Source organism: Crinia signifera, chromosome 2 (assembly GCF_055691185.1).
Source record: "Crinia signifera chromosome 2, ASM5569118v1, whole genome shotgun sequence".
Classification (NCBI taxonomy): Eukaryota; Metazoa; Chordata; class Amphibia; order Anura; family Myobatrachidae; genus Crinia; species Crinia signifera.
In genome coordinates this window covers 144,544,867-144,599,419 of record NC_139218.1, presented here as the reverse complement: position 1 = coordinate 144,599,419, position 54,553 = coordinate 144,544,867, and the positions used below count along the sequence as shown (strand labels likewise).

General features: G+C 44.0%; 1 protein-coding gene across 1 annotated transcript; it reads right to left on the bottom strand.

The window, feature by feature from the left end:
* Nucleotides 1–17,836: 17,836 nt before the first annotated feature.
* STRIP1 (striatin interacting protein 1) lies at nucleotides 17,837–48,491 on the bottom strand. The gene is made up of 21 exons (XM_083173072.1): nucleotides 48,267–48,491; nucleotides 46,577–46,646; nucleotides 46,077–46,151; nucleotides 45,782–45,916; nucleotides 45,333–45,453; nucleotides 41,928–41,996; nucleotides 41,739–41,845; nucleotides 40,090–40,217; nucleotides 29,131–29,313; nucleotides 28,152–28,369; nucleotides 27,972–28,037; nucleotides 27,795–27,858; nucleotides 26,751–26,822; nucleotides 26,587–26,661; nucleotides 23,830–23,927; nucleotides 23,519–23,645; nucleotides 20,647–20,747; nucleotides 20,492–20,558; nucleotides 20,302–20,406; nucleotides 19,354–19,558; nucleotides 17,837–19,264 (listed from the first exon to the last, which is right to left on the bottom strand). Exons 1-21 carry the CDS (start codon nucleotides 48,390–48,392, stop codon nucleotides 19,017–19,019), a joined length of 2,460 nt encoding a protein of 819 aa, XP_083029198.1. The 5' UTR covers nucleotides 48,393–48,491; the 3' UTR covers nucleotides 17,837–19,016.
* Nucleotides 48,492–54,553: the final 6,062 nt, after the last annotated feature.

The window sequence follows — 54,553 nt, the reverse complement described above, 5'->3', positions numbered from 1 at the left end:
CGTACAATTTCAAACCCTGGCTTCCGAACTCAGATGGAACGAAGAGGCTCTCGTTTCTGCCTTCTGGAACGGCCTAGCCGGGCGCATCAAGGACGAGTTAGCAACTCGCGATTCTCCTTCCACCCTGGCTGAACTCATTTCATTATGTAACAAAGTCGATCTGCGACTCCAAGAACGCCAACTTGAGAGGAATCGCTCTGATCGCCTTCGCCCTCGATTTCCTTCCAATGTCGCACCAGCCTCCAAACCAACCCCGCCTCCTGCGGTGTCAACAGATGAGCCCATGCAAATCAACCGCTCCCGTCTCTCTCTCGAAGAGAAGTCCCGAAGACGGCGAGAGAATCTATGCATGTACTGTGGCTCCTCAGCTCACTTATTGGCTTCCTGCCCGCTGCGGCCGGGAAACGACCGCTCCTAATCTCCCCGAGGGAGGTCCGATTAGGAGTCTTGCTTCCATCTCCCTCTTCTTCTGATTCCACCATTCCGGTTACCCTTGTGTGTCCCCAAGGGAGAAAAAGAGTTCAGGCCCTATTGGACTCTGGAGCAGCGGGAAACTTCCTTTCTTCTTCTTTTGTCACCCAACATGCCCTGCCTGTGCAACCCCTGGATCACTCGCTGGTCCTCACTGCAGTGGATGGGAGTCGAATTCGTAGTGGACAAATCACCCATCAGACCACCCCGGTGACACTGCTCATAGAAGCTCTACATCAAGAGACCCTCGAATTCTTCATTCTTCCACAGTCCTCACACCAAATGGTCCTGGGCCTTCCCTGGCTCTCCAAACATAACCCACACATCGATTGGACCAATATGGAGGTCAAGGCCTGGGGAACAGATTGCCAGTCTACTTGCATTCCTCAGATCCTTCCGGTCTACCAGACCCATCCACAACGTGAGGGTAACTATCCTTCATCCTCTTCAGCTCCACCCTTGTCGATACCCGCACCATATCGTTCATTTACAGATGTATTCAGTAAAGGTGGTGCCGACACCCTGCCTCCTCACCGTCCTTGGGACTGCCCGATAGAGCTGGTGGCCGGGAAATTCCCTCCTCGTGGCCGCATCTATCCCCTGTCGCTACCTGAGACTGAGGCCATGTCCTCGTACATTCAAGAGAACTTAAACAAAGGTTTCATTCGACCATCTACTTCTCCGGCCGGGGCCGGGTTTTTCTTTGTGAAAAAGAAGGATGGCGGTCTTCGGCCATGTATCGACTATAGGGGCCTGAACGACATCACCATTAAAAACCGCTATCCCTTACCCCTTATCGCAGAACTATTCGACAAGATCAGAGGGGCAGCAATCTTTACTAAATTGGACCTGCGAGGGGCCTACAATTTGATCCGGATCCGTCCAGGTGACGAGTGGAAGACGGCTTTTAACACGCGCGACGGCCACTATGAATACCTGGTGATGCCCTTCGGCCTTTGTAACGCCCCCGCCGTCTTCCAACAGTTTGTAAATGATATCTTTCGGGACTTGCTGTACCACTCCATCGTAGTCTATCTAGACGATATACTCATCTTCTCTCCAAATCTTCAACTTCACAGACAGACAGTGTCCGAAGTCCTACGACGTCTTCGCCAAAATCAACTGTTCTGCAAGTTGGAGAAGTGCGTTTTTGAGGTCACGTCCATTCCATTCTTGGGTCACATTCTCTCCGCCACTGGGATAGAAATGGACCCAGAGAAGGTGAGAGCCATCCAAGACTGGGCAGCCCCCACAACACTCAAAGGAATTCAGAGATTCCTAGGGTTCTCAAACTATTACCGGCGATTTATCCGGAACTTCTCTACTATCGCTGCTCCCCTCACTGCTCTCACTTGCAAGGGAGCTGATCCAAGCCGATGGTCGCCAGAAGCATCCTCTGCCTTCCAGCAGTTAAAGAGAGCATTCATAACGGCACCAATCCTCCTCCAACCAGACCTCGACAGGCCCTTCATTCTCGAGGTGGACGCATCCTCGGAAGGGATCGGGGCCATCTTGTCACAAAAAGGTAAGGATCAAGAATTACACCCTTGTGCCTTCCTCTCCAAAAAATTCCTCCCGGCAGAGAAGAATTACCCCATCGGGGAACAGGAGTTGCTTGCAGTCAAAACTGCGTTAGAGGAGTGGCGATACCTTCTGGAGGGGGCACGGCATAAGATCACCGTGTATTCAGACCACAAAAATCTGTCCTTTCTTAAACAGGCTCAGTGCCTTACTGCCCGCCAAGCCCGTTGGGCCATGTTTTTTGAACGCTTTGACTTCCAAATTAAATTTCGACCTGGAACCACGAATACTAAGGCAGACGCTCTATCCCGCTCCTTTGAGACGACCTCTGACCTAGAGACACCTCCTCGTCCAATCCTCGATCCGCTGGTCTTCGCCCAAGTAACCGTACAGCCATCTCCTCCTCCAGGTAAAACGTTCGTTCCCCCCGAACTCCGCAAGAAAATATTGTCATGGGCACATTCTTCCCGCTTCGCAGGGCACGCAGGAGCACAAAAGACCTTGATGTTCCTGTCACGTTCTTATTGGTGGCCAACCATCCGCCACGACGTAACCAACTTCGTCGCTTCTTGTGTAAGATGTGCTCAGCATAAGGTGCCCAGAACAACTCCCGCTGGTCCTCTCCGCCCTCTAACCATTCCCACAGAACCATGGACCCATCTGTCAATGGACTTCATTTGCGAACTACCTCCCTCAAAAGGTCATACCGCAATCTGGGTAGTGGTCGACCGATTCTCGAAAATGGTCCATTTTTTCCCACTAAAAGGTCTCCCCTCTGCTCCAGTACTGGCTCAGCTATTTATCTCAACCATTTTTAAACTTCACGGACTGCCCAAAGAGATTGTATCCGACCGCGGAGTACAGTTCGTTGCAAAGTTCTGGAGAGCTCTCTGTGCCGCGGTACAGGTTAAACTCAAGTTTTCCACTGCCTTTCATCCCCAGACCAATGGCCAGACAGAACGGGTGAATCAAGACTTGGAGGCCTTTATCCGACTGTTTGTCTCGTCGTCCCAAGATGACTGGGTGGATCTTCTCCCGTGGGCAGAATATATGCATAACAACTCCTATCACTCTTCCTCCGGAACCACCCCCTTCTTTACAGTATTCGGCAAACATCCACGATCTCCGGATTTCTCAGAATTATCCTCTTCCGAAGTTCCTGCAGCAACCACTTCATTACAACGCTTTGCTAAAATCTGGTCGGATGTCCACACCGCTCTTCTTAAATCTTCCGCCCGATACAAGAGGATGGCAGACAGGAAAAGAAGGGCAGCGCCCAGATTGAAAGTCGGAGACCGGGTATGGCTGTCTACCCGCCATATACGCCTCCGTCTGCCCTCTATGAAGCTGGCTCCCCGGTTCATTGGGCCATACCCTATCATCCAAGTCATTAATCCTGTCGCTTATAGACTTCAACTTCCTCCTTCCCTAAGGATTTCGAATTCCTTCCATGTGTCCCTCCTCAAGCCTTTAAGGTTGAACTCTTATCAAAAGAAGATTCCCAAACCGCCCAAGATTAACTCCGAAAGTGGGTCTGAATTCGAGGTAAGACGCATTATAGACTCTCGTTGCCGCAATTCTCGTACCCAGTATCTGGTGGAATGGGTTGGGTTTGGTCCCGAAGAGAACTCTTGGGTGGATTCCATTGATTTGCACGCTCCAAAACTGGTAAAGCAATTTCTCCAGAGAAATCCGCACAAGGCCCATAGGCGCCCTGGGGTCACCCTGAAAAGGGGGGGTACTGTCACACGTAGCCGCGACGGAGCGCGGTGGGTACAGTACTCACCCGTCCGCGCCCGCCGCCGGCTAGCGTGTGCAGGCTCCGGTCTGCGGTGTGCGGGTAGCGGCAGCTCTGGGTAGGGATGGCAGCAGTAGTGGTGCCGGGAGGCCGGCGTCGCCATCTTGGTTGAGGGCAGGAGACAGATTGGCCCAGAGTGGAGGTTCCCTCCTCATCCTGTGCTGACAGCCAATGGCAGCCATCCCCTGGGGATATAGGGGATCTGCCTAGGCTGTTCAGTGTCAGTGCAATGAGTCTTTGGAGTCATTCACAACTCCTAGCTGATTCCCGGATCCTGGCTCTTTCTCTCCTGACTCTGGTGCCTTGCTCCCTGCATCTTGCTACAAGGAAGTTTTCTCCTGACACCAATGCTGCAAGTCCTACCTAGTGCTTGTTCCTGCTTGTGTCCCAGAATTACCCTGCACAGCTTTCCGCTGTCCTCCTTCATACAACTCATTTATTCCATCATCTTTCAGTCATCCGGATCCATTTCTTCTGTCATCAAATCAACCTCCTTCCGGATCCTCATCTATGTACTCTGGCTCACCAAGTATACGTTTCCAGATTTCCCTGCCCGTTATTAGTATTGTGCTGGACTCTATTTAATTTATTCCAACTGTCACTTAAAGAAGTATTTGAGTGAAGTTTATCATTTATGAAATCAGTTATTAAACCTGCACGTTTCAATCCTACTCCTCCTGGTCCGTCTCCGGTTCCTGTGCACCGCACGACTCCATCCAGCCCTTTAGCCGTGACAATTGTGACTCAATCTGTGTGCCTTAGTGTGAACTTTGGCTCACTCGGTGTGAATTTTGGCTCATTCCATGTGGCATAATGTAATATAGGCAAGTACAGTATAAGGGGGTTACTATTGTGTTGCATGACTTGTATAAGGGGTATATGGTGTGGTAAATTTGGGTGACCACATAAAAGGTGCTGAAATGTTGTCTACCAAGTTTCGGCTTTCAGTATTTTTTTTATGACTGGAGTGCCGCCTCACCCCGCAAGTATGTTAGGACATTGACATCCTGCGGGTGCACCTTTGGAGGGCACCCGCCAATATATCTCCCTGCATTTTTCTTATGCCAGCCCCCTGCCTTTTCCAGTCTTATACTGTATAATTAGTTGAAAGTATTTACACAAAATACAGACACACCCTGAGCAGACCACCCAACCAGAACACTGGTCACGCCACCCACATTATTAGGTGCTGGCCACAACCCCTTTTATTGCACATAATAGGCCATAATTGATCATTCAGCTTCAGGCCCATTTAGACCTTAATCTGGCTCTGTCCAGGAGTATTGAATGATTGGGGTGCACAACTAGGGCAATCCAATGGGAAAACCATGTATACATCCAAGGTGCTTAATAAAAAAACAGGGGCGCTCACCATAGTAGCTTCAGTCAGCATTTTTTTATGCAAATTTTCAAAAACATAGTCGAAGTTTCAAGACACTATTTCATGTTCACTGGTACAGCAGGCTTCTGGTACAGCAGTACTCCTTCTGCCTACTCTGGTACAAAAGTACTCAAGGGGTTAAAGTTCACCATCAGGGGCAGCGAGCCTCTGCAGCGTTGAATAGGGCGACAGGGAGGGCTGGCAGCTAATGCTCCAGTCCTCCGGAATGAGGCAAATGTGCAGCGAATCCTAAACAGTATTCGCTGCACATTTTGAAAATCTGCATTGAATACTGCCCAAAGAATGATGTCTCATCTGGTCTATTAGTCAACTAATACCCCTTTCACACTCGCAGAGCCGGATCATACCCGGGAATGGGTTCCCGGATGCTTCCTGGGACTTTACCCGGGAATGTACCCTTTCACACTGCACTTAGACCTGGGATCGACCCGGGACAGCCCCATTCACACTGATCCCAGAAAATCCCTGCATATACGTATGCATGTCATTAGAAATGGATTCCAGGGCTCTGAAAGATGACATCAGCATTTGTGTGCCCAAGAAAGCTCCAATCAGCAGCTTTTTTAAAGTCCCGTGTACCCAATCCCAAACTGACCGCATCCCGGGTCGATTCCGGAATCTACCCAGGTCAGGACCTGGGTAGAAATCCCGGGATGTTCATCCCGGGATATTCTTTCAAGACCCTTTCACACTGAGCTAAAAACCGGGTTGATGCGCGTTCATGTGCAAAAAAACCCGGGATATTTTTGCAAGTGTGAAAGGGGTATTAGAGGACATTAGAATTTCTTAATTCAGGTCACAGGAACATGGTCCAACCTACAATAGGAAATATTTGGGTCTGCAAACAATTTGAAGCCCCCTAATGGAATAAAGGTGCATATTTTTTTTTTTTTAAAAGGGATAAAGTACGAACCAAACAGCTCCTGTCATTTTCAAACACAGCCTGTAAAAAGTGACAGGAACTAATTGGTCAGCACTTTATCTCTCTCTACTCTATCTCACTGCAAGCTTTGATAAATATGCCTCAAAAACCTAACCTTCTAACGACAACCGTCCTAGAGCCTCACCTAACACTCCCTTGCCCCAGCCTACACTAACCCGCCTCTCCAAACTTAGGATCAGGATTCTGGCACTTGGAATTCCGGCATCAGCAATGTCCAGTGATGTCTGTCCTCGGGTTTCGATCTTCTGGCTGCGAGTTGGGATACCAGTGACAGTATTTTGACTGCCGGAATACTAACTGCAATCCCGTGTAGGGATTGGAGGGTACATGGGTAGATGCCAAAATGCAGCTCAAATTGTAAGAGGAACTCAGCTGCATAGGACTAATTGTATCAGGTGATTACCTACAACACACTTCTGCTCAGCTCTGTGGTCAGGCCAAGTTTCTTGGCAGATTTATATTAACATTGAGTTGAGCTAACATGAATTCTCTATTTCAACCTGTCCAGACATTTTACTTTGTAGTTGCATAAGAAGCATCCATATAACATGAGCAAATGCTGTAAAATACAATAAAATAAACTAATAAGAGTTATTTATAAATACACAATGGATAATATTATACTGTCTCGCTGCTGAGTCTCAGGGAGGAACATATCGAGAGAGCCAGGTATTGGCAGGTAGATAAAAATGAGACGGTGTGAACACTATCCATGCACAAGATTGACAAGATCAGAGATTAATTGGTATGCTCCAACTCAGTCAGTGATCTGCTCAATTCCATAGCTGAGCCCTCTGACGCATTTACTTCATTGGATCCCACAAACAAAGATGAAGTATCTGCACTTTTCTCTTCCTCCCACTCTAGTACCTCTCCTCTTGACCCTATACCCTCGCAAATAAGTAAATCTCTGTCTTCTGTGCTCATCCCAATCTTAACTAAAATCTGTAACCTTTCTTTCTCTACTGGTGTATATCCTTCTGAAAAAACAGAATTCTGATCCAAGCTCTCTCTCAAACTACCGTCCCATTTATCATCTTACATGCACCTCCAAACTACTTGAAAGACTTGCCTACACTCGCCTCACACACTTTCTTAACTCACACAACTTAATGGACCCGCATCAGTCAGGCTTTCGTGCCCAACACTCAACAGAGACAGCACTGACTAAAGTTGTAAATGATCTGGTCACTGCTAAGTCTAAAGGCCACTATTCACTATTAATTCTTCTAGATCGCTCTGCTGCTTTTGACACCGTTGACCACACACTTCTCATACAAACACTACAATCCATAGGTCTCAAAGACACAGCCCTCTATGGTTCTCATCCTACCTATCTAACCGCTCCTTTAGTGTTCGTTTCTCTGATTCTACCTCCTAATCTCTACCTCTTTCAGTTGGAGTACCTCAGGGTTCAGTTTTAGGTCCTCTGCTTTTCTCAATCTATACCTCCTCTCTTGGCAAACTAATCAGCTCCTTTGGATTTCAGTATCATCTGTATGCGGATGATCCTCAGCTCTACCTATCTTCCCCAGACCTGTCCCCATCTGTATTGAGCCATGTCTCCGAATTCCTTTCTGCTGTTTCATCCTGGATGTCATCTTGCCACCTCAAACTTAATATCTCAAAAACAATTATAAAAAATTAATTTAAATTAATTATATTTCCACCAATAAATAGTAGTTACCAACCTGATATCTCTATTGCTGTTGAGAAGATGACAATTACTCCTACCTCTCAAGCTAGCTGCCTAGGTGTTATCCTTGACTCAGAACTTTTCCTTTGTACCCCACATTCAATCTGTCTCAAAATCATGCCACATGCACCTAAAAAACATATTTAAAATTTGCCCTTACCTTACACAAGACACTGCAAAAACTCTAATCCATGCTCTCATCATCTCCTGCATGGATTATTGCAATAGTCTCCTTATTGGCCTTCCCCACTACAGACTCCCACCACTACAGTGCATTATGAATGCAGCTGCAAGGCTAATCTTCCTAGCCAGACATTCATTGTCTGCAAAGCTACTCTGTCAGTAACTTCACTGGTTACCTGTAGTCTACCGTATTCAATAAAAAATTATTTTACTTACACACAAAGCCATAAACCAAACTACACCAACATACATATCTTCTCTTATCTCAAAATATCATCCAACACGACCTCTACGCTCCTCCCAAGATCTGCGTCTCTCATCCAAACTCATTACTCGCTCCCATTCCCGACTGCAAGACTTCGGGATGCACCCACTCTGTTGAATGCCCTCCCAAGCACAATAAGACTCTCCTCCAGTCTCCAAACCTATAAGCGTTCCCTAAAAACTAATCTCTTCAGGCAAGCTTATCAAATTCCAGAACCAGTCATAGAACATTGCATTCTGGTGGAATCGATGCAATAAGAATACAGTATCTATCCGTATGTATCAATGCCTATTTCCCTATAGATATTAAGCTTGCGAGCAGGGCCCTCCTACATTTTGACTGTCTGTAAATACCCTGTTTGTTGTATCACTGTCTCCTTTGTAAAGCGCAACGGAATATGCTGCACTACATAAGAAACTGTTAATAAATAAAACACTGCTGCACTGCCTGCCGGGGAGCAGAGGGAAGAGGACGGAGCCATAAGATGTCACTCACAAGCTCCGCAAAGGACCATGGGAGGAGCCGCGCGTGCACTTGCATAGCATGCTCCTGTGGCTATTTTGGATTTGGGCAAAATGCTGCGCCCACTAACTTCTGAGATCGCGGTTGCTTGGTCCGCAGCCCAGCCAAGGGGAGAGCGGCTGGTTCCAATGGAATGGCCAACCGGAAAGTGGCCCGATTTCCCACCAGATCCAAACCACCTTTGTTTGTCTCTAACTGGAACTATATCATTACAAATGAATTTGCTATCACAAACAATCTTGTCATTAATGCACTATGCTCCCATGATTCATTTGCCCCCACATTGTTTTATTACATTTGTTAGCCTTTGCAGCTTGGAGCGGATCTGGACTATCAGTAGACATGTATTCGATCAACAATCAATTGGGCTGTCGAAGTTGAACTGCATTTAGACTGCATTAGAATATTATGGCTGCCATTAAAGTTTGCATATTTACATAAAGCGCGTACAGAGGAGAATATGCGATTATTAATTACAGTCATAATGATACACAGTTTTTACTCACATCCACAAATTTGAAAAATATAGTAATTTAGCTTATATTTGCACTACACATAGTTTAAAACACATTCTTTTCCCTTTGTGTTTGGTATCTCTACGATTAGCGTCTCACTCACAGCGCTTCAGTGTTTGATTTTAGACATCAGCATATATCGGTAACAAGTTATGGACCACAGATATAAAACATACTGTATATGTATTGCCATGAGGAAAAGGGACATATGGTGGTCAGTTTGAACCAGTTGCACAGCGGGAGCCCCAGCACATGATGACGAGCCGAGAACAAAGACCCAGCTGTGCATCTTTACTGTGCCAATCAGAAGAGGTGAAAACTGACCCCTTGACCAATGGAAGACCTTCAGGACCCGATTGTCTATTCCCTATAAATTGGTGATCTCTGGGCCAGGAACTCAGAACGCTGAGATCAAACCTTGAACACAGTTCCCTGGTCCGGAGGCGCTGCGAGATTGAACAAAGTAACTGTACTTTTGTATTGATGTGGTTGTATTATAGCTGATTGTACTTTTGTTTTCCCTTGTTTAATTAGTATTATAAGAATTGTATCTGTGATGTATTTTATGTAATATTGTACTATATTGTTACTCCTGTGTGTCCGCTAGGGACTAAACACATACTGTTAGGGATCCCTGATCTAAAGATATCTAACACTCATCTAAATTATTACTGAGAGCTGATGGAGCATCAGAGACGCTCATATATAAATATATTAAGGTTTGCGTGAATGCATTGATATCACTAAATATACCGCCATACGGGTGTCACTGTAGCATCATGGACGCTGATAAGGTACGCTATTTGGTGCTATGCTTAGATACACCCATAGTTAGGAATAAAGGGTAACAAGTTTGAGTAACATTACGTAAACAGCGTAGCTTCAATCCCCACGTCGGTAGTCTCTAGAAAGGATGGACCAAGGGCAATGAGGCGTTGTCAACACATGTGTGATATTCACTTCCGTGGATTTCTCACATGGATGTTTGTATGAAGAAGAATTAAGATATATGTCAATGTGTAGACTGTCTGGTTATGGTAATTGCACACATACTTGGAAAGAGGGGGTGCCCCGATGCGTATCTTTACTCACACTAAAGACTGAAGGCTTGTGTGCATAAAGGTTTATTTTCAGGTATACCGGGTTCACCACGGGTGCACTTGTAAATTTACAAGTCAATGCGTACCACACTTACTAGTATGCTAGCCGGTATACACATATCAAGGTATCTTTCAGATGTCCAGGACCATGGGTAAGATTCACTTTCAAGGATTTCTCATTGAAAGATATATACAAAAGGAAGTAGAGAAGGCACAATATGTAGATGGTCCAATAGAATGAAGGTAGCAATTAATTAACATATAGGGCTGGATCACAAGATGCATACCCACACTCACACAGCAAAAAATAAAGATGTGTACATCAAGGTTTCTTTTCCAACCTCTATGTTTCACCCTGTGAATGACTGATGTAAATAATTGGGTGCGTACCATACTCACTTAGGAGCTGGCTGCTCCAGGCATATAAAGGTATATTTTCCTTGCTAATTCCAATATTCCAAACTCCGTTTTTCATGAATGTATACATGAAAAGACAAGGATCCTTCTTTTAGTCAAAAACACACATTTATTGGATAAAAAACTGGGAGGAAAGATGTAACACCACGGTACCTGGAAGTTGGGGCAATGGCATATACCCCGACAATTGCACCGGTCAGAATCACAATCACAGATGTAAGAACAGATGCTCCTCTCCACCCAACGTGTTTCAACAAGATGACTTGTCTTTTTCAAGGCTTGGAGAGGAGTGAGTTGAAAGAGATATTTATACCCGTGCACATTGGTCTAAATTGGATAAATTGATTGGCTTCCGACGGAAGTGCGTCAGTTCCGGAAAAGCAGATTATACACACAAGCCTTCAGTCTTTAGTAAGAGTGAGGGTACGCATCGGGGAACCCCCTCTTTCCAAGTATCTGTCTGATTACCATAACCAGAAGGTCTACACATAGACATATATATCTTTATTCTTCTTGTATACAAACATCCATATGAGAAATCTACGGATGTCAATATAACACGTGTGTTGACAACTCCTTGGCCCATCCTTTATAGAGACTCAACATGAACAATCAGTCGACACAGTAATGGTCAACACATGAAAAGGTCAACATATGTTTTTCACAATTTGTTTTTATGGTACTTGTGTATTATCACGGCGCCCGCGAAATCGGCTGAAAATCGGCCATACATCGCATGCAAAAATCGGATGTGATTTAGCGGCCGATTCGCTTGCTATTCCATCCTTGCACACCCCCACTATCAAAGTTAGCTCGAAGCGTGGCGAGTCCCTCGAGGGGATGCGGTACACGTCCGCTCGACCTGTTCATACCCCCAGTATCCATGTCATCGTGGAGTTGATTTTATAAAGCGTGGTGAGCCCCACGAGGGGACGCAGAAAACAATCCTGAAGCGTGGCGAGCCCCGCGAGAGGACCCTGATTACTTGACGTGTATTCTGTGTCCGCTCGCCACACTTTATAAAATCAACTCCACGCCGACGTGGATAGTGGGGGTATGAACAGGTCGGGAGGACGCGTACCGTGTCCGCTCTCCACACTTCGGGCTGACTTGGATAGTGGGGGTTGCAAGGATGGAATAGCATGCAAATTGGCAGGAAATCGTGGAAAATCAGCTGCTAAATCGCTTTGCGGATCGTTGCGGCCGCAAATCGGACGCCATGATAATACACAAGTACCGTTTTTACTTTTTCATACTTTGCCATCCACGTGGACACCCGACTGGGAACGGTAAAGTGTGCCAAGTGCAGTGGTATCATAGCAAGGCACCTGGCCTGAAGAAAGTTGCGAGCCATGCAAGGGGATGCAATACACTAATTGGTAGTCCACATGCTCAAAGAATGGTCACCAAAATATTGTGAAAAACTAATGTAAAACCTACTGCATGTTGACCCTATGATCCACAACCAGTTGTGAGATAAATGAGAAATATGTTTTTTTGGTACTTATGTAGTAACTGGGCTGCCGATTTTGAAATCGGGTCCATCGCATCGCATCGCACCCGACCATATCGCATGCGATGCGATGCGATGCGATGGACCCGATTTTTCCATAGGATTCAATGTTAAAATGGACTGAGTCCATTTTAACATAGAATTCAATGGGAAAAGGGGTCCTTTTCATACCCCTACTATCCAAGTGGGCATGGAGTTGGATATAAACCTGTGGCGAGCGTAGCGAGCCACAGAGCCCGAAGCGTGGCGAGCGTAGCGAGCCCCGCGAGGGGACACAGAATACCGTCCCCTCGCGGGGCTCGCTTCGCTCGCCACGCTTCGGGCTCGGTGGCTCGCTACGCTCGCCACAGGTTTATATCCAACTCCATGCCCACTTGGATAGTAGGGGTATGAAAAGGACCCCTTTTTCCCATTGAATTCCATGTTAAAATGGACTCAGTCCATTTTAACATTGAATCCTATGGAAAAATCGGGTCATCGCATCGCATCGCATCGCATGGTCGTATGCGATGCGATGCGATATCGCATCGCATCGCATCTGATTGTATGCCTTAACTTAAGGCATACAATCAAAAAATCGGCAGCCCAGATACTACATAAGTACCGTTTTTTTTTTTAGCCCTGGAAGCAGAACATCGATTAAGATCCATCTTTCAGTGAACCTTAATACCTCAGGGTTAAAGTAGCCATTTTTATCTTAATATAATTATGTAAACTGGTATAGTAAGCAACATAGTGTGTGAGGTTCACTTTTTATCTTGTAAGAACAGGAGTTCTGTACCAAATATTACATTGAAATGAAGGCACACTGGAGTATGATCCATTCCAGGGTGCAATGCAGGGATGCCGGGCCGCCGCCAGGAATTTGGGGGCCCGGGGCTGATTCTCAGTCCGGGATCCCCCACCCCGGAGAAACTGTAAATAATAATAATAAATAGACTGTCTGATATGTCTACTTGGATGCTGTCACTGACAGTAATAATCCTCCACCATTCTTTCAATGGTGACAGCATCATAGGACAGACATGTCCGTCATTGTAGCAGACGTTTTTGGAAAATCTATTTTTTTTCCGACAGTTACCAGGGAAAATAAAGAAGAAGCCATGTCACATTCTGATTGAGCTGACAATTTTCTCACCAACAGCTCTTTGCGCCTCTGCAGATATGTGTCCATCAGAAACAAAGATACAGGTTTATATACCTGGGACAAACAAACTGACCACTCTTTTCAGGCCGTGAGGAAGAAAGAAAAAGTACACTTTTTTTGGGGGCACTGCTTTGACAAAAGTATTGTTAAAACTTAACTTTAAAATGTTATCACATATAAAGAATAAAAATGACGCAGTTTTCTCCTCTTACTGAAACCGGTTATACCAGCGTAGCCTGCCTAGGAATGAGTTGGTGCTTGTGAGTTGATGATGCTGCTGCTGCTGGATACAACAGATGAAAGGGAGCAAGGTGTCGCTAGACTGATTATGCTCTAAGACATGGGTCTTCAACTTGTGGCCCTCCAGATGTTGTGACACTACATGTTCCAAAATGCATTGACACATTTTTTCCTAGAAAAGCATGCCAAAACTGTTAGGGCATGCTGGGACATGTAGTTCCACAACATCTGGAGGGCCACAGTTTGAAGACCCACGCTCTAAGACATAGGGTGACATTTAATAGAATGCGATTTTATCACATTTTTAGAAATCGCACCATATCGCCGCAAATCGCACTTTTAGAACTTGCATTTTTCCCTTGTAATCCGCATATTTAATGAAATGCGAACTCGCAGGGAAAAATTGCGATATGTGGCGATTTTAAGTCATGGAAATGTGCGCACTTCTAAACATGCGATTTTTGGTAAGTAGGATTTTCTTCCACAGGTCCTCCTATGGATTTATTCGGATCCTGGACCCCAGACTCTACAGCCCTGGAGCCCCGGACCTACCTATGGGCTCAAGATAGGTAAGAATCAGTATGTGTGGGCTTTGGATGTATTAAAGTTTCATATTTAATGGGTGGAACTACAAGTGCCAGCAGGCCCTTTAATGCCCCGCATGCTAGGACTTGTGGTTCTCCAAGTCCCAGCATGCTGGGAAGGCTTGCTGGGACTCATAGTTCCACGGTATAAGAGAATAGTTTTTCAGCAATTTTCTACACAAAATCAGCTCGATGACCACAGCCCAGGGGCATCGAGGACAGCCCGGGCTTCAGCATGGGCAGGTAAGTTCTGGAGGGAAGGGGACCCCTTCTTTGGGCGGGTTCCCACTTCCCCAGGACCCCTGCCCATGCTAACCGGTCAGGGGGAGAATTCTTTGGCGGGGGGGGGGGACTTGTATAAAAAGTCCCCCCCCCCCGGCGGTGGCATTACCCTGTTGTCTGGTTGGGCCCGGTATTAAGAACTGGTGTATGTAAACTTTTGATCAGGGTCATTTGGGTAGTTTCTGTTGTCATTATGATTTAAAGAGAGTAAACAGTTGTTTGACAAATGGCTTCACCCAACCACTAACCATGAGTGAAAGTTTGAGAGTTATTCATATTCTCGGACAAATGGCCAGAAAATCACAAATTCTGCTAGGGTATGTAAACTTATGAGCACAACTGTTCTATATGGATACTGGAAGGTATATACAAAGTGTTCAATCTCACTATGATTATGAAACAGCAGGTGTTTCATACTCTTCCTTGACTTCTAATCCCTTAATTAGTGACAGACTGCAATTTCTCTTCCATTGTATAATACAGTTCTGTATATGCCTTCTGTTAGAATCTCTTTTTTATTTGATGGTTTGTACTATGGATTTCATGACTATATGTAGCCCCCTGCCCCCTCCATTTTATTTTCTGTACCCCATTGTTCTTTCACGTTATAAAAACTTACAATAAAATGTAAATAGAATAAATATGTCAATTTACGTTTTTCTTGTGTTTTTGACCTGGACCCCCATATTAGTGTATCTCTTTGCTCGCCATGCTTTGAGCAAGCATCTAACACCGCTGCGCTAGGCAGACTTTTCCATTCCCATATGGAGTCCACGGTGATAGGAAAGTATAAGAAAACAGTTATAAAAAATTCATGCCGACCATATTTATCAAATACCAGGATGAACACACAGTCCCTTTTTTTCTGGAGACAACCACAGAACTGGTTACCCTTGTCTCATGTCTACACCATCTCAGTCATCCTCATATATCCTAGTTCCAGTAATTTGTTACACTGACTATACGATGCTGCAGAGTTTTGTGCTGCCATATAAAAAGAAGTGCGAGCCTGCATCATATACAAATAGAGTAGAAAAACAAAAACACTTTAATAAGTGAATGTCTGGTCCAATATTGGTAACAGTTTGGATTATGAAGAAACTTAATAAAGTCCTGATGACAATTATAGTGTCCCTTTAAGTTCTTTATGTAATGGATTCAATTATTGTAATTTACAAAGCCCTTTTTGCTCTCATGTGCATGCCCAACATGAATGACCGTGACAGCTCCACATTTTTAGAGAGACTCCCATAGCCAAACATGGGGGGAGGAGGGGATGCGGTCATTTGGTCTACAGCATGATGGTTGACAGTCATTAGGTCGACACCATTAGGTCGACATGTGGTAAGGTCGACAAGGTTTTTCACAGTTTTATTCTCCCACCATGCCCTAGTGGATGGCAGGGCATGAAATACCGCCTGTTGGCACATGTTTGGTCAAAAAAACTGTGAAAAAAAACATGTTGACCTCACGACCTGTCGACACAAAGTCATGTTGACTGTTTCACTGTGTCATATTGACTGCATTCGTCATCTTTTTTAGGTGAACTGTAATGTGATCTTTTAAATTAAAGAGTTTTTCATTTTTTTTTTTGGTGTTAAAAAAATCAGAATTTTTTTTCTATGAAAGGGCATGCTATTTTTATTCATATACTTGCAGCACATGAATATATTTTTAATATATATATATTTTTTTTAAACAATATTTTTTTTTATTTTTTTACACATTCGCCAGCAGGGGGCCGGGAGCCGGAGCCGCTCATTAATATTCATATATTCACTGCACACTGGTCCCGATCATTACATAGGCACGATCGGGACCAGTGAGTGCAGCGGCTCCGACCCCAGCAGCACCCTGCAAGCCCTTCTTCACCCCCACTAGTGTCCGGACACCCCACAGGTGGGACACGTGTGCTGCTTTGCTGGGGGTGAGGTGAGGGGACGGGGGGAGACATTAGCTGACAGGGACGGCTCCAGCAGTAGCAGACCTCTGGCTCCGGCAGCCCCAGCACGGTGATAGCAGATGTCAGCGCCGGGGCTGCTTGAGCCGGAGGTCTGCTACTGCTGCTGCTGCTGGACTAGTCAGGCTGTGCAGGGGCTCCCAGCAGCATTAGTGCGCTCCCCGGCCGGGACTCCGCTCCATCCCCTGCAGTGGCAGTGTAGCCACAGAAGCAGGGGAGAGCAATTCGTCATGGGGGTCAATTTTTGCCGTCAGGGGCTGAGAGCCCCTGACGCGTTGAATACAGGGGACGGGCGGCTGCCGGCGAATCTCCCAGCAAGGAAAATCCAAGGCGAAAGGGCAGCGAATCCTACACAGGATTCGCTGCCGCCCACGACCCCCGGCCATTGAATACTGGCCATGGTCTCCAGAACTGGACATAGTATTCCAGAAGTAAAAATAAGTAATAATGCCACTTTATAGGTCATTGGTACGCCCTGTACCAATGACCTATAACGTGGCATTATTACTTCTTCTTTTCTGCTACTGATTCCTCTCCCTATGCAAACAAGCATCTGACTAGCCTTCCTCATTGCTTTGTTACATTGCCTCCCTGCCTTTAAGTCACTTGAAATAGTGACTCCTAGATCTCTTTCCTCCTCAGCAGTTTCCATTATAGTACCCTTGATACTATATTGAGCCTTTGGGTTTTTGAGTCTCAAGTCCATATTTTTGCATTTTTTAGCATTATACTGTAGTTGCCATGCTTTTGACCAATTATCAAGTTTACTTACATCATCAGTCATTTAATTTACCCCTCCTGGTGTGTCTACTCTGTTGCATATCTTTGTGTCATCTGCAAAAAGGCATACTTTCCCTTCAATACCATTTGCAATGTCACTAACAAAGATATTAAAGAGCACTGGTCCAAGTACAGATCTGTGGGGTACTCCACTGGTAACATGTCCCTTCATAGAATGCACTCCATTTACTACAACTGTCTGTTTTCTATCCTGCAACCAGGTTCTTATCCATTTAATTGTTTTATAATCCAATCCCACACTTTCAAGTTTATTTAGTAGCCTGCGATGTGGTACAGTGTCAAATGCCTTACTAAAGTCTAGATATGCCACATCTACAGCCCCTCTTCATCTAGTATTCTGGGCACGGAGTCCAAAAAGTCAATAAGATTTGTTTGGCATGATCTCCCTGCAGTACAATCATGCTGTTTCGGATTCTGTAAATGGTTTAATTTAATATATTCCTTGTCACGTTACAATTAATGTGCCAAACATATGCCAGTGTTTAAATTCAATTTATTTGCACCATTTATGCACACCGAAAAACAAAAAAATCAAATAAAAAATAGAAGGATCTAGTATTTGGAAGGAATGCTAGGGACTATCGACTCTTTCATAATTTGGAGCTTCATTCCTAAAATATCCCAAAGGACATTTTAAAACCATTACTACACTGACCATGGTAATCCCTTCCCATGATAAATTACTGTAACCGCAGCAGTAGGAAATCTGTGAATACATGATCACCGGAGGCGTCACTAGGGGTTTGTGGACGGTACCTGAGGCTTACACCACAATGCCAGCCTCTCACAGTGACAGGGAGATGGGTGCTTTACGGTGACATTTTTGTGCAGCACCCAGCTCCTGTCACTGGGCACATCCCAGAGTGATAGGGAGCGCAGAGACCGTTGTTTACCGCACTGGGTGTCACCAGACAGTATACAATTGCTTACTTGATTCTCTTTCTGGGTAACAGATCACATACCCCGATTGGAATGCAATGCAGCAACCTCATAAACTAATAATTATATTCTGACCTGTCATATCAATTACCCTGTTCCCGGCTAAAAGTGACAGCACCCGAACAGAATGCTAGACGGAGCACTAGACCGGGAAACATAAAATACTAAGCTGCCATTTAGGTAGCACCTGTCACTGGATAAAATATTACATTTAAAATGTAATATACAAACACAATTAAAAAGAACTTTTCATTTTTTAATAAAAGATACTCAAGAGGAATGTGACCTTATTACTTAGCCCACAGTTGAATGCCTATATGGACTCTGGGCCAGGTAATTTACTGTTCCTAGAAGTGCATTCCTGCCAAAGCAATACAAACAGTCTAACCAATCTCATTTCTCTACAGATGGAATAATCTTTATTGTTGCATCGATGCTTAGGGCATTGGAGTGCTTGCCTCAAGCCACAATTCTGATGCCACAATTAAGACTATTTGCAAATGATGAAAGGTTGGAGTGTGGTGACATTGTAACACAAAACGAATAAACTGGTCTTTCATTCCTGGATTTTAAAAGCGCATATAAATCCATATACTGTAGGTTTCTGTGTTACCTAATGCCTATAATTGACTAGAAACATTTTAGGATAGTAAATAGTGTTATATAGAGTGGTGGAGAGATGAAATAGTACCACCGCTAGGCAGATGCATTACTACACTATTGCAGCAACTCTTCCCAGGATATTGGCTTAGAAAACACTTCTCTCTCCAGCCAAAGGTCATAGTTCATCTGGAAATCCTCTGGCAGCTCCACGTGTTGGCCCAGTACACTCTGAAGACAGTTATCTACCGGAAGGAATTCATGGTTCCTATGGGTCCGATCATATCGCCGAGAGTTAAAACGTTCAATGTTGGCTCGAAGCGCACATTCCTCTGCTTGAAAATCCCAGGGACGAGCATCAAGATCTAGGGAATGGCAAAAACAATATAAATGTTATATACCGTGAGAGTGCACATGAGCGGAATTTAAAAATCAAACTCCCCCAAAGACGTACCATTCCCATATGCCCAGTCATCATTGAGGCGATGCCTGACTTTCTGATAAATAGCAGACATAGTTTTCATGTTGCTTTTCCTCCACTGTCGCCCAAGGTACTTTGTCTGGACTTTCAGCAACTTAAGCACATAAAGCTGCATCATTGCCTGTTTAACTTTAAGAGCCCTTTTTAAGATGGGCGCAGATTTAAAAACCACAAGCATCTATAAAAAAGGCACAAAATAATCACATTAAATAAAATAAAAAATCAAATATATTTAGTATTTACAAAAAAATCCTTTATGAAGATGAATAAATTACTATTTATAATGTGGGAAGCTGAAACCTTAAGACCGTTTTCATTGGTTAGGTTTAGAAACAGACATTTCAGGAGGTGGTAACATTTATTGTGTTCATTTAGAGAAAACATTTCATGAGGGCATGATCGGAAAAAAAAATGGCACAGAAAAAAAAGTAAGCAACAGGATTTGGAAAGAATATAGATATAAGGATGGAGATATGGATTATAAAAAAGCACAATAAAAGGATAAAATCAGAGGAGAACTATATATACACAATTACTTTACAGGCAGAAACATGCAGCTGAATCTTCAACAAAATTAAAGATGCAAGAACTAGACTGGGGAGAAAAAGTACAAGAACAAAGCAAAGCAGTGACGAATCATGTAAATCAGGGGTGGCCAAATCTGTCCTCAAGATCTACCAACAGTTCACGGTTGTCAGGCAGCCTGTGGATCTATAGTAGGAATGAATGCAGCATGTTTGAAAATGTAACAATTGGAATGACTGCAGCTGTGCACCAATTAGGTGATATAGAAAACCTGGACCGTTGGTAGATCTCGAGGACTGGTTTGGCCACCCCAGATGTAAATGAAGTGAAAACCTCTTGAGCTGATTTACAAACTGTAGGTTTATATGTACTGGTCTATTGCTATGCTTTACTAACCATAGTCCTGGAGTGTTTCCATTTTGTCAGCTTGTTTAAGATGCGCAGGAGGTTTATGCAGGAGAACAAATTTCTCCAACAAAACCGATTATTATCTCCAGCCTCCTGCAAGAATATTGTATATATAAAAAATTATAAAAGTGAATTGATCTGTGAAGAATAAAATTGTTCCACTTTATTAGAGACTTACCAGACTCTCTGCTGTCAGCTCTGGCAGCTCATGGACCACACAATATGGGTAATCGAGAACTGAAATACTACGGAAATTGAAATTCAGAAAACATTGCGCACCAGCAATGAGACATAATTATATATACATACACTACTTACTCTTGGATCTCTTACCTGTTTTTGGCTGTGATGTAGGACATAATATTTTGATTAAAAAACTTTAATATCAAAGGAATGCAATTTGCAAACACAAGGTGCTGAGCCATATACTCCATCTGCAGATAGGGGAAAAATGAATATACAAATTACAAGCAGGATAGAATACAACAAAAATGGAAGCAGTACATAAATGTGCCAATATAAATCAATAAAACTATTATGGACCGTTTATACTATGGTCTCCCCTTCTGTAGTTTCCTAACGGGTATTTATAATATGGTTAATATCTTATGTATAAATAGTTTCCATGTTCAGGCTTTTGAACTTAAAATGTAATAAAAATATAATTCAGAACAGCCTAAAGGCCTCCAACCAGGTTTTGCGGAGGGCCCTTTCCAATTATAGCTGGGACGATACAGAAGCTGAATTTGTTTCCGTCTGGGGGACCGGTGACTGATGAGACATAAGTCTACACAGGTCATATACCATCTTCAGCCTGATGAATTTCAAGTAGAGGGCCATATTTTAGGTTTAATCTTTTTTTTGTATAAACGGGTGTTGGAAGATTCTGTCTCATGACTATGTGAAAGATACCTTTACGAGAGTTCAGCAGACACTTTTACAGTGAGTTGAAGTACGTCCTATATTTATTAAGAATTTTCCTTCTATTAAAAGATACCTTTATGTGCTTGATCCCACCTGCCTGGCTGTGAGTTGCGGTATGAATACAACTTAAAGATACATTTATAAGTGTGTGGCACCACCTACTAATGTGATTGGTATACGCAATCATTAGTCCAATATATCTTCTGTGGGAACACCAATCTGTACATGCTACACCATTGTATGCTCCTCTCTTTTTCACATACTACCATCCTCCGAGATCAAATGGGGAACTAGGATTTCCCTTTCACACCAGAAAAGTCCTTACATCTTCTGGTGTGGGAAGGAGGCGGGATTGCTTCGGTCCTCGGTGCAGGCCGGTGATTCACACAGGCGGCGGGCGCAGATGACGCAGCTCACCGGCTGCAGTGAGGGCACCTGAGAGCTGCATCATCTTCATCCGCCGCCTGTCATCTGTGCCCGCCGCCTGTGTGGATCCCCGGCCTGACTGCACGCACAGGGTGAGTACCACTACGCCTTTCACACCGGCCAGGACCCTGGGTTGAACTCGGGAACATCCCTGCTCCATAGGAGGATTCAAATCCTTGGAAAATACTTTATTTTTATTAAAATTAGTAATTTGTTATCATAGGTGTTTTGGGTCCTTTAGTGCTAGTGTATGTCCACCTTTCTATTTCTATATTGTTGATTTCTGAGGGCGGTTTATGAGGTGTTGACACATACCAAGCTGCTGGGCCTGAGGGTGATAATTCTAACTTTTGTTCACCGAGACCATAAGATGGGTCGGAGTCGGACCCATCAGCGGCACATCCGATCAGGTTCGAAGTTGTGCAGCCTGGGAAGTGCCCGGCAGGAGAGCTGCTCTCCCTGCTCAGCATCGTCCAAGGGAACAGGCTGCGATACGGTAGCGGTGGGCGGGAAGGAGATTTATAAACTCTCATTCAAATGAATGGGTGGCGGATGATTTGCTGAGGGAGCTCTTAGCCAATCAGCGGCCACCCACTTCTGCCCGTCCCCTGCTACCAAAACTCCCATTCAAATGAATCAGCGGCTGCCCATTCATTTGAACATTCAACTTTTCCAATAGCTCTCATAGGGACACTTTTTTCTTGCGAAAAATCACATGTAAAAATGGCACATCAAGTGCCAATTTGTATGAGTCTTCCCAGGAAATCGGGTCAGTCAATGTCCTTTGGACATTGGGCCTTAAGAGGGGGTATGGGTCATAGTGTTGACTGCATGAAGGTCGACATGCATTAGGTCGACCACTGAAGATCGAAAAAGGGCTTAGGTCGACACCTGAAATAGGTTGACATGGCTAAGGTTGATAGGGTCAGAATGACGACACAAGTATTAGGTTAACAATGGGAAGGTCAACAGTCAAAAGGTCGATGTGAGTTTTTCATAGTTTTTGTCCCGAATGCGGATATAGTGTACTGCGTCCCCTCGCATGGCTAGCCAAGCTTCAGGCATGAAGCCTTGCTGTACTCGGCACGCTATTGTATTCTCCTATCATGCCGTAGTGGATGGTGGGGTATGAAATACCGCTCGTCGGCTCAAAAAAAGGTGTGAAAAACTCATGTCAACCTTTTGACAGTTGACCTTCCTATTGTCGGCCTTAGCCATGTTGACCCAGACTTGCCTACCTGACCCTCTCCATGAGGGAGAAAATGCTCTGCTCCTGGACGTACCTGGTAATGTATGATTGCCATCACCTGTGGTGAAACACCTTTCTTATCAATTACCTAGCTCCCCACAGGTGATGGTAATCATACATTACCAGGGAAGTTCAGGGACAGAGCATTTTCTCCCTGAAGGACAGGGTCGGGTGGGCAAATACAGGTATGTGTTGATCGAAGCCCCATTAATCATCAGTGGTCAACCTAATGCATGTTGACCTTTATAGGGTCAACCCAATGACTGTATCCCCTTAAAAAGGAAGAAAGCATACAGTAAGTTAGCCTGTCCAGACAGTTTCATAATGTGGTGTCTAGAGCACATGCTTTCTACCGTGCTAGACACAATTAAACCAAAAACATTACTGATATAATCATGCTCTTGATGGTGATTAGGCGTATAGACGCATGACTGTACTATGGCGTATAGACGCATGACTGTACTATGGCGTATAGACACATGACTGTACTAGGTCTTTGAACAGTACACTGGTGCACAATGTAACCAGCTAACAATTATACACAGCATATTAATCTGCAGTGAGGCAATGGGCATATTGGGTAACACCATGCAAAGACTAACAAACCTGATAAATGTGATTTAGCTTGAAGTGTTTCAGTAATAATAGCAGCACAGCAGAAATGGCTTTGACAATAATCTCTTTGTGCCGATTTACATCCACACCAAGTTTCATGCTCTGCAGAACAGTGGTCCTGGAACAAGAAAATGGAATGTAAACCATAAAAAAATAATAATAATAAATTCAATTGCATAAGACCACATTTTATGAAAAGACAAAATACATTGCCAAATTACATTAAAAAGACCAGATTTCCATTAAGCAATGAATCTTTAAATCATCCTACACCCACTTGCTCCCCACAGGGCATCACTTACGGCATCTCCTCTGGAAGAACATCCGCGAGAATGTTAATCGAGTCGGTCTTGGCTTTGGAAGTTGGAGCAGCAGCAAGTAGGATCTTCAGTAAGGCAATCTGATTGGATTACAGCCAAATTATAAAACCGAACAGACATTTCTTCTAATTTGTTAGAAGGGAAAATAATGAGAATACCTAAGAACCTATTCAATAAGCTGCAAGGTTCCAGATGTGATCACACGTTGTGGGATTTTAGGTTAGTAAAACATCAATTAGTGTTGCTCACTCCTCAAAGCAATGTTAAACTGCACAGCTCACGGAATCTACCCAATATGTACTGATTACAAAAGATCAAAGCAAATATCCAACCTATAAATAGAAAATGTAGAAGTTGCATTTACTTCATTAAATACGGTCCATCCTCATTGCCCATTCCTCTTTTGATCTATAGACTGCAGGGTGTTGGGGAGTTTGTCAATGAGGGGCACTTACAATGTATAGTGGCGGCTGTATGATCAGTCTGTGGTCGATATAATATTTGCAGCTCCAATGCGAATGCCAAGCTACTGATGCACCTCCTCACCCCTTAAGTCTTTAGTCTGAATAAGAAGTGGGTAGTGAGAATGGTCAAGGATCAGGAGACAAAGCTAGAGCAGGCTAGAAGTGGACAACTAACTCCTAATTATGAGATTTAAATAAAGTTATGTTTACATTAGAAAAAATATAAAATGCCTTAATCTAACCCATGGAAGGACACTACTGCATGTTTCCTACTCTGCCCATAGTCAACAAGAGTGGCAAGTGACCATTACAGTACATTCAGCAAAAATACGCTAAAATATTATATACTTCTTTATATTCAGCCTTGATGAAAATGCCCGACTAATAAATTATGTGAAAAATATTTTGTTAAGTGCAATACTTAACTATTTAAACAGGGGAAGCAGTTGTAAAATCACTCTATGCTTAAAATGAAAACAGAAGTGTTGATAGCAAACTATTGTGGCTGCGCTTGAAAATTAAAGGGAAATATTTAGCCCTTTGAGTGCCAACAATTAAATAAAAAAAAAGATTATATTTCCAATATAAAAAGGTAAATATTACAGGTCACGATAACTAAAAATGTTTTATTGGCAATTTTCACACCAATTTTGACATTCTCTTGGCACTCAAAGGGTTAACACGGATTTATTGACATAAAATTTGTGTATAAGTGTATAACGCTGCACCGCTTGACCAGAAACATCACTATTATGTGATCAGTAAATAGCTTGTTTCTTTTACAGTGGGTGAAAGAGGAGCCAGCCTCTTGGAGAGTATGTAATAGATTACAGTGGCCAGTATTCAATGCTCCCGAATCACTGGTTGTTTTTTTTGGCGAATCGGGCTGTTTTTACTCCTTGCAGTGAATCTTTTTCACTGAAAAAGTGATTCCCCCTATTCAGTGTTCGCCGAAAGCAAACAGTGAATGCAGGCCAGTTCTCCGTATCATGCTCGCTCCAATTCGCTTGTGTATTTCAATGGGATTTTCACTGTGATTCGCCGAGAGTGTATTGAATGCTCAAATGAAGAACTGCTTTCTCCATTGATTTTTGCCATGATTCTCCGTTTTACATTCGTCATCTTTTTTAGGTGAACTGGAATGTGATCTTTTAAAATAAAGCGGGGTTTTTTTTTTTGGTGTCAAAAAATCAGATTTTTTTTTCTGTGAAGGGGCATGCTATTTTTATTCATGTGCTTGCAGCACATAAATAGATTTGTAACTTATTTATTAATTTTTTTTAGCAATTTTTTTTTCAACATTCGCCAGCAGGGGGCCGGGAGCCGGTCATTAATATTCATATATTCACTGCACTCTGGTCCCGATCATTACATATGCGGGATCGGGACCAGTGAGTGCAGCGGCTCCTATCCCAGCCCCCTGTCAGCTGTAGGGGGGCTCTCCCTGTGTCCTTGCTAGCCCTCCTTCACCCCCCACAGTGTCCGGCGCAGGCAGGGAGGCTTCCATCTCCCTGCCTGCAGCCGTCCCATAGCTCCCCGCGGCATTCGCCGGGGGGGTGTGTGTGTGTGTGTGTGTGTGTGTTAAAGTTCGCCACCAGGGGCAGAGAGCCCCTGAGGCGTTGAATAGGGTGGCCGGGCGGCTGCCGGCGAATCTCCCTAAAGGGAGAATTACGGCGAAAGTGCAGCGAATCCTACACAGGATTCGCTGCCAGCCGCGATCCCGGCCATTGAATACTGTCCAGTCTCCTGAAACCAGGAAGAATATGAAGAAAAAGTTTAACATTAAATTATTAATTTGTTTTAAGGCAATATCAGATTAGCTTTGTTTTACAACAAACTGGCACATAAAATCTTGGGGCTATATTGCTGTAAATCACACTGGTTCCAGGAAATTGTCACCTATAACTGACATCCCCTTGCTATTTATAGAACTGTGCACCAGAATATAATCAGACACAAATCGGGATATAAAATGCTTCCCTCTATTAGGGTACCAGATCTACATGCTACAGATAAACACAAATTTCTAACAAAATATATTACTGTTATTATGGCTTCATGTTCAGTACTTATTTAGTAATAATTCAGTGCTTCTTGTTCTAAATATGATACTAGAAGTGGCTGAAAGTGCAAAACTGCAGTATGAAATAAGCAACATCAAATACACAAAAGAACCTTGATCAAGTACTTGGTGCATAAAGTAAAATAAACTAGAGTACATAGTGAAAACACTAAGCTGCACAGAAATGGTCATGCCCTGACACAGAATACTAACCATGTACTGAGGTAGACTGGATAGAAGTCCCTGGTACAGGATCTCTGCAGGTAACTGTTCAACCTCCTCTTCCCCCTAATTTTGATAAGAACCCAAATTTGAAGTGGGATAAAATGAAGCAAAAACACACACACACACACACTAGATATTGCATTGTTATATACCCCAGACAGCGGGCATCTCAAGAACTCTTCCTCCAAGCGAATTTGCACCTCAGCAATAGAAGTGTACTTGTGCTATTTCAGAAAAAAAATTGTAATACTTGAATTATGCATTATATAAACTGAAAAGCACAATTAAAAAGAATAAGAAACAATAGAAATAATTAGTGTCACATGCTAGGGATTCCATAAGCAGTGGCGTAACTGCCGATTTTGCCCATACCTTCCCAGCCGCATCTGCGGTCACGGTCCCGTCTCTCCCAGCGCTAGCTCCTGCTGCTATAATGAAAAGGAACTCTTAGAAAATGGCTGCCCCCATACTGCAGACAGAAAACGGTCTGCAGTATGGGGGCAGCCATTTTCTAAGTGTCCGTTTTCATTATAGAAGCAGGAGCCAGCGCTGGGAGACGGGACTGTGACGGCACAGCAGGCAGGTACCGGCAGACAGCAGCGGTTCTCTGTAAAGTGCTGTGGAATAGGTGTGCGCTATATAAGAAACTGGTAATAATAATAGATGTATGTGGACACATCTGTACTTTTATCCCCCATGGGCTATAAGTCGTGTTACACAACACATGAGTTTCAAGCATTTTTATGTGTGACTTTATCGGTTATAATAGGTCTTATGTACAAACTAGTGCAAATAAGACTCATTGTAACGGAAAAAGTGGCACGCAAAAGATGATCTGCGGTTTCATCTCCTGCAAAAGCTGTTTATCACACAAGGAGGCTAGATGTACGTGGACCTATTTATAAATGTTGACTAATTGGTTCACTTTATACCGAAATCAGTACATTCCCAAAATATAGATTGTGTAGCTGTGACAATAACAATAACTTGAACACCAGTTAATTTGACTTTAACAAAATATTAGATCACTAATTAAAGAAGTTACAGCTTATACAGTACATGTACATAGGTTTTCAAAACAAATGGAAGAAACATGCTATATTATATCATACTAGTGTCCTCGTTCATATTACTGTGGATAAACCTCATTGCCTTTATTAAACTTTGCAAAATGAACACATTTATCCAATTCTTACCAGCTTCAGAGTGCGTATACTTTCATGAATGGGTCGTGGTAAACCAACTACTGTATCAGTGTCACTGTCAGAATTGAGAAAGCAGATAAAGTAACATAAAAAGAAATGTACTGTAAATATCACAACTAGAAAAAGAAAAGCCAATCAAAAAGGAAAGCATACAAATAACATGCTCACCTTCCTAGAGTGTATCCTATGAACTTACTACGACTTGATTCCAAGAATATCTCAATATCTTTTTCCCTATTCCAGACAAAAAGAAGCCATTAGAACAGTCCTTTATACATATACAAATAATAAAAATATTTACCGCTGACAACTAGTATGCCTTAGGTCACATACACTTTCTGGTCTCACCTAACTTTTGGTGCCCATGGCAAACCTTTGGGGAGGGCCAGACGATCTGCAGGTGGCTGGGTCACCGATGGTGGCATCACCTCTTCCCGTTCCAAAGAGAAAGGTTCTCCTTCTAGACTGTTATCTTCATCATTTTCCTCCTCTTCGTCACGAGAATCATCTGTTTTGTAGGGGTCACGCTCATTAAAAGCATCAAGATTATCCTGCTTAATCAGTGCCTGGAAAATAATAATAATTTAATTTATATAGTGCTCTTTCTCCAATAAAACGCAAGGCCCTTAACAGATAGAATTAATGTAATACAGTACAGGAACCATGAAGTACAGAAAAGCTTTTCATAAACAAAACTTAAGGGATTTACAGAAATGCTTGAGTAAACAGGAAAGTCAAAAAAAAAAAAAAAAAAAAAGGATTCTAGAGTGGGGTCCTCTCGAACTGTGTGGGGAAGCGAGTTCCATAAAGTAGGAGCCGCATGGCTACAAGCTTGACCCCCAGATGAATTACGGGAGATTCTAGGTACTGATAAAAGTCAATCATCTACAGATCGTAGTAATCAGGTCGGGCAGTATGGAATCAGAAGCTGCTTCAGGTATCTTGGGCCTTGGTCATGTAGGGCTTTGAAACTCAGTACGTTAATCTTAGAGATGATTTGCCATCTCTTACGCAGCCAGTAAAAGGGAGTAGAGAATGGGAGTTGTGGCTAGAAAAGGGCTTTTCCCCCCTTTTTTTAACAGCCTAGCAGCTGTGTTTTCTACCAGCCATAAACAAATAAAGACAAATATTCTGTCAAGATCTATTCATACTAAATCCTCATCAGTAGGTTTACACCTAGTGCCCTTCATAATACCTTTCACTAGTCTGTCCTTAACTACTGTGGACATAGTATTAACTCCATATTCGTACACTGGGGTTTGTCTAGCAATGTACCTTTTTAGCAAACATCTGTACAGCATAAGTCAGCAAACTCTGCAATCCCTACCTTGTGCTCCCTTCGACCTCTCCTCTGCTGCTGTTCAATGAGATCAGATGCGGATGCTGGCGGAGAAGCAGCTCTCATACTTCTAATAACTTTAATGCTATCTTCAGGTAGAGGTGGTAGCCTCAAGATCTCTCGCTTTTCAGCTTTCATTTTCTGCAGTTCTTCAAATCCTCCAAGAGTGCACTGTCAAGATAGACATTATACAATGAACACAAGTATGGGCAGTGAATACCTAACGCAAAAAGGTAATAAGCTTGGGGGAAGAATCATAGATATCAATATTAGGGACTTGTAACTCAAGTTTACATTAAAAGTGAGTTTTGAATTTGCTGCACACTTGTCAACAGAGTGATAATTTCTATTACCCAGGATGCTGACTGTCAACAGGAAAACTATTGCAAGTATCTAGAACAGCGGTAGGCAACTGGCGGACCGCTATCCAACTCCAGACCGCAAAGGACAGGGAACCGGACCGTCTCTATAATATAGATTAGTGCTGCGGCGCTAGAGTAGCCATAGGCGAATTTAGGCATTAGACCACCGCACACAATTTAAACTTTACATTTTAGTTTTCAGTCACCATTAGTATGCATTTTCTTCTGAAGCCTCTCAGGGCTTCAGCGTTCCCAGTAGTGCACTGCGCAGGTGACGTCATCGCACACCGGCGCAGTGCAGGACTGAAAACCCTGAGTCGGACGGGAAGCGAACGCGGTAGCTGTAAGTGGCTGCAGAGCAGGTAGTTCGGCTTCAGCATGGAGCGGCTGCAGTGTGGAGCAGCAGAGTATGCACAGCGGGCAGGGCGGCTGGATTGGATTGTGGAGTGGCAGAGCAGCTGAAGTGAGCCAGCATCTCAAAAAAAGTGAGGGAGAGGTATTTTTCTAAGGTACCTTTTTGCTTTTATAGTGGCATGGGATAGGGTGGGGTGTTGGGGGAGAAGGGGAGAAGGGGAGAACAGGGATTCTTGGTCATTGTTTTATGGCCCACATATTTTTAAAAACGGTTCCTCTGTAATTTGTCCCTTATCAGACCAGGGGTGCCCACATATGTGCAATATCATAATTAGAAGAAAAGCAGAAGTCAGTCGCACAGGGCAGTAACGTTTTGGGTATAATTTCACAGGACCCTCCCAAGTACAAGTGTGATTTACAATTATTTCGTATAGGTAATGAGGGTGTGCTACCACAGGCATGGAATTTTACAAGACTAGAAAGACAGAAGGAATGCCTTTTATTGGTGCACCTAAGAATGAATTAAACTCATAATACATAACTTTTAATTGGTATACAAATAAAATTTTCTGCGAAATAAAACCAGGACATACAACAATCACACAAATAAAAAAGGGGAGGACGTTCCCCTGACTCAGTGTGACCCCCTTATCACCACAACCCCTGTCTCTGAGTTTTTGTGTGTGTTTTGTACCGTAGGCAAAAATAAAGGAGTGGGTATTCTCCTGTTATAAAAGCAGTATGGCAGCGAGGTCTCTTATAACAAATAGTCTCTCACGTACTGGGAGATCATCGGTAGATATGGGTGACGCACGCACCTATTGAGGACAATCCTCTGATAGTGCTGCCGTCAACCCAGGTAGCCGCTGCCGCTTTTAAACACTTGAGGGCTGGTGAACCATATGCGAGGTGTGCAGGCTTGCACTTGCCTCGTTCACCCAGCTCACTCCTGTAACGCTGAGTCTGGCGCCAGACTAGCGTGTCGGTCGCCGGATGGACCGCTCACAGGATTTGCGCAACAGTACAGTTCAAAATTTCAACATTATATGTGGGGAGGGGAAGAGGGGGTTTTAAAACACACTGAGTGTGTTAAGACGGTCAGCGTACGCTTCGCAGTGAACGCTTCCTCAGGACCACCCGGTGGGCGCCCGGAAGCTCCTTTTATTCCTCCTTTCTACTGAATATTCATGAGGTAGAAGGGGGTGTGTTCCTCCCCCTGTTCGTCATTGGTAAAGCTGAGTGACACGTGAGTATCGCTGTCAGCGTGAGATATTTGGTTCTTATGAGGTAGTTTTCTGAAACCTATGATACATCTTTGTCATTGAATAAGTTCGTGTTAGATACACTCATAAGTATCTTCTATCTCCGCTAGTAACGGATCGCTCCTGATCTGTTCCATTGCGGGTACTTTTAATTTTGTTGGTCGACATATCACGTGTCAACCAGGTACGCTCCTAAATATCTTCTATCTCCGCTGTCAACCAGGTACGCTCATAAATATCTTCTATCACCGCTATTAACGGATCACTTCTGATAAGTTCAATTGCGGGTGCTTTTAGTTCTGTTGGTCGACATATCACGTGTCAACCTGAATTCCTTTCATAAACCAGTTGTGATATGTCTGGTATAGTTACGTATTCCCTACACAGATGCACACTATGTACATAAGAATAGATTATAGGTTTTTACAGATATGTTAGTGACTAATTAGCTTAATTTGAGGTGTTGGTGCGGGCGGCATATGCTGCACTATTTGTCGACACGTCAGCATCTCGTGTACACTGTGTACATCAGATAGATTGTAGGATTTTACAGATATGTTTGTGACTGATTAGCTTCATTAGTGGTATTTATTCGAGCGGCATATGCTGCACTATTAGTCGACACGTCAACATCTCGTGTCACTGTCCTGTCATGCGTAAAGTGATTTCGTGTCCGATAAGTGACAAACTAATGATATATTATGAGTGTTCCTTAATGGTGATCATATTACAAAGAGGTTCTAAAACATGTGAGTTTACACAGTATGCACAGTGTGGATCGCGGGGACTGGTTATCCCAGCGCCTAGAAACAAAGTGTCGAGAACAAGATATCATTCTCGTACTCTATTAAGGTATGCAGTGAATGGTCCTGACAGACTGGTTTCGTTTGTCATATTGTTGATGAGTCAATGTTGCAAATTAACTATATCGTGCTATACTTCTCAGGTTTATAGAGCTAGTGGGAAAAAAAAACCCTATTGTTTATCAAATGTTCAGACTAATATATTATGACATAGGTTTTGTTAATAGCTGTTTTGAATGACTGTGATAACTATAAGCTGTAAGCTGCTTGTTAATAACTATAAATTGCATAATCTCAGTTATCCGTCTGAGATGACCCCGAGGTGGTGTTTGTAAAGTGACATGTGTATTGGGATGGTGGTACCCTAAAAAGACGTGAATTACAACAAACGTGTGCACAATAAACAAGACAAACAAAAACAGTGACTAAAGCGTGATGTATAAAGAGAGAGATTTGAGAAAGGTCGGATAGTAGATAGGTATCTCTCACTCTTGGTAGAAGGTTCCTAGTGGTGGGTCCATGTTTTGTTCCTGGACCATCCCCATGGACCAGGATGAGTGTTTTTAACATAAGTGGAAAATCTATATAGATTTATCGGATACCGTGCTATGTGTATGGTGTCCAATTGTGATGGGTGAATCATAGTAAGAGATCCCTGTGACCTCATGATTGTGTCTTGTGTAGATTCAAAGAAAAAGAAATATCTAGAAAAGTTAAAAAATTTTTGGGGTGAAATATAGTGAAGTGATAGTGCATCCAAATAGGGGAATTATTGTAAGGGTAGGGGAATGAGTCCAAAAAGAATTGGATTATTGTCCGTTTAATACGGACATTGGACGGTCAGGTTAATTCTAATGAATCTGCGTATTCTTCATTCGTTGACAGTTTTTCTGGAATCTCTATTGTCCCCCTAGATGTGGGGTCTCCGTGTAGGGTGGTCCAGCCATAAGCCGGTCTTCTGCATATAGTGAGAACCCTCAAATAGTTGCGGACTCAGGTATTTAGTGGAGAGCATTGTAATTTTGATAATGTTACCTGTGTTCCACATGGTGTATTTGTCTATTTTGATTTGTTCCATGTTGGTCTATCTTTATTTCATGTACTGTTTTTTGATGAAGGTCAATCAGACTGGTACCTGCAGTAATTACCTTTGTCAGGTATATAGTTTGGCGCATGTTCAGGATTAGAAAGCACCTAGTGAAGTAATAGTGCACTCAAATAGGGGAATTATTGTAAGGGTAGGGGAATGAGTCCAAAAAGAATTGGATTATTGTTCGTTTAATACGGACATTGGACGGTCAGGTTAATTCTAATGAATCTGCGTATTCTTCATTCGTTGACAGTTTTTCTGGAATCTCTATTGTCCCCCTAGATGTGGGGTCTCCGTGTAGGGTGGTCCAGCCATAAGCCGGTCTTCTGCATATAGTGAGAACCCTCAAATAGTTGCGGACTCAGGTATTTAGTGAAGAGCATTGTAATTTTGATAATGTTACCTGTGTTCCACATGGTGTATTTGTCTATTTTGATTTGTTCCATGTTGGTCTATCTTTATTTCATGTACTGTTTTTTGATGAAGGTCAATCAGACTGGTACCTGCAGTAATTACCTTTGTCAGGTATATAGTTTGGCGCATGTTCAGGATTAGAAAGCACCTTATATGTAAATCTGTTATATGTGCTATTTTTAAGTATACGTCACTTCAGACTGGTACATGTAGTAATGACTTTAGTTGGGGTGTTTGATTTATCACACCTACAGGATTGGAACACAGTAAAGGGAGGCCTCACTACTACTCTCTCATGAGGTGGAGTCTGACGTGGGTCATAAGAAAACCGTGTATACATTCTCCTCATTAAGGCCTGAGGGGACCAGAGTTTGCATGAGGAATATTAATCTGGTTTCTTGTTTGAGTAGTTCTTTATCGATGTCGCCCCGTCGGGTGCCCAGCACTACCTGTAGCATCCCGTATGCTTGGAGGCCCTTGGCATTTCCTTGGTGGTACTTAAGAAAATGTTTGGCTATTGGTGTGAGGGTTTTGCCATTTTGTTCATCTCTTTGGGCATATTTAATGCTTGCTAGATGTTCAGACAGGCGGGTCTTCAATGGCCTTTTAGTTTTGCCAATATAATGTTTCCCACAGGGGCATTCTAGATTGTAGATGACCCCTGGGGTATCACAGGTGATATATTGGTTAATTTTGTGTGATTTCCCATATCTGTCTGTATACGTTTTGTGGGGTGCTATGTAGATGCATACTTTGCACGTCCCACACTTTTTTTTCCCACTAGCTCTATAAACCTGAGAAGTATAGCACGATATAGTTAATTTGCAACATTGACTCATCAACAATATGACAAACGAAACCAGTCTGTCAGGACCATTCACTGCATACCTTAATAGAGTACGAGAATGATATCTTGTTCTCGACACTTTGTTTCTAGGCGCTGGGATAACCAGTCCCCGCGATCCACACTGTGCATACTGTGTAAACTCACATGTTTTAGAACCTCTTTGTAATATGATCACCATTAAGGAACACTCATAATATATCATTAGTTTGTCACTTATCGGACACGAAATCACTTTACGCATGACAGGACAGTGACACGAGATGTTGACGTGTCGACTAATAGTGCAGCATATGCCGCTCGCATAAATACCACTAATGAAGCTAATCAGTCACAAACATATCTGTAAAATCCTACAATCTATCTGATGTACACAGTGTACACGAGATGCTGACGTGTCGACAAATAGTGCAGCATATGCCGCCCGCACCAACACCTCAAATTAAGCTAATTAGTCACTAACATATCTGTAAAAACCTATAATCTATTCTTATGTACATAGTGTGCATCTGTGTAGGGAATACGTAACTATACCAGACATATCACAACTGGTTTATGAAAGGAATTCACGTTGACACGTGATATGTCGACCAACAGAACTAAAAGCACCCGCAATTGAACTTATCAGAAGTGATCCGTTAATAGCGGTGATAGAAGATATTTATGAGCGTACCTGGTTGACAGCGGAGATAGAAGATATTTAGGAGCGTACCTGGTTGACACGTGATATGTCGACCAACAAAATTAAAAGTACCCGCAATGGAACAGATCAGGAGCGATCCGTTACTAGCGGAGATAGAAGATACTTATGAGTGTATCTAACACGAACTTATTCAATGACAAAGATGTATCATAGGTTTCAGAAAACTACCTCATAAGAACCAAATATCTCACGCTGACAGCGATACTCACGCGTCACTCAGCTTTACCAATGACGAACAGGGGGAGGAACACACCCCCTTCTACCTCATGAATATTCAGTAGAAAGGAGGAATAAAAGGAGCTTCCGGGCGCCCACCGGGTGGTCCTGAGGAAGCGTTCACTGCGAAGCGTACGCTGACCGTCTTAACACACTCAGTGTGTTTTAAAACCCCCTCTTCCCCTCCCCACATATAATGTTGAAATTTTGAACTGTACTGTTGCGCAAATCCTGTGAGCGGTCCATCCGGCGACCGACACGCTAGTCTGGCGCCAGACTCAGCGTTACAGGAGTGAGCTGGGTGAACGAGGCAAGTGCAAGCCTGCACACCTCGCATATGGTTCACCAGCCCTCAAGTGTTTAAAAGCGGCAGCGGCTACCTGGGTTGACGGCAGCACTATCAGAGGATTGTCCTCAATAGGTGCGTGCGTCACCCATATCTACCGATGATCTCCCAGTACGTGAGAGACTATTTGTTATAAGAGACCTCGCTGCCATACTGCTTTTATAACAGGAGAATACCCACTCCTTTATTTTTGCCTACGGTACAAAACACACACAAAAACTCAGAGACAGGGGTTGTGGTGATAAGGGGGTCACACTGAGTCAGGGGAACGTCCTCCCCTTTTTTATTTGTGTGATTGTTGTATGTCCTGGTTTTATTTCGCAGAAAATTTTATTTGTATACCAATTAAAAGTTATGTATTATGAGTTTAATTCATTCTTAGGTGCACCAATAAAAGGCATTCCTTCTGTCTTTCTAGTCTTATGTGCAATATCAGTCCAGGAGTGCCCGAATGTGTGCTGTATAATTCTATGGGTGCCCCAATGTGTCCCATATCAGTTGTGTAATACCACACCCCTTTTTGTGATGCTATGCCTCCTTTCATGAGACCACGCCACCTTTTGTGGACCTCGATCATAATAATTTAAAATATCCGGACTCCATTAAAATTTACTTGCCTACCCCTGATCTAGAAGTTTATCATCTCTTATATATTTGGCTACATGTGTCAATCATCCTCAGAGTGTGTCTATAATGCTGGGAAGGGTCACACATGAAACTCCACCCCCCACCCAGCCTTATATATATGCACACACACACACACACACACACACACACACACAGCTAAATATATAATACACACATATTAGCCTCTGCCTGCACTACACCCCCTGCAATACCACACACCTATAATGTAGCCAATAGGGACGGCAGCCACATGTACACCTGACCCGGACCCCCGCGACCCCCCCCTCCCGCGATTCGCGGGACCCCCTGCCCCCCCCCCCCCGCTTAACACTAGCGCCCCTGCAGTAAGCAGCTTACCGGGGGATGAACCCCGCCCCAGTCACCGCCGCTTCACACTAGCACCTCTGCAGTAAACGGCTTACCGGGGGGGATGAGACCCCCCCCTGGCGCTACTTAGCAGCGGCCGCAACAATTCCCCCCCAGTCACCGTCGCCCCGCTGCTTTACACTAGCGCCCCTGCAGTAAGCGGCTTACCGGGGCATAAGCCCCCCCCCACCCTGGCACTACTTAGCAGCGGCGGCGAGCGCAACTATTTCCCGGGCGCTGCTGTCACACATAGCAGACGCCAGCACAGAACCGAACACAGCTCGGCAATACATACTACAAGGAGGGTAAGCAGCAGCTAGCGGGACGCCGCTCTCTGCTTACCACTAATGTTGTTTGGATCTGCACATTATCTGTTTTTGGGGCTTATGCCCTCTTCTGGACTTTTTTTCCCCCTACGTAACATACTAAATACCATATCATCCCCCACAAATATTTACTTCTATTGAACGCCACAGATGCTCACACTTCCCCCCCATCCCCATCAGAGACCTCTGTCATCACCTGCTATAGTACATAGGTTCCAGGTTAAGGTACCTAGGTCACCCACTGCCCCCTCCCTCCCCACTCACAAGGTTCCCAGCCCCGCCAACATCCCCCTGCAGCATCCCCAGTCGCAGCCCCCCCCCCCCCCTCCTCCATCATTCTCACCGCCGTACCTTTTCTTTCCCCTGGCAGGTTTCCCAGCATCCCCTACCCACATTCACCCCCCCCCCCCAGCACCATCCCCACCTACTCAACCCACACGGGTTCCCCCAACTCTCTCTTGCCACTGTTCATCGCGCACCTCCTCAATCCCTCAGCAGGTACCGCAGACACCCTCCCCCACGCACCAAGCAAATCCGCCATCTGTGGTACCCACGCACCCACCAATCCGGCACCCTCACCACCCCCGCAACTGCCTGTCTCTCAACCATTCCACCCCTGCACCTCAACAACCCACACCACCCATCCGAAAACACCCCGCATGTGGAACTCGAACACCCGCAGTATCCTCACACCTGTGACTACCCCACCCGCAACACACCCTAACAACTACCCTCACCCTCGCACCCCAACCTCCCACACCCACAGCACAACAGCATCCACTTGCAAAACACCACAACCACACCTCCAGCACCCGCAGTACACCAACACCCGCCCCTCCCCCATCCACAACACACTCACACCCATCTCTCACCCACGCCTACCCCGCACCCGCCCCTCCAACAACTGCTGCACCCCCACCCCAACTACAGCACCCCCACCTCCACCACCCACATGCGGCCCGGCACCTAACCAAATGACACCACCCACACGACCCAACCCCGCCACTGCAACTCCACCACACACAGTATCCCCAAACCCACCACTCCCCCAAGCACCTCCTCCCCACCCATACCACCCAACCCTCACCCACACAATAACTGCGTACACAGGTTAAGGGGGCGCAGCCCATTACGACTTTGTGAAGAGCGCCCGTAGGGCGCAATGAATCACCTAGTTAGTAAGATAATTCAGGCCTAGACAGTCCTATTGGTTGACGTTAGGTCATTACATCAAAAAGTAATAGATATCAGAGCCAAGTAAAGCTTCAATAGAATACTGATAAACTTATCCTGGAAGGGCTGGAGGAGGAGGCCAATTATCTGACAGGACAGTCTTTTCAGACCCGATTGCAGGGGAAAGTTGTTCTCAAAATGGGCAAAACCATGCTGCACTGCAGGTCGGGCAGGTGTAACACATGCAGAGAGAGTTAGATTTGGGTGGGGTGTGTTCAAACTGAAATCTAAATTGCAGTGTACAAAATTAAGCAGCCAGTATTTACTCTGCACAGAAATCTAATCTTTGCATGTTACAATTGCTCCACCTGCAGTGCAGCATGGTTTTGCCCATTCTGAGAACAAAATTATCCTGCGATCCTGCCTGAATTAGGCCCTTTGTTAGCATCTTAAGAAAGCAACTTCTTCTAATTGGAGCGCAAGTGTATTTAGACGCACACATTGGTAACTACATTAGATTAAAAGGAACATCCTATTGAACATAGTTTATTAATTAAAATTATATGTTCATAATAGTGAGTTTGTGGAAAATAATATAACCAGCGGAGGTGGATTAGCAGGTGGGAAGCAAAGTGCAAGTCTATAAAGGCCCATACAAACTGGGCGACTGAGCTGAAAGCCGCTCAAAACAGCAGGTTTGAGCGACTTTCAGCTCAAAGCCGCCCAGTGTGTATGCCCCAGAGATGAACGGTGAGCGCTGCTGCGCGTTCCCGCATCATCGCTGGGAAAGCCGCTCATCTGCTGGTAATACCAGCAGATGAGCGGCTTTGAGGATGGCTTTGCACAGCTCTGCGCTATGCAAAGCCATCCTCTCCCCTCCGTCGGCGCCGGGCAGGGGAAAAACTGCTCAGTATGTATGCATGCACTGAGCGGCTTTCCCCCCAGCAAGGAATGCCATTATCGCTGTCTATACACGTTGGGCATAGTCGCCCAGTGTGTATGGGCCTTAAGACGCATCACTTTCAAAATATGAAACATCAACAATTCCACATTATTTACATCTATACAGTAGCTAAAATAGCAGAGAGCAATATGGACCCTCCATATTCTAGATCATAATTTCTCAGGAGAAGTTCAATTCTGTGAATTTTAGGTAAAAGATAGTTGAGCAGTTCAGGCATGACCTCATTATGTCCAAACAGCAGGGGCTTGGCTGACATCATCCAAGGTGTGATGCTCTACATATATAGTATGAACACAATTTGTTCTGGCTACAGACTTTGGAAAATCTATGCTTAGAATGGACGGGTTTTTAATTACTTTCCTGTATGTATTTTAACATTCTTTTGTAAATAAATTAACTTTTTTCGAAAGAGAACAAAAAATATTTTTTTTAAATTCCACTCCAACCCAAGTTCACAATATGCAATGCTGCAGTGGGTGACAGAGAGAGGAAGAGGGTAACAGTGTAAGTCAGGGAGAGGTGCAGAGTATGACAGGGAGAAAGAGGGTAACAGGGGGAGAGTGACAGGAGAAAACAGTGGGTTATGGGTAAAAGCACAATGTACCTGGGGGCATGTACCTTGGTGGGGTCAGGAACACTGTCCCCTGCTCTGTCTGTAACAGGCCCGCAACTCTGATAGTGCCAATTACACCGGTTGTGAGCTGCCCTTAATTCACAGCTAGAAGTGAATCAGAATAAAACATATAGCTGTGACTGAGGCAGCATGTGACTGATCATCAGCACTCATAGGTGGCAGGACTCTGTTATCAGTCCGGAAAACAAGGTCACCCCTGCCTCTCTAAGGAAGGTACTGGGTCCCTCAGACAGTGGGGCCTACCATGTTTCCTTCATTGGGTCATTCATTCAACATTGCTCAAAATGGTCTGTGAGAAGGATGCTGCAACAATGGTAGTTCCACCTCACCCGCATTTTTACCTACATGTGCGGTGATACCTTAATATTTCATGGGTGATGGCTGTAAAGAGCCTAAAATGATGTGCTCTGAACAAAAGTAATTGAAACAGTATAGGGACAATAGGGAGGTATCTGACACTTACCAACACTGTCTTCCACAGCAGCAACAGCACCTTTTTCATGGGAAAATGTGGAGCATGACCACTGCAGAACTTTGTGACCATTCCAAACAGCATTACCGCAAATGGTTCATTGTTATACAAAGGAGACCCTGCATTGAAACATCATCATTCAAAATTAAATAGGTGCAAGAAAGAAAATATCTGGCATGTTAAATTATATAACCAAACGTTTCTGTGTGATCTCGGAGGTAGTAAATGGAGTTGAAGATTACATATTTCACACTTCAATCCAATGCTCAGATGCACCTCCCAGCGGGTCACTAGGTCTACAAGCATTAGGTCGACATGACTGAAGATGGACATGGGTTAGGTCGACAAGGTCATTAGGTCGACATGGGGTTTTTCAAGTTTTTTGGAACTGACATCTGTTACAGCATGGCCACATAGCAAAACTAATGCAAAGCATCCTGGGATGTGTAGTTCATTAACATCTGGAGGGCCGGTGTTGCCCAGCCCTGCACTAGGGCGTGGTATGAGAATAATAGTGTGCCTGTAGCATGGCGAGGGGACGCGGTTCTAGTGTCCATGTCAACATCCCCCCCCCCAAAAAAAAACAAAAAACACGTCAACCTTTTGACTGTTAACCTCCCCATGTCGACCTAATGCTTGTGTTGACCGAACCCAGGTCAACCTTCCTGCATGTCGACCTAGATGCTGTCTATCCAATGATCCCATTCCCTCCAGTAATTCATTCAAGGAAGAGAAACAGTAGGGACCTTATTCTGGTCGACTCGCTCGGATGCGAATTAACATCCTTGCGAGTCACCCTAACCCCGACTTGCGAATGGTTAATCAATCAGTTTAGGTCAGCTGTCCACCCCCTGCCACTTTACCCAGGTGGCATCAGCTCAGATTGTGAGGTTGCCCTTCTCATGCCATGTCTCTATTTCTTATTCATCGTTTATTCAAATAAAGGACATATATGTTCCTTAACCGAAATTCCAGTGGTTCCAGAATTTTGAAGGTGGAATCTTAATTGCAACTTAATTCTTGGAGAAGCTCTAATGCACATAATGCGTGCTTTTCCATATGTACCCTCTTAATATGGAGGACCCAGAAAAGAGGACAAGCAGGATAAGGTTAATTTTTGGTCAACCACTGTGTCAGTGGACTGCTCTTCTTGGTGATCACACTTCAATTTCCAAGCGTTTGGGCAACTTTCAGGGGATATCAAGGTTTGCCATGATTTTCACCTTACAGTAACAGATTCGGGTGCTGGACGGGTTCCCGACAGTCATTTACCCGACGTCGGGATCCTGACTGTTAAAACACCGACAGGCGGGTTCCCGACGGCCACCGGCTATCCTCCCTCGTGGGGGTCCACAACGGTGGCGTAGTGAGCCACCGTGCCCGCAGCCCGCAAGGGGCTTTGTTGCGCTCACCATGCTGTCTGAGTCCGGCCAGTCGTGATCCCGACATCGGGCTATGACTGTCGGAACCCTATACCACACCCAACAGATTCAGCTGATTATTCTTCCCCTATTGAATGGTTTCTACTACTTAAGGGCCTACTTTTATACCACATCTGTTTCTTTGACGTTACTTTAACAACAATTTTAGCATTAATAAAAGATAATGCTCGGTTTTGAATATATACGAACATTAGTTACCTAGCTCTGCACGGAAAGTCTGCCTAATGGTTTTCCACTCCTCACTGTCAGCTTCTCCTTCCTCTCGCAATGTGTCCACAATCAGATACATTATGTTTAATAGAACACTGAAACAAAAAGAGCAATAGTCATAAAGGGGGAAAAAAAAATCTCTAAAAGTATTATTCAACTTTTATAATTTCCTCTTACCGAAGATCTGTACTGTCAGCAAGAGAGATTGCAGGCTTCCTTACTGCATTGCTGCAAGCTGCGCTGTTTCTAAATAAAACATGAGCAATATTGTGTAAATGTTACTTATGCACTTAATTTTATAAATGTACTCCGCAAATTACATCAATGTCAACAAGTCAGAAAAATAATAAAGTGTCCTTAGTATTAAATAGCAAGGGGGATATACGATCACATATTAAAGCATAAACCAGGCATGTCCAAACTATGGCCCTCCAGCTGTTGTGAAACTACAAGTCCCACCATGCCTTGCTACAGTTTTGCTATTAGGGAATGCTAAAACTATGGCAAGGCATGCTGGCATATGTAGTTTCACAACTGCTGGAGGGCCACAGTTTGGACATGCCTGGCATAAACTATCTGCAAAGATTTTTGTAGTATATGGGGAAAATATGCATGTTACGTGTGCATAAATGAATGCTGTAAAAAGGGCAATAAGATATCATAGCACTGAATAGGTATTTTTCAAGTGTATTTTAGTAGTGAAATGTGAAATCTACTTATGCAAAGAATAAGTATTTGATTTATTTGTAAACATAAACCTATTAAAAAACAAACAAAAAAAAACAACAACATGGGAGCCCACAACTATGGACCTCACAATAGTGAAGACCCTATAATGTACACTTATTTTGCTCGGCATACAACTGAAATTGAAAAAGTACCAACATCAGCTTTGAGAGCATTTAGGGATGCATGTAAAACATAGAATTGTCCAACTATTGTGTAAATTAGATGATCTAGACAAGATAAATAAGAGCTAGACGATCATGAATATTTAATATAGCTAATTAATTCACGTCATTCAAATAACCTCTTCCTCTGATGATTCGGATTGAGGAGATCTGGCCTTGCCTGCAATACTTTATGCATCAGACTAATCATCTAAAACAGCAGGTGTCCGCACTACGCTTAAGGCCCCCATACACTATGCGATTTGGTCCCGATTTCACCCGATTCAGATGGATCGTGCAGTGAAAATCGGGCCAAATCGCAGGTATAGACACCCGGTCCGACCCAATGCGCGGTCCCGTGCGCATCGGGTCAGAGTCGGGAGGTCGGACCAGCTGCACATAACATTTGCTAAATCATATGTGCAGCCGGGCAGGGGACACAGGCAGCGGATGCTGGCGAGGGAGATGGGCAGGGGGAGCCGGAGCAGGGAGCTGTCAATGCTCTGTCCGGTGGAGGGAGCAGGGTGGGGGGCGGGGGACGCTTCTAGTAGCGCAGAGGCAGCGGACGCTGCGGGGGACACAGGCGGCAGTAACGTAGAGGCAGGCAGGCAGGCAGGGGGAGCCGGGAGCTGTCAGCGCTGGAGAAAAAAAAAAAGCCCATACAATGAATGGGCAGACTGTGATTGGCTGAGTGCTCTCTCAGCCAGTCAGCAATTGGCTGAGAGAGCGCTCAGCCAATCACAGGCCACCCATTCATTGTATGGGCTTTTTTTTCTCCAGTGCTGACAGCTTCCGGATCCCCCTGCCTGCCTCTACGTTACTGCCGCCTGTGTCCTGCGCAGCGTCCGCTGCCTCTGGGCTACTAGTAGCGCCCCCAAGCCACCTTGCAGCGTCCTCCACCCGCCACCTGGATGTCCCTTGCCCCCCTGCTCCCTCCACCTTGTAGCTCCCCGGGAGTTGCAAATGATACATCGCATGCGATGTATCATTTGCAAAACTTGGCACATCAGGGGGAAATCAGGTAATTTAATGTATGGGGGCCTTTACTTCTAATTGGATGATGAGATGTGTCATATTCTCATTTTCAGCTTCAGTACATATATAAGCTGAGAAAAAAAAAGCAGCAGTGACAAACATTCAATAATTATCCAGCTACTTCTAATTCCAGACTTCCCTCCTGAAAGCTGTATGTTATTTCTTTCAATGTGAATAAAGTCTTTCTGCAACAGTAAGGGGAAGATAAACATTTCATTGAAATAGATACATTTCAGTATCAAATTGTCTACATTATACCATGTTTCAAATACAAAATAAGCAACAGTTTTACTGTGAATAATCTGACACTTCCTCTTAAAAATTCTGTCACTATCATTTCAAGATGTTTGCTTCTCTGGTAGGTATTCAATGGGTATTCTCGAGGGCGGCAGCGAATCCTGTGTAGGATTCGCTGCACTTTCGCCGCAATTCTCCCTGCAGGGCGATTCGCCAGGCAGCCGCCCGTTCGCGCTATTCAACGCGTCAGGGGCTCTCTGCCCCTGGCGGCAAATTTTAATCCCCTCGGCGAATGCCGCTGGGAAGCTGAGGGATGGCTGCAGGCAGGGAGATGGAAGCCTCCCTGCCTGCGCCGGACACTGTGGGGGTGAAAGAGGGCTGCGGGGGACACAGGGAGAGCCCCCCAGAGCTGGCAGAGGTCTGTGCTAGGGAGCCGCTACACACTGGTCCAGATCGTGCATATGTAATGATCGGGATCAGTGTGCAGCGAATATATGAATATTAATGAGCGGCTCCCGGCTCGGCCCCCTGCTGGCGAATGTGTAAAAAAAAAAAAAAAATGTTGTTAAAAAAAATAAAAACTTTTTTTTTTGTAAATATATTCATGTGCTGCAAGCACATGAATAAAAATAGCATGCCCCTTCACAGATAAAAAAAAAAAATAAGATTTTTTGACACCAAAATAAAAAACACTATTTTCAAAGATCACATTCCAGTTCTCCAGAAAAAGATGACAAATGTAAAATGGAGAATCCGGGGGAAAATCACTGAAGAAAGCAGTTCTCCACTTCAGCATTGAATACACTCTCGGCGAGTACCACTAAAAACCCCATTAAAAACCACTGGCCAATCGCGGAGAATCACAAACAGAGAATCGCCAGACATTCGCTCTTCATTTGCAGAGAATTGTGTCCATTGAATAGGGCGAATTGTTTTTTCTGTGAGAAAATTCCCTGTAAACCCGGTGAATTGCCTGATTCCCCAGAAAATATGGTGAATCAGAGGCATTGAATACTGGCCTCTGTCTTCAATGTGCAAGTAACAGACAGCTTCAGCTCTCCGATTCAAAAAGTGCATACTCTGTCCATCCCTTCTTTCTTGGCTAAATTGACTCATCTCTGGTTCCAATGCTTGAGTGGCTTTCCTCCGGGTACTCCGGTTTTCCCATAATCCAAAAATATACTGATAGGTTTGCTGGCTCCCAACAAAAATTAACCCAAGAATGAAGTGTGTGTGTGTGTGTGTGTGTGTGTGTGTGTGTGTGTGTGTGTGTGTGTGTGTATTCATGAGGTAGGGAATATAAATTGTAAGCTCCACTGGGGCAGGGACCGATGTGAACGCTCAAATTGTACCAACCCTAAATCTTCAGCTGCTTTCCATTAGACGTCTTTAATTATATAAACCTTATGTTGCTACTCACTCAACTTCCATGTTTAGAAGTTCCACAAGAGCATTAAATGCACCTGCTTCTAGGAGCAGAAAGATGTTATGCCGCTGCCAGGTCTGCACCTCTGCCTCAGAACTACACTGACCAAAAGTACCTGAAAAAAAAAAAAAAATAATGTTAGAATGACCAAAATATTAGACATAAATGTAAGTAGTAAAATGATATAAAGGCACAAAAGGCACAGAGAATGATATAAAGGCACAGAGGGTACTTATGTAATATCTGGGCTCCCGTTTCTCTTATGAGACCGCGTCCGCTCGCCACGCTTCGGGCACGGTGGCTCGCTGCGCTCGCCACACTATATAAAATCAACTCCATGCGTAGTTGGATAGTAGGGGTATGAAAAAATGGGGTGCATTTAACATGGGAGCCCAGATAATACATAAGTACCGCACAGAGAATATACAGCATCTCTTGCTCACCCTGAGCTACATACAGAATAGCCCGAGCCACTTTGAGCCTTTTTTCCCTAGCTGTGACCTCCAAGGCATCCAGGAGTCGCATGGTGTGAGCGCGCTGCTGGATAACATCCAGATCCGTCCATGATTTATCAGCCACTAAATAATAATATAAATATATATGTACACATTATCTCCAAACAACAGTACGCAATAAGTTTAATCTGCACTTTGACACATATTTAATGTCCTGAAAAGGTTAATGCCAGCATAAGAAAAAGCTGCCATCCACCGCAAGAGGCGGCAGTAAAGAACATACCATGTAACCGGAGGTCCTCTTCAAAACACTTCCTGTTTAGCTGGAACTCTGGGCCCTCTGTGTAACTGTACAATTCTGGTATAATAAAGTATACACACAATGCATTAAACACAAACAGTAAATGACAAATCGTAATTCCACTGATTTACGGAGCTACATAAATATTATTAAGGTTTATTTCTGCAGGGTATGAAATTTTTTATGGTTAGTAAGAGGGTGCTTTAATCATGCTTATAGTAGACCACTTGGAACTACAATTCAATAATGGTACTTTCCATCACCAAAATCATTAGAAAGGAATAACTTGTGAACTTAAGTTATTTAAAGTAGAGCAGTGGACAAAAGGATAAGTTACCAAACCAATCAGCTTCTACCTATCATACAAGATTTGATAAATGCTCTTTGGAGGTGGATTGGCTACTATGGGTAAATTCTTCATTTTTTAATACATCAGGCTAAAGAATAATGTGAGCCTAATAACAAATAAGCTTTTACAGTACCCGACAGCTCAGCAGCCCACCGATCTGAATCAGCATATACAAACTCCAGGTCTGGGGACTCTGAGTAACCCTGTAAGAACATTGAATACAAAGCACCATTTTAAAAGGTTACCAACCAAAGTACATGACATAAGGAATAAATATCTGTCACATGACTAATAGGAAGATCTTGATTCCCTACAGCCAGGTGTGGCTAAAATGCTGCAGATGATAAAACAGTCTATTATTACTTGCACATCTTCCGAAATTTACATATTCACTACTGTAGTATTATCAGATAATCAAATGGCAGTACTTAAGCTCAGCAGTAAAACTGGGTACACACTGATCTCCTACATCACTCAGTGTGTACCAGCGATACACCAGCTCCTGAGGTCGCATGCAACATCAGATTTGATGTGCTGCATATCGAACCTGACTAGAACACTAGGGACCAGTGGTGATTTTTACCTACGGGCTACAGGACTGCATCCCCCCCTTCCCCAGTTAAAATCCACCACTGTGCTCAGCCTTAATGAAGCAAGATGCAATCTTCAAAACATCACTGGCTTTGATGTGAATATTGGGAGCTATTCACTCCCTCCAGGACTGCTATAGGCAGAGAGCTGGCTTCCTGTAGGAACCCACTACCTACATTGCCATGCAGCCAAATTTAGCTTCTTTGGGCTGCAGCTGATGTAGTCCATAGAAGCTGGGGGTATGCACATGTGCCGGTCCCGACGCCCGTCATCTGCATTGTACCATGGACAATGGCAGAAAAAACTACGATTGGTGGTGGAGACTGGGAACAACAGTGTTGGTGGTGGGTGCTGGCAGCGCGGCCAGCAGCAGCCCCCCTCCTTTGTATTTTGATGAGGTAGGAGCCCCTACTGCTAGAGGCACAATGCATGCTAATGACCATTAGCAACAGTCCAGTGTGTACAGGCACCCCAGACTGACAGGGATTCTTTACAATGTCAGAGTGAATTCACTGATGCTTCCGTGTGTAACCAGCTTTAGGGGTCCATTTGTGGCTATTTCCTTGAAAACACATGTTTTCAGAGGTTAGCTGCAAGTACCTTCGAAAAGTATAACGGAGGGACTGCAGCAAGAATCTCCAATTCTATGCAGCTACTGCCATACTGAGGTGGCAGTAGTAGACCATTGCTACTTACCACATCGCCACCAGGTCAGAGAGGTCAGTACTAAATCTCCCCCCCCCCAATCATTAGCTCACAATTTCCAATCATTATGAAAAGGGAAACACATTAGCTATTAAGCACAGCAGTTACAACCAAGAGCCCTTTCTGACACTTAGGAAAGCAATTATAATGTATTAAATTCCCTACAACCCATTATAGGGACCAATATGAGTATCTTACATTCTGTAAAAGAGCAAAGTTACCCTCACTCTTTACTCTACTGCACCTATAAAAAAATTGGATAATGTATTTAAATAATAATGCCATAATATTATCATATAAATATTACATGTAACGCTGTAATTCCCGTGATTTGGAATGAATATAATATGATATGATATATGGATAATGAGTCACTGCGCAGCTTGTGTTATGCATTTCCTTTAAATTCACACTACAAAGATCCCCCGAGCGCAGCTATAGGGGCCCTGTGTGTGCCCTGGCCATGGTCTGTCAGTCAGATCCCCTACACCAGCGTCTGGCCTGTTGGTGACGGGACACATTCCTACCTCTGAGTCCTTGCGCTGGTTTCGGTTATATTCTCGACCCTTTCCCGGCTGGGGGCTCGCAGGGCCAATTCCACCTACTCCGGTTCTCATTTTGTTGTTGACAGCCAGCGACCCGGAGGCCTCCATCTTCTACGAGAGACACCCACCTCACAGCTGGCCGGCACCGCGAGCGTACTATCGCGATAGCTCGGTGACGTACCCCAGGTGGAACGCAAGCGGTTTCCTGATAGTCATGTGATCGGATCATGTGATGACTTGGAGACTATTCATTTCAGGGCAGGCTAATAGTAGTACCAGCAGGAACATGGAATAATAGAGGAGACGAGTCGCTGTGAGAGCGGCTGGTTGGAATCTTGCTGCATCGAGGTGCAGTCACTGTACTATGGCTGTCAAAGGAAAAACCACTGCTTTACGTGTGCTGTAGAGCAGGGCAGTGGCGTAACTATAAATTTTGCTTCCTCCCTTCAAAAATGTTTGTGGAACCCTACCCCAACGCCATTTTTTGGTAAGACAAAAAAATAGATATATTTGGTACTGTTTACCTAGAACGGCGCCCACGATCTATATCGCGGGTATCTTGCCGCAAATCGCAGGCATCGCATGCATCTTATGTGTTTGTAATGTTAAATTACCTTCCAATCAACCAGATCAACCCAATGGACCAGATTTTACATAGGGAACAATGTTAAATTCCCTTCCAATCAACCAGATCAACCCAATGGACACGATTTTACATAGGGAACAATGTTAAATAGCCCCCAGACCACAAATTGAATTGAATAACCACCCTGAAGTGTGAAATGCCCCCCCCCCCTCCCCATTGTTAACGTCACCCCGCGGTCAACGTCATCCCAAAGCGTGGCGAGCGAGGGGCCGCGCTACGCGTCCTCCGACCTTTTCATACCCCCACTATCCACGTCGGCGTGGAGTTGAGAATAGAAAGTGTGGCGAGCGCACGCGGATACCTGTGAAGCCCGCGAGGGGACGCTTCGGGCACTTTCTATTCTTAACTCCACGCCGATGTGGATAGTGGGGGTATGGAAAGGTCGGAGGACGCGTACCGCTGCGCTCACCACGCTTCGGGATGACGTTGACCGTGGGGTGACGTTAACAATGGGGGGGGGGGGGGGGGGCATTTCACACTTCAGGGTGGTTATTCTATTCAATTTGTGGTCTGGGGGCTATTTAACATTGTTCCCTATGTAAAATCGTGTCCATTGGGTTGATCTGGTTGATAGGGAACAATGTTAAATTCCCTTCCAATGTAAAATCGGGGCCATTGGGTTGATCTGGTTGATTGGAAGGTAACATTGTTCCCTAATCCCTATGTAAAATCGCTACAATCGCACCCATCGCATCGCATGCCACTATAATGGCATGCGATGTACATGCGATCAACGCGATGGGCGCTGTAAGGATAAATGTGTAGCCCCTCGACCTGGTGGCCCCTTAGGTACCCGTGAGAATGCTTCCTTAAAACTACACACCAAACACACGGTGGCGAGTTAAGAAAACACTCTGATTTATTAAGAGTTTAACAGTAGGTTAAAAGACATGATACATGGGTGTATGCAAGTGCATATTACATTCTGATTGGTCTGTTAGGTTGCAGGGCAAATTCAACAGGGGGGGGGGGCATACAAAATATCATACACAAAGAAAATGAGTAACAAGGGGGGTTTTCGATTATACAAGAGTTTGTGCAGGTGCACGCTGCATACCAGTTCTAGAGGGGGAGGGTGGAAAATAGAAGCTTAGTAGAAACAGATAAGACATACAGGCTTATTATCGGCAACCTTGAAATGTAGCTAAGGAAAACATGATGAGAACAGACTACGTGCAAATTCTTATATGCTAAATGGGTTCTAAATTTTAACCCTTCAATCCCCTCTTAGAATCATGAATTTAGATGATATGATTCTTCTTACCAAATTCCTTATTTCTGTGCTTAGCGAGATATTGTTTGTAGCCTTCAGGGGAATTTGCGTGTGCAGGGGCAATGGATTCATACATAATACCTTTAGTAGCAAGTTTTCTACAACATGGTATAATGCAAAAAACAACAATACAAATAATAGTAAGAATAATCAATATATAGACTGCTAATTGAACAAGGGCCTGTTCTATACCATTTGGGTGACCATTTTTATTACATCCCTATGTCCATCGTTTGGAGACACAGGGGTTAATGGTGCAAAAGTCTATCTGGTAGGCGGCTACCTCGGTGCTGAAAAAATTGTACCAGAAAATGTATACGCCTGCCTTTTCAGTCATGTCAACTTCAGTTTTTGTGCAAAGGTATCTGGCAAACAAGAATCAATAGAATAATATACGTTATCCACCATCGTCCAGAATTCTAGAATGACCTCATCTGCTGGTGAGTCGTCTTCTCCATCATGTAGGAGGTTAGGGCTGTCTGCCCCCATTAGTACCTCGTCCTGTTGGAGGTCAGGGTTGTCTACCCCCGTTAGCACCCCTTTCTTGATCTGTTCTCTATCCGGGACGTTACTCGGGATTCTCTTTACCCTGGATGCGTGTATCCACACTGGACTCTCTTCTGTAAGGACAGCCGTCCTTGTTACCGCTACGATCTCTGTTTCTGGACCATAGGTGAAGTCTCCTGGGCTCTTATTTTTGGCGAGGACCTTCACAACGACCTTGTCTCCGATCTGGAAAGGATGTGTTGATTCCTGTGGATTAAAAAGATTTTTACAAATAACACCATGTTCAATTTCACTAAGTCTGGTGATGAGGGGGAAAGGTCTTCCTATTAAAATTTCAAAGGGTGAATAACCCAGAGTTTGTTGGGGGGGTCATTCTAATTTCTGCTAGGACTATGGGGAGGGTTTGTTTCCATTTATTAAATGTTCCTCCTGTTGCTTTCCTAAGTTTGTCCTTTAAAGTCCTATTTATTTTTTCCACAATTCCTGAACTTTGGGGATGATAAGGAATGTGAAATTTCCAATCTATTTGAAGTGACTTTTTTGCTGTAAAGGCAGTGCCTTTGTCGCTATCTATTTGGAGCGGGCATCCCCATCTAGGGATGATTTCTTGTGTTAGTATGCGTGCAACTGTTTTTGCATCTGTGATGTAAAAATCTTTGTTTAAAAGCATAGCTGTGGTGATTTTGCTATAATGTCCTACCCCATGGTAGTGAGCAATGAACAATGGGGCGCTTGATTGTGGTATGCATGGTCTCCCCTCTTTGCAGATCAATCCTGTTATAGGATTTTTCTGCAATATTGGAAATAACCAGTCATCCAAGTCTTTTTGTGATGCTGAGCTTTGTAGTTCAGTGATCAGGTTTATCTTTCTATATTTGGCAAGCTCTTGTGAGCGCTATGAGTTCTGCAGCTTGTGCTGATTGATATGGAATGGGTCTCGCTTCTAAAATGTCATTTGGGAGGCGTACCATTGCGTAGCCTGCCTGATATGTCGAGTCATTGGGTCTACTACAAGAACCATCCACAAATACATGGTCAGAAACCTGGTATTGGTACAGGGGAAATGTCAAGTCTAGGGGAGGTCTCTGACTCTATTGATGCAGAACAGTCATGATCGTCAGGAATGTCATCTTGTGGCCCTTTTGTCCTAAAAGTGCATTTAGAATGGGTGCGGGGCCTGAGGATGCGTTTGCATACTTAATGGTGAGTGAGGGGCTTCCTAGCAACAGAACCTCATCTCCACTAAGACGCTGGGCTGACATGTTGTGTGTGTAGCCCTTTAAGTAATGCTACAACATTATGTGTGGTATGGAGAACAGTGGGTGAGCCTAGGATGAGTGTGGTTGCCATCTCAGCTACCATTGCACAGGCCGCCAGTGCCCAAAGACAGGCAGGCATACCTTGGACCGACACCGGCATCACTTTGGAAAAGAATGCCACGGGGCGCAGCTTACCTCCATATTTTTGTGTCAGCACACCCGCCATGGTTTTACATTTTGTCCCTTGCATATAAATGAAATGGTTGTACATAGTTTGGGAGGGTCAATGCCGGACTTTTCATCAACATACATTTTTGAGGCTTTCATATGCATTTAACATTTCTTGTGACCATTGTATCTGTTTAGGTTTGTCATTGAGTGTGGCTTGTCTCAAAATGTTATCATAGTAGGAACAGTCAGAAATCCACTGTCTGCAATAATAGTGTTTGGGCGGACCAGACCCAGTACAGACTGTATGCGTTGTGGGCTGACTTTCCTCTCTCCCTTTTTCAAGACAAAACCTAAATAATCAACATTCTTTTTGCACCATTGCATTTTTGCTTTTTGACACTTTGTGCCCACATTCACAGAGCCAGTTTAACAGTAATATACCATCCTCTCGGCATGCCTCCTTTGTTGAACTACAGATAAGCAGATCATCTGCATACTGTAGCAGGACTGAACCATAGGGGGGGTGCCAGGGGGGTTGTGGCTTGGAGCACGATGCTGTACACAACAGGGGAGTCAATATACTCCTGCATCATGTTAACTGCTGGCCTCAAAAGAAAATGCAAATAACAGTTGTGTCTGGGTGTCCACAGATATGCTAAAAAATATATTTTTCAAATCGGTTACTGAGAAGTAGGCGGCATCTACAGGGATGGCTGAGATGAGTGAGTTTATATCAGGTACAATGGGTGCAATGGGAACAATTAATTGGTTTATTGCTCTGAGGTCCTGTTGACCATATCTGAGGATTTACAGTGTCTAATTCTGTGTTTGGGTCAGAACTGTCAGTCATGAGCAAGTGTGGTGATGAAACATCGATTCCCTTTCCTGCTTCTGGTGGACTGATTGTGATTTCCAGCACAGAGAGAAGATCTCTGCCTAGCAAATTGATTGGGCAGTCAGGTATTACAGTAAATTCATGTTTTCCTATGTCATGGCCCTTTAAGGTCAGTCCCTGCCAGTCAATCTGAAATCTGGGGTTGTCTCTAGGTCTGGGTTGGCTGGGCTGCATGGGGTTACTGACCTGTCGGGGTTTGTTTGAAGGGAACGGACAGTCTCTAGCCCAATGGCTATCCCTTTCACAGTTATAGCAGCTTGTCTGCCTGTTGGGTGGGGGTCCCGCAGGAGCCCTCTGAGGTAGTCTGTCTCTAGGAGAACGGAATGGTTTATTCTGTCTCCTAGGATTGTTTTGATTTTGGAAGCGTGTGAACGGGGTATGTGATGGTGTGACAGTGTTTCTTTTAACTTCAAAACAACCTGCTGCTTCTTTTTTTATACAAATGTTTTTTTAAAATCCTTCACTGTATCAGAGGTTCAAGTTGAAACACTCTGCTTCACAGCGAGGATATATATATATATCGGCAGCAGATTATTAATGAAAGTAGAAACAAATAAATTATCATTATGCAGAAGCGGCAGACCTGCTTCCTCGGTCCAGCACTTCTTGAATCTGTTCCAGAAATTTGTCACTGTTTCTGACACTTTCTGTTTACAACTTACAGCTATGGGGAGAGATGAGCGTGCTTTAAACACTTCATTCATATGTGCAGCAAGTTGATCCCACATAGCATCTATGCCTTCTTGTGTATTAAGTGGGTAACCTACAGTTGTTTGTGTGACTGAGGGTACACTGATAAGTGGAACTTTTTCCCAGTCTCATTTATTGTAATGGTCAATTATATCATTAACAATGAGTCTCATATCTCCTTGGGTAAAGCTGCGTCCTTTGCATGCTTTCTTTAAATATATTATACATCCTATTGGTGTTATTATTGTTTTGGGACAATTTTTAATTATCCTATCTATCCCGCTAAATTGTCTACTCAAGGGTTAATGAAATAGTAACTTGTGGGGGAGACACGGGCAACATATTCTTTACATGTCTCTCCTGGTAAAAGCGGGGGATATTCTGTTTCTTTACTCTAATATAATCCCATAATATAACAGTATGTCAGTCAATATGGTCACAATAATATCTGTCACAAGTCAAGTCGCAATTGTACTTAAAATTACTTTAAACAAAATGACATTCAGTAGCCAAATCACTTTGCAAATCTACTTAGAATCGCTCTACACAGTAATGACACTCAGCGGCCGCACACTTACCAACCGTCCACTGAGTATCCTTAATACAAAAATATGCAGTACAATTGTATATAAGACAGACAGAACACTTCAGCGTACGTGCACTTACCATCCGTTCACTGAGTGTTTAAACAAATACACAGTTGCAACATTAACAGACAAACATGTACATACATATATTTAGGCGATCAGATCGAGGAGGCTTTCTCTGTGAACCCCTGGTTCAATTGCGGTATCCCGGATACCTGTTTCGTAATCTCAAGTCCCGGAC

What these genes read in the sequence shown, in the direction of transcription:
- STRIP1 (XM_083173072.1), bottom strand. Translation starts at nt 48,392, where the DNA reads ATGGAGGCCTCCGGGTCGCTGGCTGTCAACAACAAAATGAGAACCGGA. An exon ending in CTTCTAAACATGGAAGTTGA is followed by an intron (nt 41,997 to 45,332) that starts GTGAGTAGCAAC and finishes TGTTTTATTTAG; the next exon opens with AAACAGCGCAGCTTGCAGCA. An exon ending in TGACTGGGCATATGGGAATG is followed by an intron (nt 19,265 to 19,353) that starts GTACGTCTTTGG and finishes GCCATTCCCTAG; the next exon opens with ATCTTGATGCTCGTCCCTGG.